The sequence below is a fragment of the Hemiscyllium ocellatum genome, chromosome 3 (genome assembly GCF_020745735.1).
Source record: "Hemiscyllium ocellatum isolate sHemOce1 chromosome 3, sHemOce1.pat.X.cur, whole genome shotgun sequence".
Taxonomy (NCBI): Eukaryota; Metazoa; Chordata; class Chondrichthyes; order Orectolobiformes; family Hemiscylliidae; genus Hemiscyllium; species Hemiscyllium ocellatum.
This window is the reverse complement of record NC_083403.1, coordinates 63893367-63965455: the sequence shown is the minus strand read 5'-3', so window position 1 is coordinate 63965455 and position 72089 is coordinate 63893367. Positions and strand designations below refer to the sequence as shown.

Genomic DNA, 72089 nt, shown 5'->3' with positions numbered 1-72089 from the left:
CATCAAAACGAAAGTGCGATTAAATAACCTCAAATTAAAACAAACAGCAGTGCAGCACAGGGACAGACCCTTTGGCAAGCGAAGACTGCATTGACCCGTGTTGCCTTTATGAACTAAAAACCTTTTGCCTCTATGCTGTTTGTATCCCTCTATTTGTTGTCTATTCATTAATTCCATTTCATCCCTGCCATGATACCTCTTAACTCTCCACCATCTCCTCATGCACTTACCACCTTCTGGGTAAAAAACATGTCTCTCACATCTCCTTTAAACTTATCCACTTTTGTCTTAAACCTATGCCCCTGAGGAATCAACATTTCTACTCTGGGAAAAAGGCCCTGACCATCCATTCTATCCATGCTTCTCATAATCTTGTAAACTTCTATCAGGTCATCCCTCACCCTTTGACATTTGGGTTTGTTTAATCTCTCCTGATAGGTCATACCCTCCAAACCTGATAACATCCTGGTAAACTGTTTCTGTTGTTATGGACCAGACCAGACCCCCATCAAAGTATTTTAAGAAGGTAGTCTAGATTAAATTCCCTACAGTGCGGACGCAGGCCCTTCGGCCCAACCAATCCACACCGACTCTCCGAAGAGTAACCCACCCAGTCCCATTTCCCTCTGACTAACAAACCTAACACTATGGGCAATGTAGCATGGCCAATTCACCTGACCTGCACATCTTTGGACTGTGGGAGGAAACCCACGTAGGCACAGGGAAAATGTGCAAACTCCACACAGACATTCGCCCAAGGCTGGAATCAAACCTGGGACCTTGGTGCTGTCAGGCAGCAGTACTAACCACTGAGCCACCACGTCACCCATATCTAGACCCTAACGTTTTCTCATTTTAAAGGCAAATGTAACGTATTGTTTCCTGATGCAATTTGATTGGTCGCACTACTCTGCATTAAGCAAAACACATTTATTTCAACACTGGTGAGAAGCCAATAGCAATTGCTTAAAACTGAACCTAAAAACTAAAAGAGACTCTAGAAATCCTGCACTGTGAGAGCTGGCCACACCTATCCATGTTGTTTCTATTGTTCCAACTTTTTAAAAGACCCCAGAGCCTGACAAGCTGTTTGCTTTCCAAGTACACAGTTTGGTGTCTCTGTCTTAAAATCTCTCTTCAAAAAAGAAGGGACAAAATAACCTCTTAAAGCCATGTATTGTTACGCTCTACCTCTCCAAAGCCTCCACATTCTTCTGGTAATGTGCCAACTAGAACTGTACACAATATTCCAAATGTAGCCAATCTAAAGCTCTGTACAACTACAACATGACTTGTTATTTTTTATACACCATTCTCCAACCGATGAAGGCAAGCATGCTATATGCCTTCTTAACCACCTTATCTCCTTGTGTTACCACTTTTGGGGAACTGTGAACCTGTATACCCAGATCCCTCTGTATGTTGATGGTACTTAGGGTTCTGCCATTTGCCAAATGTTTCCCTCCAACATTTGAACTTCCAAAATGCATCATCTCGCATTTGTCCAGACTAAACTCCATCTGTTATTTCCCTATCCAAGTCTCCAGCCTATCTATATTCTGCTGTATTCTATGACAATCCTCCTCACTATCCACAGCTCCCCCAATTTTTGTGCCATCTGCAAACTTAGTAATCAGGTCATCTACATTCTTCTCCAGATTATTTATATGTATTACAAACAACAGGACTCCCAAAACACCACTGGTCACAGATCTTCAGTCAGAAAATTACCCTTCCCCCTCTACTCTCTGTCTTCTATGACTAAGCCCATCTTACTAGCTCACGACAGATGCCACGTGATTTCACCTTCTGTATCAGCCTTCCATTAGGGATCTTGTCAAAGGCCTTTCTAAAGTCTACATAGAAAATATCTACTGCCTTGCCATCTTTGTAACTTCCTCAAAAAACTCAATCAAGTTAGTGAGGCATGACTTTACCCCACAAAGCCATGCTGTCTATCACTAATAAGTCCATATTTTTCCAAATGTGAATAAATCCTATTCCTAAGAATCTTCTCCAATAATTTCCCTGCCACTGGCAAAAGGCTCACTAGCCTGTAATTTCCTGGATTGTCCTGTTGCCCTTCATAACCAAAGGAACAGCGTTGGTTATTCTCCAGTCCTCTCGGATCTCTCCTGTGAGTGAAGAAGTTACAAAGATTTCATACAAGTCCCCAGCAATTTCCTCACCCACCTCCCTCAGCATTCTGGAATAGATCCCATCAGGACCTGGGGACTTATCTCCTCTAATGCTTTTCAAAATATCCAACAACTTCTCATTTTTTATATTGAAATAAGTCCAGAATATCTTCATACCCCTTCCGAGACTCACCAAATGCCATGCCCTTCCCCTTTGTGAATACTAATGCAAAATATTCATTAAGGACCTCACCTACATCCTCTGGCTCCCTTCATAAATTGGACCTACCCTTTCCTTAGCTATCTGCTTGTTCTAAAACACCTTGGGATTTTTAATGCTATTTGCCAAATAAATTTTATGATCCCTTGTTTGAATTCTTTGTATTGCGATCTTTGTGTTCTTTGAAAGCTCTGCCTGTTTTCAGTTTTCTAAACTTACATATGCTTCCTTTATCTTTTTGACTAAGCCCTTAATTTCTCTTCTCATCCAAGGCCCCTGAATTTTGTCACCCTTATCCTTAATTTTCACAGGAACATGCTGTCCTGAACTCTAATCAGCTGGCCTTTAAAAGATTCTCAACTGACAGGTGTGGATTTACCGTCAAACAGCTACATCCAATCTACATTCCCCAGTTCCTGCCTGATATTGTTGGAGTTAGGATGTGGAGGTGGAGTTAGGACTGGGATGGACAAAATTAAAAATCATAGAACATCCAACAGGTTTATTTTGAAGTATTAGCTTTCAGAGCACCACTTCCTCATCAGTAGCCGTGGACCAGGATCATAATACACAGAATTTAGAGCAAAAGATCATAGTGTCATGGAACTGAAATGATACATTTGTTACGACATGGGATAAACCCTCCTGCTTAATTTAAACTAGTAACACAGAAAAGATTTATTCCGTGCAGTAATCTGTGAAAATTCGAGAGGTCAAGAACTATTTAAAGTAAAAATGAACAACTTTATGTCTTAAAGTATAGCAGAGAATAATAAACTAACAAATATTTACAACTCCTTTCTCTAACATATCTATTACTTGCCCTTCTATAATACTAGTCCGATAAAGCTCCTGATTAAGATTTACTGAAAAATTCAAATTTCAAAACTGACCAGCTGTTGAAACTTCTCTTGGCAGATTTGCTCTCCAGGTCGGTGCTGATGTTTTTCTCTGTGCAAACTCCTTCTCTAGACAGGTCCCTCTCAGAGAGTTCTGACTAACAGTTTCCATCTGTTGGTCTTGTGGCAGTTCTCCTCCCAACTGCTCAAATTTCCCTGGTCTTAAACCCCAAAGCATCAGGTTGTGTCATTGGCTTTTAAGATTTTAAGATAATATTTTAAGTCAATATGCTAAATTCAAACTTGATTAGAACTTAGTATTTTTTGGGGGTATAATTTAAACTGATTGGCCTAATACAAATCTGTTTTCGTCTCCAGGCAATAGCTACACTAACTGCTGGACCACATGCTACACTGTATCTTGTTGAGAATACTTAGTGCTGTCAGGTAGTTCTGCTAATTTTTAACTTTCTCAAAGATACAGTACACCCACATCTTCAACATATTGAACAAACCTAGATTGCTGTTAAGTCTTTCACCTTTTAGAATGGGTTGCAGGTTTCAGTTCTATAATATGTAAATCCCAGAACTTCTTTCAAGTCATATTCTTGAGACAACTTAAGGTTTTACAAAAAAAGTTATGTTTCAGCTCAGATAGTGCATTAAAGATGTAAGATTAGAGTCTGTCTGTATCCCAATCTTGAGTCAAACTGGTTCTATTTCCAAAGTAGGAATTTATAAAATGTTACAAGGATTGACTGCTTGCATTGACTGCCTGCAGATTGTGCGCTTTTTGAACAAAATAGGATGTATCTGCAAATACAATTCTACAAATGGAACCAATCTGATTCAAGATTGGGATACAGACAGACCCTAATGTCACAGCTTTAATGTATTATCTGAGCTGAGATGTCACCTTTTTTTAATTAAAACCTTAAATCTTCACGAGAATGTGACTTTGTTCAGCAACACTCCCTAGAACCTTACCATTAAGGGTATAACTTGAAAGAAGTTCTGGGTTTTCATATTAATGAACCGAAATCTGCAACCCATTCTAAAAGATGAAAGACTTAACAGCAACTAGGTTTGTTCAATATATCATTTCAGTTGCATGACACTGTGATCTTTTGCTATAAATTCTGTGTCTTATGATCCTGCTCAACAGCTACCTGATGATCGAGCGGTGCTCTGAAAGCAAGTGCTTCCAAATAAACCTTTAACTTTTTCCCTGCTAGGATATGCTGCTCCAAAAGCAAAACAGTAATGTAAATTCAAGGAAATTAATTTATGTCATGCTAGTAAGTTTTTATTCTAAGTTTTATCTCATTGTAAGGGTAAAAAATAGTTTTCCTGAGTTGCAGGATGGTCAGCTGGCCTAAGGACTTTCTGTGGTTATTTGCAAAGTCATGAACATTTCATTTGATCGAGACAAAGAAATCCAGAGCAAGTGTTATCAGCTGCACAAACTCAAGTTCCAGGTTTACAAACTTGGGCTGCTGCCAATAGTCTCTGTTGTGCATCTGTAAGGCAGAGAGCTACATGGAGAAGACATACGAGGAGGTGATCACGCCACAGGTTAGAAGTGTGTATGTAGAGTGAATGGGCGACTGCCAGGAAGTCTCAGAGAACCACTCTCTCTCGGAGAGTGGTACAGAAACTGCGAGCTAGACAAAGCTGAATTTGTTCAACCATGACCATCTCAGCTCCCTCGCCCCCCCCTACCACAATACCACTCTCTGCCCCCAAACCTGGTCTCTCTCTTACTCTCCTATTCTCTCTCTCTCTATCTCTCTCTCCCCCTTCGCCATTATTCATGTCTCTCACTCTCTTTCTCCCAAACTATTCATGTCTCTCTCTCTCTTTCTCCCTAACTACTCACGTCTCTCTCTCTCTCTCTCTCTCTAACTATTCATATCTCACTCCTTAGTTCCCATTAAACCCCACTACTCATGTCTGTCTCTCTCTCTGTCCACATATCCAAACTTTCTTTGTCTCTCACTCCATCTCCACCATCCCACATCCAGTTTCTCTCTCTCTCTGTCCCTCTCATCCCACTGTTCATATATCCGTCTCTCCCTCTCACCTTCAACCCAGTACCCGTGTCTCATTCTTCTCTCCCTCTTACCTTCATTACTCATATCACCATCTCCCCTCACTATCTATCTCTCTCTCCCCAACTCGTGTCTCTGTCTCGCTCTATCTTGCTCCCGACATTTTCCTCCCTTTCAAGCTCTGTCTCTGTCTCTGTCTCTCTCCCCCCATTCATTTCTCATGTCTCTCTCTCTCTCTAACACCAGTACTCATATCTCTCTCTCCCTCAAATACACATGTCTCTCTCTCTCTCTCTCCCTCCCCCACTACTCATGTTGCACTCTCTCTGACCACCCCATTATGTATGATGCACTTATCCATTTCGTGACAGAGCTTATAAGGTTTATGTATTCAATAAGTATTACTAGTCCACATTTAAATTGCATATTTTCATGGTTCTCCTGTTTGAAATTTCTCCACAATATAAACGTACAAGTTTAAGCCTTCTGTGTCACTTCTGTCACATAAAAGTTCAGTCTGTAAGACTGCTAAAATTTGACCAGGAGAAATTGAGGCCTGCAAATGCTGGAGATCAGTATCAAAAGGTTGAGCTAAGATTTTAGTTTTAATTACTGACAAAGTTTAAATCCACACCAATGTTTAAAAAAATGCCTAAATCATACTGCGGAAACAATTATTTTAAAATGTTACAGGTGTACAATGCACTCTTCAATGAGAGCAAAAGCCTGCTGCCCAGTTACAATATGAGCCAGTGCCAGTTACTGCTCAGCTATTGGTCCCATACCTTGGTGTCAAACTAGCAGCAGTGAACTGAAATACTACACAGAGTGTGGAAGAATGGAAGGGCCATAGTAATGGGAGATTCCAAAATCAGGTGATAAGACAGACATTTGTACAGCATTAAATATAACTCCGGGATTGTACGCTGCCTCGCGAGTGCCAGGGGCAAGGACGTCATGGAACAGCAGGAGGTGACCCTTCTGGGAGGAGGGCGATCGGTCAAAAGTCATGGTCCACATTGCAACCCTCAACATTGGTAGGAAGAACGATGAGTTCCTAAAACTACATTTCAGGGAATTTGGAAGGAAATTAAAATGTAAAACCTAAAGAGTAGTCATCTCAGGATTACTCCTAGTGTCATGTGTTAGTGAGCATAAGAACAGGAAGACTGACTGATTGGTGGCTGGAGAACTGGTGTAGGTATAAGGCAACAAATTTCTGAGATAGTCGGACTAGGTGGGGCAGGTGGAGCTTGTACCAGCTGGACAGTTTGCATCTTTACAGTATTGGGACTTGCATCCTATAAGATTTGTGAGTGCTGTTGGAGCACCTTTTGCATCATTATCAGAATAAACCAAGCTCAATATTTGTGGTATGTTGGCTCAGTGGTTAGTACTGCCGCCTCACAGCACCATTGGCCTGGGTTCGATTCTAGCCTTCGGCAACTGTTTGTGTAGGGTTTGCACATTCTTCCTGTGTCAGTGTGGGTTTCCTCCATCAATCCAAAGATGTGCAGTTAGATGAATTGGCAATGCTAAATTGTCCATAGTGTTCAGAGATTTGTAGCTTAGGTGCTTTAGGCAGGGGTAAATATAAGGTAGGGGAATGGGTCATAGTGTGTTACTCTTCAGAGGATCACTATAGACTTGTTGGGACAAAGGGCCTGTTTCAACACTCTAAGGATTCTATAAATTCCATTCTATATGCATAAAGCATTTCAAGGTGGTGATAGAGCAGTAACACAGTGTGAGGCTCCTACCTGCAACTTGCCTACTCCATTCTCTTCTACTTTTTTTTTCTTCTTTCACTGTTTTCTTTTCTTATGTTAGTCTGTAGAAAGTGAATTCATACAACACAGAGGAAATCAGAGCATAGGAGATCAAGCCATTGTGGGGAATCTGAGCCCAACATGGCGGCGAGAGAAGTCCCCTGGTTCTGCAGTGGTGTGGAGCATGGGAGAGATCAAACTTACTTTCTGGAGAGAGCTCGGTCGTGCAGTTAGTGGCAGCTCCAGTGGGTCCAGAATGTTGCAGAGGCTGGGGGCCTGGAATGGGGATTCGGCAATACGGCTCATTGTGTTCCGGAGCAAGGCATTAGTGGGGATGTGGATCAGGATTTTGATGGTTGAAGATTGAGCCCAAAACTGCACTGAGGCTGTTGCCCCAGACAGCCCTAGGTCACCCAGAGAGTGTGCCAAAGCACAAGAGATTGAGTCCTTGCAGGGAGAGCGGGCTCAGCGTGGCTAAGCACTTAAAGACTGTTGAAGTGTGCTTCTTTATTTTTCTATTCTGCACCTAAGATTTTGTTGAGAGTGTGGTGCTGGAAAAGCACAACAGGTCAGGCAGCAGCATCCGAGGAGCAGGAGAATCAGCAATACAGGTAAGAGCCCTTTATCGGGGCTCCTGATGAAGGACTATTGCCGGAAACATCAATTCTCCTGCACCTCGGATGCTGCCTGACCTGCTGTGTTTTTCCAGCATCCCAATCCTGACTTCGATCTCCAGCATCTGCGGTCCTTACTTTCACCTAAGATTTTGTACCGAGGTGCCTTTTTACCTGAGATGGAACCAGAAATGGGGGCATTGTACACTTTTAACTGTAATCATGTACTTCTGTACGTGAGTACACATGACAATAAAATAAAATCTAACCAGAATTCTGGGTAATCCAAGAAGGAAGAGAGAAGAATTTCTGGCTGTAATAGTTGCTCCTTTTTTGAGGTATTTGGAGGTGATGGAGGTGATTTCCTCGAATTCCAGGAGCAGCAATTACTGTTTTATATGCTGTTGCATTGTTGTGGAATTTTGGGGGAAAAAAGTCAAAACAGCAGTTTTAAAAAGGGAGAGGTACAGACAAAGGAAGCACATGGTGAGGTCAGTGCAGGAGAGAGAGAGAGAGAGAGAGAGAGAGAGGGAGAGAGAGAGAGATAGAAACTGACACCACAGTGAACCTGCACAGTTAATGCCTTTGCCTTTTGAATTCATGCATCACTGGACATCGGAGTGCGTCTGGGAAAATTAACAAACAGTGAAATTCACAACTGATCTTGGAGGAACTGTTGGGCGAAGTTAACAGCACAGAATCAGATATGTAATCATTGTTTTAGGTGTGGCCTACAGAGAATCTGCAGTACTGAGTAGATTGGGTTCTTTCTTGATTATATGTTTTTGGAAATATGTCTCTTGATTAAACTTAAAATATAAGCCATAACTATTAATTTAACCTGGAGCAGTGTTTTATAGAGGAATAAGACGGTGTTATTTTCTGGGTCTGTAGACTGTGAAGGAGCAAAAATGACCTTTTGTGCTTCTTGTCAGATGTGGGAGTTTAGGGAGAATTTAAGGGTTACTGTGGATTATATCTGCAATAAATGCTGTTGTTTACGAATCCTATCAAATCGAATGGATCAGTTAGAGAGGCAGTGAGGAATTTGCAACAGCAACGGTATGTGATGGATTGCAATTATAGGAAGGGGGGAAAGTCTCAGATACAGTCATATAGATGGGTTAACTCCAGGAAAGGTAAGAGAGGTAGGCAATTAGTGGAGGAGCCTTCTGTGGCTATCCCCATTTCAAACAAGTATGCTGTTTTGGAAAATGTAGGGGGTGATTGATTCAGAGGAGAACGTAGCATGAACAGCCAAATTTCTGGTATTGAGACTGGCTCTCATGCAATGAGGGGTATGTAGGGTTCCAAGAGATCAATTGTGTTAGGGGACTCTCTAGTCCAAGGTACAGACAGACGTTTCTGTGACCAGCAGTGAAAAAAACAGAATGGTGTGTTGCTTCCCTGGTAACAGAATCAAGGATGTCTCAGAGAGGGTGCAGAATGTGCTCAACGTAGAGAGGGGCCAGCAAGAGGTCATTGTCCACAGTGGAACCAATGACACAGGAAGGGAAAAGGTTGAGATTCTGAATGGAGATTACAGAGAGTTAGGCAGGAATTTATAAAGGAGGTCCTCGAGAGTAGTAATATCTGGATAACTCCTGGTGCTACAAGCTAATGAGGGCAGAAATAGGAGGATAGAGCAGATGAATGCACGGCTTAGAAGCTGGTGTATGGGAGAAGGATTCACATTTTTGGATCATTGGAATCTCTTTTGGAGTAGAAGTGACCTGTACAAGAAGGATGGATTGCACCTAAATTGGAAGGGGACTAAAATACTGGCAGGGAAATTTGCTAGAGCTGCTCGGGAGGATTTAAACTAGTAAGGTTGAGGGGGACCCAGGGAAATAGTGAGGAAAGAAATCAATCTGAGATTGCTACAGTTGAGAACAGAAGTGAGTCGAACAGTCAGGGCAGTCAGGGACAATGTAGGACTAATAAATTAAACTGCATTTATTTCAATGCAAGGGGCCTAACAGGGAAGGCAGATGAACTCAGGGCATGGATAGGAACATGGGAATGGGATATCATAAGAATTACGGAAACATGGCTCAGAGATGGACAGGACTGACAGCTTAATATTCCAAGGTACAGATGCGACAGGAAGAATAGAAAGGGAGGCAAGAGAGGAGGGGGAGTGGTGTTTTTGATAAGGGATAGCATTACAGCTGTACTGAGGGAGGATATTCTCGGAAATATATCCAGGGAAGTTATTTGGGTGGAACTGACAAATAAGAAGGGATGATCACCTTATTAGAATTGTATTATAGACCCCCTAATAGTCAGAGGGAAATTGAGAAACAAATTTGCAAGGAGAGTTAGCTCTCTGTAAGAATAATAGGGTGGTTACGGTAGGGGATTGTAACTTTCCAAACATAAACTGGGACTGCCATAGTGTTAAGGGTTTAGATGGAGAGGAATTTGTTAAGTGTTTACAAGAAAATTTTCTGATTCAGTATGTGATGGACCTACGAGAGAAGGTGCAAAACTTGACCTACTCTTGGCAAATAAGGCAGGGCAGGTGACTGAGGTGTCAGCGGGGGAGCACTTTGGGGGCAGCGACCATAATTCTATTAGATTTAAAATAGTGATGGCAAAGGATAGACCAGATCTAAAAGTTAAAGTTCTAAATTGGAGAAAGGTCAATTTTGACAGTATTAGGCAAGAACTTTCAAAAGCTGACTGGGGGCAGATGTTTGCGGTAAAGGGACAGCTGGAAAATGGGAAGCCTTCAGAAATGAGATAACAAGATTCCAGAGAAAATATATTCCTGTCAGGGTGAAAGGAAAGGCTGGTAGGTATAGGGAATGCTGGAAGACAAAAGAAATTGAGGATTTGGTTAAGAAAAAGAAAGTTACCTATTAAATGAAGGGCCATAAGATGATGGCTTGCCAGAAAACCAGTGAAGTCCAAGTCGAATGCTATCAAATTTTAACAAAAGCAAAATGATTCAGATGATGGACATCTGAAATAAATATAGAACATGCAGAAAAAAGCCAGCAATTCCAACAGCTTCCATGAAGATGGTGAAATAGTTCATGTTCAGGTGTAACCTGACTCCTCTTGGGGTGGCACGGTGGCTCAGTGGTTAGCAGTGCTGCCTCACAGCACCAGGAACCCAGGTTCAATTCCAGCCTTGGGCAACTGGCTGTGAGGAGTTTGCACATTTTCCCTGTGTCTGCCTGGGTTTCCTCCAGGTGCTCCGGTTTCATCCCACAGTCCAAAGATGTGCAGGTCAGGTGAATTGGCCATGCTAAGTTGCCCATAGTGTTAGGTGCATTAGTCAGAGGGAGGTGGGTCTGTGTGGGTTGCTCTTTGGAGGGTCGGTATGGGTTTGTTGGGCTGAAGGGCCTGTTTCCACACTGTAAGTAATCTAACTAATCGAAAGAGACCTTGGAGTGCGGGTTCATTGCTCCTTCAAAGTGGAGTGGCAGGTAGATAGGATAGTGAAGAAGGCGTTTGGTATGCTTGCCTTTATTGGTCAGACTATTGAGTACAGGAGTTGGGAGGTCATGTTGCGACTGTACAGGACATTGGTTAGGCCACTGTTGGAATATTGCGTGCAATTCTGGTCTCCTTCCTATCAGAAAAATGTTGTGAAACTTGAAAGGGTTCAGAAGAGATTTACGAGGATGTTGCCAGGGTTGTAGGATTTGAGGTACAGGCAGAGGTTGAATAGGCTGAACAGGGTGTGGCTGTTTTCCCTGGAGCGTCGGAGGCTGAGGGGTGACCTTATAGAGGTTTACAAAATTATGACGGGCATGAATAGGATAAATAGACAAAGTCTTTTCCTTGGGGTGGGGAACTCCTGAACTAGAGGGCATAGGTTTAGGGTGAGAGGGGAAAGATAGAAAAGAGACCTAAGGGGCAACCGTTTCAGGCAGAGGGTGGTACGTGTATGGAATGAGCTGCCAGAGGAAGTGGTGGAGGCTGGTACAAATGCAACATTTAAAAGGTACCTGGATGGGTAGATGAACAGGAAGGGTTTGGAGGGATGTGGGCCAGGTGCTCACAGTTGGGACTAGATTGGGTTGGGATATCTGGTTGGCATGGACAGGTTGGATTGAAGAGTCTGTTTCTGTGCTGTACATCTCTATGACTCTATGACTCTAATACTGATTCAAAAACAGTAGATTGAAAAGTATGTCTAAAGTATAACCCTTCATTGTTTTTACAAAAAGATATGTTTTATAATTTAAAATATATCACAGCAATACTGAAAACATCAAATGCTAGCTATCACAGCAGGTCAGACAGCATCCATGGAGCGAGAGCAAGGTAACGCTTTGACTATGGATGACTCTTCATCAAAGCTGAAGTGAAGTGTGGAGGGGACAGCACATTACAAACTTCTGGACTTAATATTGTGCTCAACACTTTCAAATTGTGTACCAACATCCATTTCTTCCCTTTCCTTTACCTTGCTACATTCTGTTATTATGTCCGCTCTCCCTTCCCCACCCCCCCCCCCTTCCCAATGGGACTGTCTGTACTTTCAAGTCCGGTAGGATGTTGTTCTGCCATTAGAGTCATAGTCATAGAGACAGAGAGTCATGCAGCACAGAAACAGACCCTTCGGTCCAATCAGTCCATGACGAACATAATCCTAAACTGAATTAGTCCCACCTGCCATATCGCTCCAAACCTTTCCTCTTTATGTATCCAAATATCTTTTAAACATTGTAATTGTACCTGCATCCACCACTTTCGCAGGAAGTTCATTCCACATGTGAACCACTCTCTCTGTCAAAAATTTGCCTCATGTCTTTTTTAAATCTCTCTCCTCTCACCTTAAAAATGTCCCCCGCACCCACCCACCACCGCCCCAGTCTTGCAATCCTCCATTCTAGGGAAAAGACAACTACCTTTTACTCTATCTATACCCCTCATTATTTTATAAACTTCTTTCAGATTGCCTCTCAACCGCCTAAGCTCCAGTGAACAAAATCCCAGCATATCCTGCCTTTCTTTATAACTCAAACCTCCAAATTTGACAACATTCTGGTAAACCTTTTCTGACCCCTCTCCAGTTTGATAATATCCTTCCTATAACTGGGTGACCAGAACTGGACACAGTATTCCAGAAGAGGCCTCCCGCATATTTCACTTTGGCTTTGATGAAGAGTCACCTAGACTCGAAACATGAGCTTGCTGTGTCTCCATACATGTTGTCTGACCCACTGTGACCTCCAGCATTTTTTTGTTTTCAGTATAGATTCCAGCATCTGCAGTAATTTGCTCCGATGTCTCAGCTGTGTTCACTTCAGATTTGATACCTTTATTACTTAAAAATCGGTCTTTCAGGGGGATATAAATATTTCTTTACTAGACTTTCTTCCTTGCAGCATCACTGTCCTTTTTTTGAAGTTGTGCATAGATCTCAATACACAAACACCAAATGTCACTACGTACAGAGGTTTTACCTACCCTCAGTGTTGCGAAGGATGGGACTGGCCTGGTCACAGTGGACCACTCTAAGTAGTTGGGCCATTCATGTCTCCTGTCCCTTATGGAATAAATTGCATAGGAAAACATCTTTGACTGCAAGATCATCAGGCACTGGTCAGCATGTGACATAGTCAAGACCCTAAAGGAAAAGGGAAAGGCGGATTCTGTTGGGTGGGTCCCTGAGTAGACTGCCAAAGCCATTTGGCAGAATGCCTCATCACCAGAATTTTCCAAGAAGCACCAAGACATCTCTTGACTGCTGGTAAGAAGGGCAATACTGTTAGATCCTTCACACATGTTTGGATTCTCTCTACCACTGCCCTCTGCCCTCCTAGCAGCTGCAGTGGGACAGAGACAGTTACACTTCTCCTTCTGGAATGGGCTTTTGCAAAGAAGATCTGGAGAGAGATGGAGTGACCCTATTGATCGATAGCTAACTTTGGACCAGCCTGAAAAAGGAGCATTAAATCAGCATTACTGCAGAATGTTTCTTAATAAACAGACTCTGTGAAAGCAGCTGCTGCATTTTGACTTCTCATTCAACAAGACCTTGTTGTATGTATTTTGCAAGACCTTTTGTATTGTTTTCATTTCATTACCTTGGATATATTCCTGTTACACAGGCTACCATTACCTTGACCTCTACTTTAACTTCAAGCATCAGACTATGGAAGCCTGCTGTTTTATCTAAACACCTTCCTCAGTGATTTGATGTTAACTAAGAACCACTTTTAGCCATTGAATGTTAATCCTCAGCTATGAGCAGTCCTAACTGTTCCTAGCGGCTCCATGACGCAGGACACACACTGAGACAAACATCAGCTGCTCCTAGAGGACCACTGATTCAGTGACACACTGTCTTTGGTCTGCCTGAAACATGTTGATCTTCCAGTGTAAAGAGCTGATCTCGACCGAGTGTTGCAGACTGGCACACTTCAAAGTCCAGGATGGTGTGCTGAAGGATTCACTAAAGCCAAGGCAGAGTGGAGAAAGATCACAGCCTAAATCTGTGTCCCCTCCTCACTACCTCAAAAGGAATGGAAATAATTTCCTGCACGAGTAGAAAATGTGACTGTTGGGAACTCTGAGAAACATCAAATGCTTTTTATAAATAAAGTACATCTTTATAATTTTAAAAAATTGACTCCTTTGTAACCAAGCTGGTTCTTTTCGCAAATGCTTAAAGTGGAGGAGGTGAAACCTAACCAAGTGAACCATTTTATAGAACACAGAACAGCACAGCACAGGAACAGGTCATTCGGCCTACGATGTTGTGCCGAACATGATGTCAAATTAAACTTATCCTTTCTTCCCGTCTCTGGTCCATATCTTTCCATTCCTTGCACATCCATGTGCTTATCTGATAGTCCCTTAAATGCCCCTACTGTATCTGCTTCCACCACCGCCCCAGCAGCATGTTCCAGACTCCTACCACTTGCTGTGTAAAAAACTTGCCCCTCACGTCTCCTTTGAACTTTCCCCCTCATACCTTAAGTGCCTGCCTCCGAGTATTAGAAAAAGATTCTGAACCGTCAACCCTATTTCATGAGAATTCAGTTATATTCAATCTAGCTTGAACTTCTTAAATACTGGTGTTACTAGGTGGATTACCTAGAATAGAAACTTGTTATTGCCATGCAAAAGTTGTCTCCCCTTCCCTTTACAAACAGGAGCTACCTAACCTTAATAATGGATCCCAACAGGAGCTATGATCCACTAAGTTGAGATCAAAATGAATGTAGGTGGACAACCAACCATAAGTCAATTGCTTTCTCTGTGTGGTATTGACCCACAGCCAGTTCACTCTTAAACATAAATAAGCCATTAACAAAATAAACATTGCCCTCAGACTTCTTAGTACAGATTCTGTTGGAAACTATCACTTTTTATGTAAGCATTGTGAAGATTGTATTCATTAAGATGAAATAACCTTCATGTAATTTGTACAAGTGGAGGATTGTGAAAAATGGAAACATGTGGACAGACAATATTGTATTGGTAGAAGGAAACATCTGTGCATATATTTATGAAATACCTGGTAATAACAGCAAGATAGATGCGCCTGATCAAGGTTTACGTTGCTATAACTCCTGGCAAGAAACTGAAAGCCGATTCTTCTTCAAAATTTAACAAAATTGAAACACTGACAACACAATCTCTACGACATAACTATGAGTCATCTGATTTATTTAAATGTCCAGAAAAAAAATAAGCATACAGTATATCCGTACAACAATTTGAAGTTAACTGATGCTATTATATTTAAGTTTTTTTTCAATATCTTGCAATATTTGTTCACATGCCACATCTTATTTCCTGTCAGCTACCTGAGCATTTTGATTTAGTGCCATAAATGATAAGTGACATATAAATGCAAGTATAAAATATATGAATTATTATGCAATAACTGATTTACTAATCCTTCAACTCTTTCCTGCTAATTATTTTTTAAAAATTACATTTAAATTGAGCCCTTTATGAGAAAAAGACATCCCCCTCCTCACCCCCAACATTTTGAATCAGTGAAGTACCTTTGAAGTGTAATCTCTGTTGCAGTGTATGAAACAAGGAAACATTTTGTGCATAGCAAGCCCCAGTAAGCAGCAGTGCAAAATCAAAAAGATTCTCTCTTATAGTGATGTTAGTTGCAGCCTAAATATTGACCAGAACTTCTACGCTCCTCTTTGAATGCTGCCATGGGAGCTTATACTTTGAAACTGAAAGTGAAGCATCAGTTAAACTTTTTACCCAAATGATAGAGCCACTGTCAGCGCATCACACCCCTGAGTGTTATAGTGCAGTGTCGTCCTCAGTTTTGTATTCGAGTTTCTGGAATGGAACTTGAAATACCTGGTAATGACAGCAAGGTATCAGATGTGCCTGGTCATGGTTTATGGTGTTATAAATCCTGGCATGAATCTGAAAGCTGATTCATCTTCAAAATTTAATAAAATTGAAACACTGACAGCACAATCTCCATAACATAACCATGAACCATCTGACAGACAGGGGAAAGTATTATCACAGAGCAGCATCGAAGACCCCAACTGTAAGTGGTTGAAATTACTCAGCATTTTGGATACAAAGTCCCCTTCCTCAGCATTTATTCAAACATTTCAAGTTTTGATAACACTTGTCTTTTTTTTCATTTCCACTGTCAGTTTATTGATCAGATCATTGTTGCTGGACGTTTTCTTGAATACATATGCTTGATTTTGTTTGTATTCATGTTATTTTAATTTGTGCTATGGGGGTGGTTCATGTTACTATTTTAGCGTTGATTTCCTGGTTGGGATTGACAACTCAAGTTCATAAATGGGTGATGGTTTCTCACTGATAGTATAAGGAGAAGCATTTTCTGTGTTTAGGTCATTATCAGCATTCCAGTACATTTAAAAGATGACATAATGCTGGGAAATGAATGGAGTAGGAGCATGGAACCTAATGGGAAAACCCCTTGCTCATGATAAATATGTTTACTTCCTCCCTCTTTTTAAATGACAATTTCAAGTAGAGACTGGGAAGAAATGGAGGACAATGCCCAAGAACATGGCTGGTTTCCTTGAATAGCTTGATGTGGTGCTTAGAGCGAGCATCTCTTCTTCAAAGTCCTATTCATCAATCTGTCTTGGGCCTTAGTTCAGTTTTGTGTCATCTCTCATGTGTGTGGACAAGGGAAAGATTGTAAAAGCCAGTCATTGGAACTAGATCAGAGGAAGGTAAAAAGGAAAGGCCTGATCTCTGCAAAAGAATTTTAAAGGAGACACATTTGTGAACAATATTTCAAAGATGGTCACCTTAGAGTTAACCCTCAACCCTGCCTTGTAATAATAGGATGGGAACAGAACAAACGTGTAAAGATGTAGATTTTAGCAAGAGAGTTTTGTTTTATGGAAGTTAGCAGCTGCTCTGCAAGTTTAATTCGGATATGGTGTGTGTTCAATCCATATAGGAAAAGCAGAGGATGGGTTAGTAGAGTGGGGGCTGGGTTAGGTGAGAGTTGGTGAGGGAAGATGTTGCATGCAAAAGAGAGAGCTGTGACATGAGCCCTGTTGGGAAGTGGGTGCAGCAGCAAGGATAGTGAGTGTGAAGTAACAGAGGGAAAATGGCAGCACTTAATCCTGACAGAGCGGAGTAGGTCATTGACCTTATTGTTATACTGCTGGGCATCTTGCTGGATGGTTGAAACCAGACTGATCCTGTTGGTAATGTTGGTCCACTCTGGATCAGACAGGATCTGGTATTGTGGCCTCCTCTGGTGGTCACTCCTCTGGATCACCCTATCCAGCAGGATGTTAAGGACCCTGTCAGCAAATAGCAACGCTAATTCCTCTCATCTGCCATGCCCTCTGGAAAGGGATACAGTTATCAGGGAAGCCTCAAAATGCCAGCCCCTACCTTGTTGTGCAATGGCAATATAAAGATGGCACAAGCTTGTTAGTGTAATCCAGAATATCCAGCAAGTGGCGAGTGGTAGAATACAACTAGTATCAAATGACTGAGGTGCCATAGTTAGGTAATTAATGAGGAAAGTTTGTGACAATACTGTAAGAAAATCTGTTTGGCCTCACGAGACAGGAATTTTATAAACTCAATGAAAATGATACTTAGACAAAATTTGGTAAAAATTCAGCCTATTATTAATACCATCTCTTCGAATGGGGTTACAAAAAAAAGTAATTAAAAAAATAGGAACTGAATTCCAAAAAACACATTAGGACCTGATCATCAAGAATTAATACCAACAGGTGAAGGGATTAGAACTGATGGGATGTAAATAGGTCAGGTAGATGAATTCAATGTAGTATGTGCACTTCGGAAATATTTATACAAAAGAAAGGCTGTCACAGGAGAGGAAGTTTAGAAAAATGAGTAAAACAAAAAAAAACTGGGACACAAGGCTAGATCAACAATGACTGGAAATAGAGTGATTAATATCACAGGTTAAGTGTTTATAGTTAAGGTTCAGATAAATAAAATAATTGAATCATAGAGGTTTACTAGTACCAAGGGAGTCAATCAACCCATCATGTCTGTACCAGCTCTCAAAAGAGCTGCCTAGCTCCCCTGATTCTCCAGCCCATTCCCTGTAGACCTCCAAATTCATTACTTTTAAATATATATTCATTTCCATGTACAACAATCTACCAGTTCGCTTTTCTATAAAAGTAATAGGTTTTCATTTAACAATGTCAAAAAAATTAATAGATACACATCACAGGCCAGTCTAGATATTGAGGTCTAGTTATTTGCCATCCCAGGTGAACTTCAAAGGGAAGTCTTTCATTCTCTCTTCAAATAGCTTGTCAAACATCTCTGACTGGGCCACAGTAAAATGAGTTTTCCAATCTCCAATTATCCCTGAAAAAAAAATGAGATGATTCAACTTTTGGAATTATGAAATGAAATCAGAATGAAATAAATAATATGGACAATTCCATAAAAATAAGAAAGAAACCTAAATTTGTGAAGAGTGGAATTTTGGTTGTGTTCTGTGAATGTTGGTGTAAAAATCATCAGAGTCTTCAGCACAAAAATGCATAAATTGGAAACTCAATTTCAATGCCTTTGGAAGATATCATTTCAGTACCATTCACAATCATTGGCATTTTACACAACTTTTATTGTGTCCAATCTGCACGATACACTTTTCCTCTGATGGAGGTTGTAAATATCATCTGGCTTCAGGATCAAGGTCTTTCTCTGCAATTTATATGTTCTGGGTCAATCATAGATACTACACTTCACCCCTGTGCAAAGGCTTGACCAAAAGGCATAGACTCAATGTCACTCCCCACAGAGTGTGGACACCATGAACTGTAGCTACTTAATGGCCAATGATGCAAAATGTTTCTGTGACTGGATATCATCTGAATGTTAAATGGATCCAGAATGTCTACAAGACTTACTCTCTTATTGTGCTGACTTCAATGCTCCCAAATTTGGCCATAGGTGAACAGCATTAAGAACTTTTCTTTTCCTTCACAACCCCACACAAATTAGGCAAGGAAACAAAGGAGGGCAAAATATTCACCACCAAATCTCAGCTACATACAACTTAAGAATAACGGTGGCAAGACACGGTCCAGACTCTTGGCCAATGATACCATAGAGAATATGAGAATAGTGATGATTCTGGGACTGGTTAGTTGACTGGATAAGGTGAGGTGAGAGTTTGGGGTGGGAGAAGTGGTTGAGCGGGTGGGTGTTGGCAGGAAGGAACTTTAACAGAGGCCACTTATATTTGGGAACAGAGACTTAGCCAAATGAGACTTAGCCCAAATCCTTCAGGACAAGCTGATCCAAACATTCCACTCTTAGGCACGTCTTTGAGTCTAAAGGTGCAATGTGTTTCCTCTTACAAAGTTAATCCATTTCTCTTCTCAACAGAGGCAGGCTCTCCAATTGCAATACAAAGAGAAATTTCATTTTTTTTAAATGGACGGAATGAAAAGTGAATGAAAAGAGAAAAGGAACAAAACAGAAGTTGCTGCAAAAGTTCAGCAGGTCTGGCAGGATTTGTGGAAAGGAAATGGCAGGTTTAACGTTTCAGGTCAAGTCACCCTTTGTCAGAATGTTGCTTCTGGTTTACAGCATCTACAGTTCTTTCAGGTTTTTTTATGAGAAAGAGGGATTGTGTGGACTGATTATTGGGTCAAAAGGCCTTGAAAGAATCTTTTAAAAGCAAAATAGCATATGGGCTGGGTTACACCAGAGAAGCTTTTTGACCCAATAATCAGTCCACACAATCCTTCTTTCTCAGGGTTGTGTTAAAGGTGAATGTGAATACTGCATGCATGCAGCATTACCTCAAAAATGAAAAGCAAGATTTCCTACCATGTAGTTAGCAATTCAGTGCATTGTGCAATTTGGGCCCTAACTTCCAATCTCATACTGGGGTTGTTCCCTCGGGAAATTGGTTAGTGTAATTTCAATAGTTCTCAAATATTGCTCACTATTAGACTTATGTATTCAGTGAGTGTCTAAGTGATTATTAGAGAAGATACAGATCAAGAAATGAATTTGGATAGATTCAGGTACAAAATACTTCCCATTCTATTTGATTTGGAGATGCCAGTGTTGGACTGGGGCGTACAAAGTTAGAAATCACACAACACCAGGTTATAGTCCAACAAGTTTAATTGGAAGCTTGCTCCTTCTCCACAACCACCTGATGACGGAGGGGCACTCTGAAAGCTAGTGTTTTCAGTTAAACCTGTTGGACTATAACCTGGTGTTGTGTGATTTTTAACAGTCTATTTGATTTATGCAAAATACAAGATCTACTTCTTGATACAATTAAATTAATAACATCAGGACATTTCCAACCCTTTAGCTTCTTGTCAAAAAGAATAATGTATCCATCCCCTTCAGTATTCCAGTGAAAATTGAACCCTTTCTGAAGAAGGGTCACTGGATCTAAAATTTCTCTCTCCACAAATGCTGCCAGACTCACTGAGTCCCTCCAGCATTATCTGCTTTTGTTCTGGATATCCAGCAACTGTGGTTTTTGTTTTATTTTCAAATTTTTACCTTTTCTAAGAAATGCTCCATTTTCACTTTTACTTTCAACATTTTCATAGTTCGCCATCGGATTCACTTTCATAATTTCAAAAGTACAGTGTTTCACAATGGTGTCAAGTTTTTCATCGTCCAACTCTTTCCCAAGAAATTTGCACATTTTTTGCACCGATGTCCTTAGATCCTATAACATGCAAATATAGTCAATATATTATTAATCGTTGGCAGCTCAGGGATAGTAACAGACTCCATGATGTTAGCAAATAGTATATGCACAGCTTTGATGGAGTCAGCTTTCTTCTTAACTTCAAAACGTGGTAAGAGCAATTCAGGCCAAAGATTCAACCACTTCTACAATATTTTTGAAGCTCCAAAATACTGTGCATACTTAACCCAGACAAAGTGCAGTGAGTCCAAGAGGGACAAGTAAACCCAGGTCTAAAATTCAATTTACCTCCACAGAGCAGGGATCAGTATTGGGTTCAATGTTTGAAAAAAAAACCAACAATAACAAAAAATCACATTGATCAGGAAACATTTTCACTCACTATACCAAGTAAGTAGCCAGTTCTTAGGGCTAAAATGATCACAGTGTCTGGGGAGAAAGTTAGAATAGGGTACTGAGTTTGATGGTCAGCATGATAGTATTGATTGACAGGGGTAGGCTCAGAGGGCTGAATGTGACTTCTCTGCATCCAAGCATATTTCATTCCATTAGTCATTTGCTTTCATAAAGTGATCCAGTTAGAGAGAGATTTACAATAAGGAATCAGTCATGCTAAGAGAATGTTGTAGCTGCATGTACCAACTTTAAGAAGTGCAATTTTCTGGCGAGTAAAGGGAAGACTGCCAGGAAACAGATCACACCCAAAATCGGTACTTCTTGCTTCACCTGAGAAGCTTAACTCTTGCAGGTTGGTCAATAAAAAAAATTCAGTTATTACCAGTTTCATTTCCTCATAGCACATAAATAGGATGTTGAATTCATTCCTGTGGGCATACCAGTTCTGGATGTGATCGAACCAACTGCCGTAGACCACTAATGAAGAAAGAATTTGCATGTTAAATGGGAAACATAATTGATAGTTTTTGTAATTAGTAAGTATCAGACCTAAATTTCCTTTTGGACATCTGTCAGATGTTGTTTATTCACAGGTGCCTCCCCTTCTATGGATGCTATGCAACCACCAGTCCTGGGTTGGTTGCACAGAGGGCAGCAACTTGAGATCCTCGAGTTTGAATGTTACCTTGACAGGGATGGGGCAAATCAAAGAAATGTTTGTAGACTTGCAGCCCAGGTGTTCTTCCCCAGACCACGGAGATTTCCCCACATTTAACAATATGGCCACCAGAAAAAAAACTATACATAGAGACTTTTAAAATGCTCTTCCTAGCTTTAAGACCCTTCCATGGTCTTGCCCTTCCTCATGATTTGTTGATGGGACGGAGAATTTACTGAAAATTGATAACAAAATGAAGAGAAGTAATGCCATTGATTAAAATACACAATGAAATGAATGCTAATTATTTACCTTTTCCTTCTATGAACATTTCCAGAAATTCACCAAAACCTGACGGTGTTTTTAAGAGGGTGATGAAATTTTGGAAGTGATACAAAGACACAACCACGTCCTTTGGGTTCCGATAAATGTAAATAACCTACGTATAAAATATCAGAGCTGTTGAATGCGCAATCATAAAAAAGCACCTTTGTTTTCTATTTGTAAAAGTTGATTGAACGTAACTTTACATTTTACTTTACAGCTTCATTATATTGGAAACGATATAACGAAATGGTAAAGTTGTCAAAAATTGACTTCATATTAAAGTGTTATTTTTCACGGTTTTGTGGCCTATTAGTTAGAACTGCAATTACCTTGCATTGATATTTTAGTTTAAACAAACTATATTTTCAATTTTCTAAGCAATTTATCCTCACTGGTCCTAGATCCTTTAAGTTTATTTAAAGCAGCAATCCTCCTCTTCAAATCTCTGTGACCTTGATCTATTCCACTGTTGTGAGCTTATCTAATTATATGCTCCAACTGACAAACGTCATGCCTGTCACTTCATGCTACATTTTGCTACAGTCTGTTAGAAACAGCACCTTCATGAACCATCCTCTGTAAATCTCTTCCTCTTACTTACCTTTCTCTCCACTTTCGGAATCATCCTTTAAGTATTTGCCCATGTTTTCAATCAACTTCTCCCCTGCTCTAGTTTGTTTCTTCTTTCATGTGACAAATGCTAGGAAATGAAAATTATGATTGCCTGGGATTTTGTCAAAGCATTCAAAGTGTCAATGGTTAGTGCAATCTTCCATGATATCATTTCTGATATGTCTTCTCCTCAACTAAAGCACTTGTCCCACCACTTCAGCTCTACGTGAGGCAATTCTGCTCAGCCTTCCCACTCCCAGCTCTGTGATTAGGGTATCCCTTGCCTACAGCCTCCATTCCATCAGTTGCCACATTTAATGGATAATCTTCTGCCATTTCCTGCATGATGCCAGCATCAAAAATTCCCTCCACACTCCCAGCATTCTGTAGGAAATATTGTGGAATATTTCTCACTCCACAATCACCTCCTCCCTTTCCCAGTGTTTTCACTTTCTCTCATTGGCCAAGCCCTATTTCCATTTGTTTCAATTTAGCATGCTGATTCAATACTCACTACACAGCTGCCTCTACATTGAAGAGATTTTAAAAAATAGACACAGTAACTGCTTTGTGAAAAACCATTGATCAGTTCACAAACATGACCTGTGCTTCCAGTCATCTGTCTCTGACCCTGCTGTCTTTTGTGTGCTGCAGTGTAAATATAGAATGACACCTCAACCATTGACTCTGCACTGTACTAAGTCAGAATTCCAAAGTTTTAGTTTCATTGGAGCTGATTTGAATTAGCTCTTGCTTTACAACAGGAAAAGGGAACTAGCTGTTTGTGGAGTTTCAGACACGTGGTTAATGCTTTCTCCAGTCTTTAGTTTGAACATAGCATTTCAAATTTGTGGGTTACATTGATAAAATATATAAAAGGAGAAAGTGAGGACTGCAGATGCTGGAGATCAGAGCTGAAAATGTGTTGCTGGAAAAGCGCAGCAGGTCAGGCAGCATCCAAAGAACAGGAGAATCAACGTTTCGTGCATGAGCCCTTCTTCAGGAATGAGGAAAGTGTGCCAAGCAGGCTAAGATAAAAGGTAGGGAGGAGGGACTTGGGGGAGGGGCGTTGGAAATGCGATAGGTGGAAGGAGGTTAAGGTGAGGGTGATAGGCCGAAGTGGGGGTGGGGGTGGAGAGGTCAGGAAGAAGATTGCAGGTTAGGAAGGTGGTGTTGAGTTTGAGGGTTGGGACTGAGATAAGGTGGGGGGGGGGAGGGGAAATGAGGAAACTGGAGAAATCTGAGTTCATCTTGTGGTTGGAGGGTTCCTAGGCGAAAGAGGAGGCGCTCTTCCTCCAGCCGTCGTGTTGCTATGGTCTGGCGATGGAGGAGTCCAAGAACCTGCATGTCCTTTAAGGAGTGGGAGGGGGGAGTTGTGTTGAGCCACGGGGTGGTTGGGTTGGTTGGTCCGGGTGTCCCAGAGGTGTTCTCTGAAATGTTCCGCAAGTAGGCGGCCTGTCTCCCCAATATAGAGGAGGCCACATCGGGTGCAGCGGATGTAGTAAATGATGTGTGTGGAGGTGCAGGTGAATTTGTGGCGGATATGGAAGGATCCCTTGGGGCCTTGGAGGGAAGTAAGGGGGGAGGTGTGGGTGCAAGTTTTGCATTTCTTGCGTTTGCAGGGGAAGGTGCCGGGAATGGAGGTTGGGTTGGTGGGGGGTGTGGACCTGACGAGGGAGTCATGGAGGGAGTGATCTTTTCGGAACGCTGATAGGGGAGGGGAGGGAAATATATCCCTGGTGGTGGGGTCCGTTTGGAGGTGGCGGAAATGACGACGGATGATACGATGTATATGGAGATTGGGGGGTGGTAGGTGAGGACCAATGGGGTTCTGTCCTGGTGGCGATTGGAGGGGCGGGGCTCAAGGGCGGAGGAGCGGGAAGTGGAGGAGATGCGGTGGAGAGCATCATTGACCACGTCTGGGGGGAAATTGTGGTCTTTGAAGAAAGAGGCCATCTGGGTTGTTTGGTATTGGAACTGATCCTTCTGGGAGCAGATGCGGCGGAGACGAAGGAATTGGGAAAATGGGATGGCGTTTTTACAGGTGGCAGGGTGGGAAGAGGTGTGGTCTAGGTAGCTGTGGGAGTCGGTCGGTTTATAGTAAGTGTCCGTGTTGATTCGGTCGCCCGAGATAGAAATGGAGAGGTCTAGGAAGGGGAAGGAGGAGTCTGAGACTGTCCAGGTAAATTTGCGGTCGGGGTGGAAGGTGTTGGTAAAGTGGATGAACTGTTCAACCTCCTCGTGGGAGCACGAGACAGCACCAATACAGTCATCGATGTAGCAGAGGAAAAGGTGGGGGGTGGTGCCAGTGTAGTTGCGGAAGATGGACTATTCCGCATATCCTACGAAGAGGCAGGCATAGCTGGGGCCCATGCGGGTGCCCATGGCTATTCCTTTGGTTTGGAGGAAATGGGAGGATTGGAAAGAGAAGGTGTTCAGAATGAGGACCAGAGTGAGAATATATAAAAGCAAGCTAAATTGTGTCGTTCACCTATTTAATTTTTATTTTAAATAGTGGGTGGATGGGTAGTGTGACAAAGCTGCAGCTTGTGGAAGCTTCGGGATAACCCTGTGATTAAGGGCCAATGTGTCTGCAGTAAGTGTTCAATCTTTGGGCAGCTTTGGTTTAGAGTTTATGAGTTGGGGAGGTGAATGACAGAGACTGATGAAGCAGGGAGGAAGAAATTCTACCAGGATTCTTTGTACCTAGGATGCCATCCCACTACTTAATGCTGGGTCCCCTGATTTGGCCTTTGGTCAGCGACAGGAGAATGTAACTGGATAGTGAGTACGGCATGTAAGGAGAACCAGAGGGTGGGAATGCAGAAATGGTGGCTTCTGTGATTTTCCAATAGGATTTAGCTTCCCTCAGCTTGTTTGGATAAGATCAAGGGCTGTAGGGTGAAGTAAACTGACCATAGCCCTGTGGTACAAGACGATACTCAACTGAGAGAGAACACCAAAGCAAATAGTAGTAATAGGGGACATTATAGTGAGTGGGATTGAGACTACTCTCTGCAGCAGAGGGTAAGAGCCCAGATGGCTGGGTTTTCTGCCAGTGAGAGGGTTTTGTAACTGCTACAGGGAAATTGTAATGTTGGCATGGTGTACATCAGAACTGTGCCAGGACTAGTGGCCTTGTGAAATGCATAACTAGGAGACAGAAGGTTTTAAATCCAACGTGAAATGGATCTAATGTGATAAGATATATCAAAGAGTCAAAACAAGGTGGGGGAATTTGTAATATGGAAAATACAGGTCAGAGGTTGGCAGAAAGGGTCAGTGTGGAAAAGAATACTAGGAACACAAAAACAATTAGGACTAGATGTTACAACGATAAGAAAAAGATAAAATTAATTCATTTATGGCACATGTTGAAGTAAATATATATATTACTTTTCTAGCCATTATGGAAACATGACATTAGGATCACAGGGAATAGGTCCATAGTATTCAGGGGTACAGGACATTTATGAACAACAGGAAGCTTGGCAACAGGTGAAAGGGCAGTACTGTTAATCGAGGATGGAATCTTTGTAACAGTTACAGATGACTTTGATTCAGGAGATTAGGATGTAGAATTGGTTTGCCTTGAACTGAGGAACAGTAGGGGAAATAAGTCACTAGTGAGATTGATCTAAGTGTACATTTCAGAATAGACAGAATAAAAATATTTCTACTCTGAAAGAAAATTCTAAAAGGGAGAATCAACCATCTGCAGTTTGATGAAGTATGTAATTTAAGGAAAACAACTATAACTGCACAAAGGTGAACAGCAGGTCAGATGATTTATCCAAATAAAACAAACAGCAGAAAACCAACAGATTAAACATGAGGAAGAAATTAAAGGATAAAAGGAAGCTAGCAAGGAAGGTAAAAATGGAACGCAAATAGAAAATGATATACAGGTATTTAAGAAAAGCACAAGAAGAGAGTGTGGATCCTCGAGAGATAAAATGGGGAATTAGTCGAGAATCATAGGAAAGAGGCCATTTGGCCTGTTGAATTCACACCAACTCTACAAACTCTCCCACCTAGCCCTCATCCTATCCCTGCATTTACCATGACTAAACCATTTAACCTGCACATTTTTGGATTGTGGGAGGAAACTGGAGCACACAGCTGAAGTCTACGCAAACACAAAGAAAATATACAAACTCTGCAAACCCGAGCTGAAATTGAACTGGGGGCCATAGTGCTAAAGGGCAGCAGTGCTAACCACTGAGCCACCATGCCACCCTAACAATAAAGAAATGGCAAATGAATGGACAAATGTGGTGCTAGTGTTTTCACTCTAAAGGATACAAGAAAATACTAATAGCTGTAGACATGGACTTGGAACGGAGAGAGCAATTTAGTGAAATTACAGTTATGAGGGAAGTGTTATTGAACAAACGGACAAAACTATAGGCTGACAAGATTTTGGCTCCTGATGGATTTCATCTGAGGGTCTTAAGAGATTGCTATTGAGCTAGTAGATGTATTGGGTGTCAATTTTCTAAAATTTCCTTGATTCAGGAAAGGCTCATTAGACTGGAAGATAGAAAATGTAACCCTTTCATTTAAAAAGGGAAGAGGAGGCAATAAAAGGAAACTTTAAGCTTGATTTCGGTCATGGAGAAAATGTCACAATGGATCATTAACCTAATTTTAATTGTACACTTAAGAAAAACTCAAATTGGGTAGAGTCAGCAAAGATTTGTCAAAGGGAAATAAATTTCAAGAAACTTATTACAGTTCTTTGAAGGAGTGACATACATTGGATATAAAGGGAAATTTTCTAACTGCACTGTACCAGATTTCTGGAAGGTATTGTTGAAAATAAATACTCATGGTATATTACCATGGATAGAAGATTGGCTGGCTGAGAGAAAGCCATGTGAAAAATTGGGTCTTTAAATCAACATTTTACAACTTTGAACGAAGTCACTGATGTGGAGCATTGCAGACAAGATGATAGAAGGTATGTCGTGATGAAGAGGAGGTTGTAGACAGATACAGATAAGTTGATTAGGAGAGCAATAATCTGGCCGAGGACAATGTGGGCAAATGTGAAATTGTTAGCTTATACAGGAAGAATGAAAAATGCAAGTATTAATTGAAAGGAGAAAAATTGCAGAATTCGAGAATGCAGAGGTACTTAGACGTCCTAGTGAATGAGTCAACGTTGGCAGTATGTAGTATTGGTGCTATCCTTTATTACAAGAGATATTACAGAAAGTAAAGATGGTATACTTCATTTTAATACATCATTGGCGGAAGTTTTGATCTCTTCTATTTAAAAAAAAGCTGTGAATATATTGCAGAGTTCTGAGTTGGTTTATTAGATAGATGCCTGGAATGAGTGCGTTGTCTTCGGAAGAAAGCTTGGGCAGGTTGAGATTATTATTATTATTGGAGTTTAGAAGGGAGAGCCGGGGTGGCTCAGTTGATACAGCATAGACCTTTAATCCAAGGGTCCATGGCTCCAGTCCATGACATTGGTTTGACCACAGTTTGTTCTATTCACTTAAAACAGCAATGAAACAGAGAAATCACCTCTGCAAAAGGTGTTTCGGGAGTTGTTTCTCAAATTATAAACAGGAACTAGAAGACAGATGAGTAACTTGATTGAAGTATACCAGATTTTAATTTGGTCTTGACAAATGAACTTGAAAAGGATGTTCCCTCATGCGAGTGGAGAGAAGACCATTAAGTGAGTTGAGGGAAATGTTTTCCTGAGGGCTGTGTAGTCTGGAACTTTTTAATTCAGAAAGCAATGGATGTGATGTTGGTAAATACTTGTAAGACATAATGTATTCTTGTTAGACCAGGGATAATTTGGGGAAGGAGGAGAGGATGGATTGGGAGAAAGTTTCTGGGAAATTCAAGATGGAGGATGGGAAAAATTTCTAGTTGTAACAGCTTCTCCTTTTTTGAGGTATTTTAAGTGCTGGAGGTGATTTCCTCGCATTCCAGAAGCAGCAATTACTGTTTTATATGCTGATGTATTGTTTTGGAACTTTGGAAAGAAGTCAGAACAACAGCAGTTTTAAAAGGGAGAAGAACAGACAAAGAAAGCGCATGGTGAAGTCATTGCAGGAGAGAGAGAGAGAGAGAGAACCTGCACAGTTACTGCCTTTGCTGTTTGAATTCATATATCGCTGGACATCGGAGTGCATCTGGGAAAATTAATAAACAATGAAATTCACAACTAATCTTGGAGGAACTGTTGGGCCAAGTTCACAGCACAGAATCAAATAAGTAATTGTTGTTTTAAGTGTGGCCTACAGAGAATCTGCAGTAGTCAGTAGAGTGGGTTCGTTCTTGATTATATGTTTTTTAGAGATATGTCTCTTGATTAAACTTAAAATATAAGCCATAACTATTAATTTAATCTGGGGCAGTGTTTGCAGAGGAATAATACGGTGTTATTTTCTGGGTTTGTAGATTGAGAAGGAGCAAAAATGGCCTTTAATAGAGTGATATGTACTTCTTGACAGATGTGGGAGTTTAAAGAGAGTTTAAGGGTTACTGCAGATTATATCCGCCATAAATGCTGTTGGCATAAATGTTGCGAATCTTATCAAATAGAATGGATTGGTTGGAGAGTCAATTAGAAGCAATTAGGAATTTGCAACAGCAACAGTATGCGATGGATGGCAGTGACAGGAAGGAGGGAATGTCTCAGAAACAGCCACATAGATGGGTAACTCCAGGAAAGGTAAAAGGAGACAGCTAGTGAAGGAGTCTTTTGTGGATTTCTAACAAGTATGCTGTTTTGGAAAATGTAGGGGGTGATGGATTCTCAGAAATGAGATAACAAGAATCCAGAGAAAGTATATTCCTGTTAGGGTGAAAGGGAAGGCTGGTAGGTATAGGGAATGCTGGATGACTCAAGAAACTGAGAGTTTGGTTAAGAAAAAGAAGGAAGCATATGTAGTGTATAGACAGGGTAGATCGAGTGAATACTTAGAAGAGTATAAAGGAAGTAGAAGAATACTTAAAAGGGAGATCAGGAGGGCAAAAAGGGGACATGAGATAGCTTTGGAAATAGAATTAAGGAGAATCCAAAGAGTTTTTACAAATACATTAAAGACAAAAGGATAACTAGGGAGAGAATAGGGCCCCTCAAAGATCAGCAAGGCGGCCTTTGTGTGGAGACGCAGAAAATAGGGGAGATACTAAATGAGTATTTTGCAACAGTATTTACTGTGGAAAAGGATAGGGAAGATACAGAAAGTAGGGAAATAGATGGTGACATCTTGAAAAATGTCCACATTACAGAGGAGGAAGTGCTGGATGTCTTGAAATGGGTAAAGGTGGATAAATCCCCAAGACCTGATCAGGTGCACCCTAGAATTCTGTGGGAAGTTAGAGAAGTGATTGCTGGGCCTCTTACTGAGATATTTGTATCATCGATAGTCACAGGTGAGGTGCCGGAAGACTGGAAGTTGGCTAACATGGTGCCACTGTTCAAGGAGGGTGGTAAGGACAAGCCAGGGAACTATAGACCAGTGAGCCTGACCTCGGTGGTGGGCAAGTTGTTGGAGGGAATCCTGAGGGACAGGATGTACATGTATTTGGAAAGGACTGATTAGGGATAGTCAGAACTCGCTCAAAGGTAGACGACAGAGGGTGGTGGTGGGAGAGTTGTTTTTCAGATTGGAGGCCTGTGACCAGTGGAGTGCCACAAGGATCGGGCTGGGTCCTCTACTTTTTGTCATTTACATAAATGATTTGGATGCGAACATAAGAGGTACAGTTAGTAAGTGTGCAGATGACACCAAAATTGGAGGTGTAGCGGACAGTGAAGAGGGTTACTTCAGATTACAACAGGATCTGGACCAGATGAGCCAATGAGTTGAGAAGTGGCAGGTGGAGTTTAATTCAGATAAATGCGAGGTGCTGCATTTTGGGAAAGTAAATCTTAGCAGGACTTATACACTTAATGGTAAGGTCCTAGGGAGTGTTGCTGAACATAGAGACCTTGGAATACAGGTTCATAGCTACTTGAAAGTGGAGTCGCAGTTAGATAAGATAATGAAGAAGGCATTTGGTATGCTTTCCTTTATTGGTCAGAGTATTGAGTACAGGTGTTGGGAGGTCATGTTGTGGCTGTACAGGACATTGGTTAGGCCACTGTTGGAATGTTGCATGTAATTCTGGGTCTCCTTCCTAGCGGAAAGATCTTGTGAAATTTGAAAGGGTTCAAAAAAGATTTACAAGGATGTTGCCAAGGTTGGAGGATTTGAGCTACAGGGAGAGGCTGAACAGGCTGGGGTTGTTTTCCCTGGAGTGTCAGAGGTTGAGGGGTGACCTTATAGAGGTTTAAAAAATTATGAGGGGCATGGATAGGGTAAATAGGCAAAATCTTTCCCTGGGGTCAGGGAGTCCAGAACTAGAGGGCATAGGTTTAGAGTGAGAGGGGAAAGGTATAAAAGAGACGTACAGGGCAACATTTTCACACTGAGGGTGGTGTGGGTATGAAATGAGCTGCCAGAAGAAGTGGTGGAGGTTGGTACAATTGCAACATTTAAGAGGGATGGGTATATGAACAGGAAGGGTTTGGAGGGATATGGGCCGGTTGGCAGGTGGGACTAGATCGGGTTGGGATATCTGGTCAGCATGGACAGGTTGAACCGAAGGGTCTGTTTCCATGTGTACATCTCTATGACTATAAAGTTGTCATGATCATTTAGAATGGTGGAGCAGGCTTATTTTTATTTACTCCCTTGACCTGGGCATTGCTGCGTGGGCAACCAGTTAAGGCCCATCCCTAATTATCCTTAAGAAGATCGTGAGCTTTCTTCTTGAACTGCTATTACGCATGTGCTGTAGGTAGACTCACAATGCCACTTGAGAGGGAGTCCCAGGAATTTGACTCAGCAAATTGAGGGAACAGTCACATATCTCCAAGTCAGGACTGTGAGTGGCTTGGTGGGAATCTTGCAGATGGAATTAGTCCCATGTACTTGCTGTCCTTGGAATTGGTCATTGGATTGGAAGCTGCTGTCTAAGGGAGTCTTGGTGAATTTCTGCAGTGCATCTTGTAGATAGTTCACTGTTGCTATTCAAGGGATATGGGCATTTTTGGCTACATCAGCACTGAATGCCCTTCTCTTGTTGCCCTTAAGAAGACGGTGGTGAGTTACCCTCTTGAACCATAGCAATCCATTAAATAAACTTATAAACTTTGGAGGACAGAGTTTCAGGATTTAAGCCAACTATTTTTTTGACCTAATGTTTTTGAGCTCCACATTCCTATTCCTCTCTGCCACTAAAGGAAGGAAGGAATGGCAATATGTTTTCAAGTCAGGACAATGGGTGTGACTTTGAGGGAACTTGCAAGGTACTTATCAGGCATGTGATATAATACTCCCCACTTACCTGGATGGGCGCAGCTAACAACACTCAAAAACTTAACACTATCCAGGACAAAGCACTATCTGCAAGATGCAATGGAGAAATTCACCACAGCTCCTCAGCCAGCACTTTCAAAATGTACAACCATTACCATATAGAAGGACAAAGGGCAGCAAATACTTGGGTACACCACCACCTGAAAGTTCCCCTCCAAAACACACACCACCCTGACTTGTATAATTGGTGCTTCACTGTCACAGGATCTGAATCCTGAAAATTCATAAAAGCACAAGAATTTCTATCACAAGGACTGCATTATTTCAAGGTAGCACTGTACTACTTTCTCCGGTATAATTAGGGCATGGGAACTGAATGCTGACCCACACCCCAAGAACTAATAAAAGGATACTACTACATACCACCTTGTCAGCTCACTGCCTCCCTCTGCTGTGCTTGTGTGGGCCACATTAGGTGATGCTTGACACAGTTGGCCAACACGATAAAAATTATCATCTTATAGATGGAAGGCTGCAGCTAACCTTAATGTATGCTCACAGAAAATAGCACCATGAATATACAGAGAAGAAAAAACAGTCAGAGCAATGATGAACATGAAAGGCAAAACATATTATAAGCGAATAAATGAGTTGAAAGCAATAAAAGATGCACTTACTTTTCCAGTTTTCTTCAAACCCTCTGGGCTCAAGTGATAAGGCAAATGTGAGACAGCCAAACGAGGTGATGGCATTGTCAGAAAGCACATCGTTGGTACCTCAACCCAAGGAACACGTTCTACAGGTAGTTTATTTTGAACAGCGGCTAGGTCGCCATTGGAAAAAATCAAAGTCAAAATTTGTTGCATCCACACAGTTCCTGGTGTGTGATAGAATTATGAAAAGTTTGTGATTAAATTGTTGCAGGACAAATCCAACTCCTAGAATTATAACCTTTACATGAAATTCCAATTGCCAAATCATTTTGATTTGAGCCCTCCAAGTTTTCAGATGTCACCTCAAACATCTCCGAAATGAATTTTTGCATAAAACAGACTTGATTTTTCTCAAATTCTCCAGAAAGACTTCAATGCAGCTTTCAAGTTTTGATCTCGATAATCTAACTCCACTGACCAATGCACAATGTTGTTACATTGCAACCATTCAAAACAAGTTCAGTTAATTTTCCAAAGTTAACCCTTTCCCTCTTTGATCACTTCTATTAATGTCATACCCAAGATGTTTTATAATTTTTCTGTCAGTTTTGCTTTTATGATTGAAATCTTAATAACTTTGTCCTATCCTAATTTCTCTTATTTCTAAGTTTTATAAAATACTTATTTTTTTTCTTTTTATACACCTGATCATTTTGCTTTCCTAATTGCTGTTCTGCTTTTATTCCAATCATTTTTCATTGCTTTGTTCACCTTTTCTTTGTTGCTCTCCGGTGAGTGTTTTTGGTTTCAATTCCCCACCATTACCACCTGCCCTCCTATTCATTATTTATTTATTATCAGGCTTTTTTTTTGTTTTAAAAATGGGGTAAAAAGGATGATTTTTATGGATTGTACCCCTTTTGCCATCTCTTCTTGCTTGTTTATTTGAGCGAGTTGAAGAAGAATGAGGGCAAGAGGGTCAAAATCTTCCATTATTATTATTCCATGGTCCTCTTCTATACTTGGAGGGTTGGGGAAAAAAGCTTTAAAATTTAGTCCAATGTAAGTGAAGCTCAGGCTGTGTGGCCTTCCTGTTCATAGGTCCAAGTGATAAAGTCAGCAGTGGATGAGACCCAGACCAAATGCACAGCCTATCAGTTTTGCCTATGCAGGCTGGTGTACAGAACAAGGATCCCTGCTTAACAAGCCTTCCAAGACCAAAGAGTACACAGACTTCCACAGAGTTAGTCCCTAAAGTTGCCACCATTTTGACTCTCTTTCCAGAAAATCCTCAAATGCCTGCTCTCTAGTTTGGCCCTAGTCAGATCCCCAGAAACCTTTAATGAAGCCAACACCACAACCCTGTGTGAAAGTGGAGGATTGAAAAATGTGGTGCTGGAGAAACACAGCAGGCCAGGCAGCATCCGAGGAGCAGGGGAATCGACGTTTTGGGCATAAGCCCTTCTCCTGCTTCTCGGATGCTGCCCGGCCTGTGTTTTTCCAGCACCACATTTTTTAACTCTGGTCTCCAGCATCTGCAGTCCTCACTTTCTCCTGAAAGTGGAGGGTTGTTGACTTCTGACTGGCAGTTTCGAGGGCAGACTTCAGCTCCAGACAGATGAAAGTAGCTCAGCCAGTGCTCCTCTTGCTGTCTCCTCATGAGCAAATGGTCTCCTTATTTAAGGAAGGATGTCATGGCAATGGAGGCAGTTAAACAGGTGGATTATCATTGAATCCCTACAGTGTGTAAGCAGGCCCTTTGGCCCAACAAGTTCACACTGACTCTCCAAAGAGTAACCCACCCAAACCCAATCCCCTACCTTATTATCCTACATTTACCACAACTAATGCACCTAACCTAAACATCCCTGAACACTATGGGCAATTTAGCATGGCCAATTCACCTAACCTACACACCTTTGGATTGTGGGAGGAAACTGGGGCACCTGGAGGAAACCCACCCAGACATGGAGAAAGTATACAGACTCCACACAGACAGTCGCCCGAGGCTGGAATCGAACCCAGGTCCCTGGAGCTGTGAGGCAGCAGTGCTCGCCACTGAGTCACTGTGCCCCCAAAAGTGAGGACTGCAGATGCTGGAGATCAGAGTTGAGACAGTGTGGTGCTGGAAAAGCACAGCAAGTCAGGCAGCATTGGAGGAGTAGGAGAATTGATGTTTCGGACAGAAGCCTTTCATCAGGAAGGGCTTACGCCTAAAACATTGATTTCCCTGCTCCTCGGATGATCCTGACCTGCTGTGCTTTTCCAGCATTACAGTTTTGATTGTGTAAGATTGTCTGGTGGAATCAATACCTACGTAAGTGAAGGTTGCAGTAGCTTTAGCACACAACATTGATGAATGCTGTGACATGTTAAAAAGATCTATATGTGCCTTCTTCACGAGAGACAGCTTAAGAGATCTCCACATCTTCAGGTAGAAAAAAAATAGTGGAGTTGGAGCCTGGTCTTATTAGACAGGGAGAACTTTGGTGTTGCCAGATTCCCAAATCTCACCTAATAGCAAATCCAAAGTTTGGGCAATCCTTGGTTTGACTGATGCCTGGGTGAGTGACTAAAACCTGGTGCAGGCTAGGGGCAGAGAATTGTAGTCTAGATTAGAATGGTGCTGGAAAAGTACACAGGTCAGGCAGCATCCGAGGAGCAGGAAAATGAACATTTCGGGCAAAAGCCTTACTTGCTCCCACAGAGAATTGTAGCCAACATAGAAGCATATTGTTCTGCTGTGAGTGTAACATCTCTTTATTCTTGTCAAGGTAGGCAGTGCAAATGAGTTCACCTCTTGCCAAGAAGTTAATATAGGCCAAAAGACTTATAAATGGTCAATATGATGAATGTTTTAAAGTTAATAAGAAATTCCCAAGCAGAATCAACATGGCTTCTTGAAGGGGAAATCACCTGACAAATGTATTAGAATTATCTTGGGGAGGTAACAGGCAAGATATGTAAAAGAAACCAGTAAACGAACTTTTTTAAAAAAGTGTTCAATAATGTACTGAAAATAAGGATACTTAAAATTAGAGTCCATGTGTTTGTGGATAGGAGGATTGGCTAATGAAAGGAAGACAAAGTTGGGATAAATGAGGCATTTTCACATCAGCAATATGTAGATAGCATTAGGTTGTTGGGGTCACAATTATTTACAACATTCATTAAATAACTTCGATGAGAGAAGAGAATGTAATCAAGTTTGTGGATGACAAAAATTGATAGGATGGCAAGTGCTGAGGGTGAGACAGAGAGAGAAGGATACAGACAGGTCGAGAGAGTGTGGGGACATATTTGGCAGATGGAATACAATGTGGAAAAATGTGGGGTTTTGCACTTTGACAGAAAGAATAGAAGAATTTAATATTACTTTAAGGGAGAGATTCTGCAGAAAGCTGAAGAAAAAAAAAGAAATTTTGTTGCGGAGGCAGCATCCTCATGCATGAGACCACACAGAAAACTGAATACAAGTTCAGAAAGCAATAGAGAAGACAAATCAAATGTTGATCTTTATTTCAAAGGAAATGAAGAATAAAAATAGGAAATTCTTTCCAAAACAAAACAAGACACTAATTAGTCCATACCTAGATTACTGGAACAGTTTAAGGAAATACTGAAGGCAGTCCAGAGAAGATTCATTCAGTCGAGTTGGAGTACGTACGGTTTGTCTTGAAGAGAGGTTGAATGGGTTAGCTTGTACTCAGAGTTTGGAAGAATGAGAGGTGACCTTATTGAAACATACAAGATTCTTAGGGGACTTGATAGGATGGATACTGAGAAGTTGCTTTCTCTTGTGGGGCTCTAGGATCACAGAGCTTAATCTCAGAATAATGGGTTGCCTATTAGGACAGAAATGAAGGGATTTTTTTCCCTCTTCATGATGAATCCATGGAATTCTTTACTGCAGAGGGTGAGCCATTAAATATATTCAAGCTGAGACAGATAAATTTATAAACAGTACTAGAATTGTGGGGCAACAAACAGGAAAGTAGAGTTCAGTGTTATTAGGTCAGCCATGATCTCATTGAATGGAAAAGCAAGCTCGATGAGCCAAATGGCCTACTTCTGCTCCTAAGGCAGATGGTATGATATAGATCCTCATGAATGTCATTACACAACATTCAGAAATCAGCCAAGTATCGGAGATGAACAGACACTTGTTACCTAGAAACCGTAATGCAGGCATGTAATCTGTCATATTGAAGCAAATGAACTTGATGCTCTAACTATGGACTTGCATGAGAGCAGGGCAAAAACTCACAATCTGCTCTTGTCCAGATTCAATGAGCTCACTTTATGAACTTATGAGTAGACCATTTAGTCCTTCTTTCAATAAGATCATGGCTGAGCAGTAACTGTTGGGAGACAACATGTCATTTTTTTCTTTGCATCCACAAAGAGGATTATTCTTAGCTGTATTCTTCCAGGCCAATGAGGAAAAGGAAAAGGCAAAGTTAGGGTCAAGTGTCAGAGCATAGAATAGACTTGAACATCTGTGATTGAAGTGAATTGGCCGCCTCAAATCTTCCCTACAAGACCAATTGCTTCAACCTCTTGGAAAATTTCTGCTGTTACTCCACTGTAGAAGAATAACGATAGGTTAGCATCTGCATGTCTAGACCATATAACTCACCAATTTCTCTTTGAGTCAGAATGTTTGGATACTGTCATTAGATAGTGTCCACCTTTATGTTGGCGATGGTGTGGAAGGTTAAAACAGAGCTTCAATGTAACCACAAAATAGATGTGTACAATACCAATAGGGGGTAGCTGTGCTCTCTATCTCCCCCAGGTGGCTGGAGGCATAATGTAATGAAGCCTGGGCCCTGGATAATTTACATTTCTTTTCTCCATGATCTGTAGGTCTGCATTGTATCCCTACTTATTCAAGTGATTTTAATTTATTTTAAATCAACACTGGACTTTAAAAACTGGACAAATAATGGTATCAAATAAAAAGCTAATGACAAAGTAAAAATAAAGTTATATAACTAATAGATGCTAGACTATAACCTAATTATAGCATAAAAGGCAATGTTTAGTAGCCAGTGCAGCTCTCCTGCATCCATGGTAGCATAGTAGTAATGACACTAGACCAGTTATGCAAGTGGCCATGACTGATGTACCAGTAAGAGGTTCTGTAACTCAGTGTAAATAAAAAAAGGAATTTAAAAGCTCATCTTGCAGTAATGTTGACCATGAAATAAATTGCCATAAAAACCCATGTGGTTAACTTATGTTCTTTAAGGTAGGGACCCAGCTGGTCTGGCCTTCATGTGGTTCATTCTGAAGCCGCACAGTGGAATGGACAACAATATTGTCAGAGGTGTCGACATCTCAAGAAAGACCGAGGGTTTCAGTTATTCCTACAATCTAGCTCCTCACTACTAGCTACCAAGTTTAATTTAGATGACATGAATAAGTTTAGTTTATTTTTAGTAGTTGTTCTGCTATCAACAATCACTTTATACTTCTGATTTAATATCAACTTCACTCCTTACCTTGGTTTGACTTTTACTTTCACCTCCCATTTCTTTTAGCTTCTAAGATTTGGGTCTGAGGTTTGTGGCACATGATAGTGGGCCAGAAATACTCCATGTGAGTCATTTGGCAGACCCTGGGCCATATTTAATGTCTACTTAGTTGTGCAAAATACCTAATCTGATGCATAAATAAAATCAATTGATCTCTATCCTCCATTTTATCTCAATGCCTTTGAAGGAAAACATGCTCATATCCTTGTCCTCCCTTATCTTGCCCATCGCTAAGAGGATCAGGGAAGCTCCAATCTTACATATTCATCAGATCCTCCACCTAGTTCATTAGAAGAGCCTCATTTATCCCTTTCACGAGGACACAGCTGTCCAACTCCAAACAGGTAAAGTTGATCTATGGCTCTATTTCCTCCTGTGCCAGTCTTTCTGCAAGTATCCCATGAAGTAGTAACCGTTTTCACACCATTCTTTCAGCCAGGCATTCACATTCCTGATCAATTTGGATTTTAACTATAAAAAAAACTTCTGATGTGTCCTTCTGCCAGGATCTTCTTTTTTTTCCCCGAGTCAATCATCTTGACAGATTACAACTCCATCTTCCCTCACCTTTCATGCTTCTCATTCATAATAGGAAGGAGGTACACCTCTGAATTTAAATTGTGACAAGAGAATGTTCTTGCTCAATCATTAAATCCCTATAGCTACAACTGTAATTAGCCCTTAATCCCTCCACATCCTCCTTATGCCCCAAGGGCTAACTTCAACCTCATTGTTGGGATTCTACCTATAAAGCTAGAAACGTTCAAGGAATAGGGAATGTAAGTACATTGTTGCTGCTGGAATGTATAATATTTATTGGATCACTTCATCTTTCTTTGGTTCCTTTTACTCTGATGAATAACTGCCATACTTGCTCCTTGCCTTTGCTTCTCACATACAATCATATTTCAATTCATTTTCTCCAGGGTAACTCCCCTTCTATTTTGTCAATGAATGTCATTAACTCACTCTAGCAGAGGCTGCAACAGACATTTACTGCTTCAGGATTTCATGCCTGCAGTTCTGCTGAAGAAGTTTACCTATTAAAGCACTAACAAATTCACTGCGATTGTGTGTTGTGGTTGAATTATTTTGCTTCAGTACATACATTAACTATAAGTTAAAGTAAAATGTATAACTTGGATTTTACATTATCAAGATATTAAGAAACTAAAAATAGTACAGATAAAAATAAAGACTGATTGCTATGATGCTACCTTTGGGTAGCAAGAGTGTGAATCTGACTGTATATGTGCAATGTAAAACCTGAAGCAACAAAAAGCAATAGAGCCAGTTTCTAAGATGGCTCTTGACAAAGTGTGATCCAGCCTGAGAGTCATTGGTGGCTGATGAAGCAGAGCTTGCCCTTGCTGATGGCATTTTCCCTGGCCACTACTCTTTTGCTGCTCCCCTGGACACTCCGGCTACAATGCAGGGCTCCTTCCTAACAGGAAGGTGACATGCTCGATATCCAGAATTGCTGTAGCTCCTCATTCCTGAAGGGCTTATGCCCAAAATGTCGATTCTCCTGCTCCTTGGATGCTGCCTGACCTGCTGCACTTTTCCAGCAACACATTTTTCAAGCATATATGGATCACCATTTCACAAAATGCAAATGTGACCTGATGTTTGATTAGAAATCAATTCATGCAGACTATTTGAAAGAAATAAAAGTCTCATTACAAATATCAAAGTAACCCACAACCTGCTTTCAGACACTCAAAGCTCTAAAAAGGTCATTATGCTAACGTTTCCATCATGCTGGCATAGCTGTATCAGGTTTCTATTTCAGAAAAATTCTATTCATTTACCTGATGTTGTTATTTGCTTTATAGAAAGTCTCTTCTCAAAACCTTTAAAACAAGCTGATATCTCTGCTCACTTCCTACTGGACTTGGCTTCTTCAGCTCATGTATTCAATACCTTGTAGGATACCTTCCCTTTACTACCTCGCCAGCTTAGATTCAGACTTGACGATAGGTGACATTTCAGTTTTAACAAGATACTTGTCTCACATTTTGTCTCTCCCATGGGAGAGACAGTGTAAGGTCATCAGAAGACATGTGTTGATAATGTGCCTTAACATTAGGAAGCATAGAACAGAGGTGTTTAAGTTTGCGATGTTGTAGCCATATAAAATAGTCTTCAATACATTGGTTTCAATAGGAACCCAAATCTGAGATTTATGTTAGGTAACCTAACAGAAAACCACAAAACACATTAACCTCTACATCTTTCAGCTTGGGGCTTCCACCATGCAACTCAAGTCAGCTTCAACTGCTTATACTCAGTCAAACACCACTTCTGCTGTTAAAGAAGTCTTTGAGTTGGTTTCGGCCTTAATGAATCCACTTTGGATGGCTCTCTGGGTCATAAAACTCAAGTCAGTAAAGTATGTCAACAAATATCTCAAAGGGTCTTGCTTTTCATTTTGCTAAAATCACAATTTCTTGGAAATGCTGGCTTTAAAATCATGTAAAAAGCATGCAATGGAGTTCTCAATAAAATCTTCATAGAATTGAAATCTAAACTATAATCTGTCCTATACTTTAGAATTGGAGCTCTCAAACATATTACTGAAGCCTTCAAAACACCTGACAATCTGGTTGCTGATGATCCTTTTCCAAACCCACCGATTCCCATAACTACCTGGTTTACATCTCCTCCCATCCTACCTCCTGCAAAAATGCCATCCCATATTCCCAATTCCTCTGCTTCCAACATATCTGATCCCAGGAGAACCAGTTCCACCACAGGATGGCCTCCTTCTTTAAAAACTAATTTCTCCTTTCACGTGGTTGAAGATGCCCTCCAATGCATTTCATCCACATCCCACATCTCCGCCCTCAGGCCTCACCCCTCCAACCGCAACAAGGACAGAACCCCTGGTCCTCACCTTCCACACCAGCCTCTGCATAAACCGCATCATCTGCTGACATTTTCAGCACCTGGGATATATTTCCCTCCCCACCCCAATCCGCTTTCCACAAAGACTGCCCCCTCTGACTACCTGGTCAGGACCACACCCCCCAACAACCCACCCTCCCCTCCTGGCACCTTCCCTTGTCACCGCAGGAATTGCAAAACCTGAGCCCACACCTCCTCCCTCACCTCCATCCAAGGCCCCAAAGGAGCCTTCCACATCCATCAAAGTTTCACATGCACTTCCACAAAATGTCATTTATTGCATCCATTGCTCCCGATGAGGTCTCCTTTACACTGGGAGACTGATGTCTTCTTGTGGAGCGCTTCAGGGAATATCTCCAGGACACCTGCACCAATAAACCCCACCACACCGTGACTGAACATCAACTCCCACTCCCAGTCTGCTGAGGACATGCAGGTCCTGGGCCTCCTCCACCGCCACTCCCTCACCACCCAATGCTTAGAGGAAAAACGCCTCATCTTCTGCCTTGAGACCCTTCAACCCCATGGCATCAATGTGGACTTCATCAGTTTCCTCATTCCCCCTTCCCCAGTTACAACCTTTCAGCTCAGCACTCCTCATGACCTGTCAATCTTCCTTTCCACCTATCCACTCCATCTTCCCCTCAGACCTATTACCCCAGCTCCATCCACCTATTACACAACTACCTTCTCTCCACCCAGAGGCTTCCAGCCTCATTCATAATGAAGGGCTTCTGCTGGAAGTGTTGATTTTCCTGCTCCTCAGATGCTGCCTGACCTGCTGTGCTTTTCCAGCACCACTAAGCTTAACTCTAATCTCCAACATCTGCAGTTCTGATTTTTGCCTAAGATATGGTTGCGGTCAGAACTCCAACTTCCTGGTTTCCAACCCTATCCCATGATTGTTTGTCTTGTCTATGAAACAGAACTAACAAGTCTTAAATTCAAATGAGTCCCATATCTTTGTGACAAGAGGGTGGCACGGTGGTTGTGGTTAGCACTGCTACCTCAGTGCCAGGGACCCAAGTTAGATTCCAGCCTTGGGCAGCTTTCTCCCTGTGCCCGCATGGATTTCCTCTAGATGCTCCAGTTTCCTCCCACAGTCCAAAGATGTACAGGCCAGGTGAATTAGCCATTCTAAATTGCCCATAGTGTTAGGTGTATCATCGAGGGAAGTGGGTCTGGGTGGGTTATTCTTCAGAGGGTCTGTGTAGACTTGTTGGGCCGGAGGGCCTGTTTCCAAACTGTAGGTAATCTAATCAATTTCCAAACAAAACTCCCTTAATTTCTCATTGGTCTTAAGGTAAACCTATTATTCTTAAACTGCGTTGTTTAGTTATAGACAGACCCACAAGAGGAAATAACCTCCTGTTATCAAACATTAAAGTTCCCTGAGGATCTAGGTTTCAATTGGACCACCTCATTTTTCTACATTCTAAAATGCCTTTTTGTTGCAAGCTCTAATGAGTTATTTTTGGAAAGTATAATTTTTGAAAGAAAAAGTATTATTTTAATTTAAGATAGATGAAGCCTTTCATTTTATGACAGAGTCTAGTAAACCTTCTCTGAACGGATTCTATTATAAGCATTTTTTCTCCCCCCCACCAAATAACCTCCATAATTATATAGCACTCCAGATGGGTTCCAGAGAAAAGCCTTGGACAGCTGTAATATATTTTTATTTTAAAAAGTCAACTTTTACATTCCACTCCTTGCAATTTGCTTGTTGTACGTGTGTACTAACTTTTGTGATTCATGTACCAGGATATCCTGACTCTTGGGTGAAAAAGTTAACATATAAAAAAATGGAACAAGCAGAACTAGCCTCAGCTCTCAAATTCCTCTCTTCATTCTTATGTCCCCAGATGACTACTGGCTTGTATGAGCTATCAGAAACACCTGTATTGGAGCAAAATCCACAGAGTTGAGAAATACGGGTGGCAAGGAGGAAGTACCAGGGAAATTGCACAATTTCCTTACCTGATTTTGGATATGTCATTGCAATTACATCACCATCTCTTATTTCAGTATTAATCAGTTCGTCCAAATACTCTATGGTGTGAATATTGGAGATAAAGTTGCAGCCTTTGTATTCAAAAAGTTCATGATTATCAGACATTGTTAGTGTTCAGAATCCTAGAATTAAAAGACAAACAAAAATCAAAGTTAGTTTTTTTTTCTAATTTTGCAACAAATGTCACAGGAGCATTATTCAAATAAAAATATAGCCACAAGGCAGGAGTGGTAAAATTCAACTGTAATCACTACCTTTTTTGAATATAGCAATCTGACCTTTTCTCCTGCTTTGTTTTTGCTTTCATAGTTGGACATCATTCTGCTTTCCCAAATGTTTCTATCCCACCTATTCAAATCCTGTTACATTTCCAATTTCTCCTGGTCATCAATAACCTTTAGTTCCTCTCCAGTGTGGAGAAGGTTCAGGATAAAATATCTTCCAATCGTTTAGCCTAGGATTGTGCTTCTATTTTGTAGGTTAAGGGAAAGACTTTGTTTCATTTGAATTCTCACAGGAATAAGGGTAGCTAAAAGTGTTTGTGCATTTAGAGGTGAATTGTTCTGTCTTTTAGACAATAAGGATGGAGGCGGGGAGAGGAGAGTTGAGCTATTGTCTTGCACTAAGGTTCAAAGTTTGAGAGAAGATTTGTGGTTCGGGTGCTCGTTGTGATTCTGTTTGCCAAGCTGGGAATTTGTGTTGCAGATGTTTCGTCCCGTCTAGGTGACATCCTCAGTGCTTGGGTGCCTCCTGTGAAGCGCTTCTGTGATCTTTCCTCCGCCATTTATAGTGATTTGTACCTGCCGCTTCCGGTTGTCAGTTCCAGCTGTCCGCTGCAGTGGTTGTATATTGGGTCCAGGTCGATGTGCTTATTGATTGAATCTGTGGATGAGTGCCATGCCTCTAGGAATTCCCTGGCTGTTCGGTTTGGCTTGTCCTATAATTGTAGTGTTGTCCCAGTTGAACTCATGTTGCTCGTCATCTGCGTGTATGGCTACTAAGGATAGCTAGTCGTGTCATTTCATGGCTAGTTGGTGTTCATGGATGCGGATCGTTAGCTGTCTTCCTGTTTGTCCTATGTAGTGTTTTGTGCAGTCCTTGTATGGGATTTTGTATTTCCGAACTGACAGCCAGACTACTGCGACCACTAGGACTCATAACAGCACACACCAACAGCCACTCTCAGACAACAACTCACCAGAACGAAGGACCTGATACCCAGTATGAGCAAAACCAATGTAGTGTACAAAATCCCATGCAAGGACTGCACAAAACACAACGTAGGACAAACAGGAAGACAGCTAACGATCTGCATCCATGAACACCAACTATCCACGAAACGACACGACCAGCTATCCTTAGTAGCCACACGCAGATGACAAGCAACATGAGTTCAACTGGGACAACATTATAGGACAAGCCAAACAGAACAGCCAGGGAATTCCTAGAGGCATGGCACTCATCCACAGATTCAATTAATAAGCATATCGACCTGGACCCAATGTACCGGCCACTGCAGCAGACAGCTAGAACTGACAACCGAAAGTGGCAGATTCAAACCACTACAAATGCCAGAGGAAAGATCACAGAAGCGCTTCACAGGAGGCGCCCAAGCATTGAGGGTGTCACCTAGACAGGGGACAAAATGTCTGCAACACAAATTCCCAGCTTGGCAAACAGAACTGGACCTGTCATACATACTGAACTCATTGTGTTTTTGACTAAGTGTCAGCTTTGATTTTCTGGAGCTTTTCTGATGCAAAGCTTATCAAGATCTTTTGTGGCATCTGACCAAATTCACTCATTAGCTAGCTACCCTGCCCCAATGGTGCTCCTTTCACCTGATTCAAGGTCCATCTTACCACACCTTGTTCCCATAACTCAAAAGTCACTGAAGGTTTGCCAAAAGACCAATATCTCTGGTGCCCATGCCATCTTTAAAAGACCATGGAGTACCAGGACAAGCATGGCAGTCTGACATCATCTCACCAGCAATGCAATGGCACAGTAGCCAAGCCCCACAGACATCTGATACTGCCTCACACATGCAACCCCATTCTCTCACATTGTCACTGTTTACCTGTTCTTAGATACCTTTATTAGGATGTAGCTAAGTTAGCTAGGGACTGACTAGGGAAATTCTCATACAGGCAAGCAATCAGACATTTACAAAGATTAGCTGAAAAACAAACAAGACAAAATAGATGAGGTGGTTTACCTACAATGTAAATCAAATGCTGACATCATGCCCAATAACTATTTGTTGGTTCACGACTGAGACATTCCGTACAAGTCATGCCCTATAAGAAGCCAACAGCATAGACAAAGCAGCTGCAATGATCCCAGCAATGAAACAGCATGGATTTCCACTCCTGCAGGTCTCAGGTACTGCTCTGGTATAGCTGCATTAGACAGAGCCTGCATTGATATTGCACCTCATTCATTCCTAGGAGACTGGGGGCTCCTTGTCCCTCGTATCTGCCTTTACCTTCTCAGAAAGTCAGCCTGCTGTAACCAACATTCCTGCAGTGGCAAGGCACAGGGGCCTGATGGAAATCATCAATGTTGGAAACATGGAGCAAAATAGATTTAGCTGTGAGTGGTCAATGGTGGTAAATCCTGCAGATGAGAGTTGCACACTTTAAATCAAAATCGATATGCTGTAGCATAATGAGGGTCATGTCTCCATCATTTAATCAAATCAGTTTCAGCCTCAGCACCACTGACTGAGTGACTGCTAAATTACATAAAGCAGTGTCTGCTATACTCTGGACCCTTTTTGATCCAAATCTCATGCTCAATTTTTTATTGCATTTAATAGTTCACTGTTATATACATGGCAGATGATAAGTCAATCATTTCAGACTCCCACAGAACCCTTGGAATTGTCAAAAATTATGGGTCATTTTTGGCTAGCGCAGCCCTCTATATGCAGCTAACTTATTCAACGTTGACTACTCAATGTTCAATTTTAAGAATTAATAGTATGGAAAAAAGTCTGCTTGACCAGCATTTAAACTCTAAACATGTTTACTCTGCATGTATTACAAATGGATGAAAGATGAAACTTAAAATGGAATGTAGCTGCAGTTTGCAGTTACCTGCTCTATGTATTTTCCCCATATATGGTCCTGGCATCAAGCATCTTGAGCTTTTGTCCCAAATGACATTGACTTCATCCACCCAGGATATTGTCACAGCCATTATACAGAAGCCATATGGCATCTGGAGGACACCAAGCAGTGGCAAGGAATGTAGCTCAGTTCAGACACCATCAGCACTAGGCTCTGCCTTGTCACCAGGTAGATCCCAGAACCTCCTTGTCCCATTTTACCTCCTTACCCATCTCCCTACAACATTGAACTCTGCCTCCAACTGTCCTGCCTACTGTTGACAGTCAGAGTCCCTTAAAAACAGAACTTTATTAGCATTAACTGCTTAGGATGAGATTTCGTTTAACAGTTATTACAGCAGTAATTGGCTTTCCAGAATTCTAGCATATGAAAACAGATGGAAGATTTAAAAATTAGAGGTCATAATGCTTATTAAACTAGTGTCAACAATTTATCTGGTGCCAAATGTACCCTGGTAACAGCAAGTGTTTTCAAAAATAAGAAGGTTTTGTTCTTAGAAAGAATGAAAACTGACCTTCAAAATGGAGGTGGGCAAGGGGACATTAGTCAGGGGACAAGTACACATGATGATCATTGGCTAAAAGGATCCAGACAATTGACTGGACACAAAGTAATTCAGCCTGAAAACAAGATTTAACAACAAGTGCTCAGGGGTAAGGAGGAGTTCTTAGCAGGCTGATATTCTCAGCTGATATGTAGTAAATGAAGCAGAAGAGGAGGATGACCCAGGGAAGAGTTCCCAATACCTAGGTTGGACACCAGGATGCTACCCCACCGCTTTATCCAAATCAAGATATTCCACACCACCAGCCTGTTTGGCCTCTGGGCATAGTGAACTATCCCCAGTTGTCACAGTTGTGTACTGTTTAAAAAAAGTCTAAGGTACCATTTCAAAAAAGGGCTGCTTTTTAAACAAATTCATTGAACTAAAAGAACATTACTTACAAATCAACTTCCTATGTTAGTTAACTGCAATTGCAAATTCTCAAATCACTGTCTCCTGAACCCCAACATTATACCTATGTGATGCACATGTAGTCCTTTACACTTGCCTTACAGGACCATCATAGTAGTCACCTACCCCTCACCTGGGGCCTACCACGTGGCCTAATGCGATTTCTCTCAATATATTTGTCCCCTCCTTAATATGCCTCTACTTACCACCCTCTAGTTTGGACTTCCCCAATCCTTTTTGGCAGTGATATCTCCTTTAACCCTGTAGCAACCAGCTCTCGGGTCATCCTGAACAATTGATGTACAAGTCTCCAGCCATGTTTTCAGCCCTAGCATTGTGTTCAGCCTAGGCCTCTGACTACGACAGATGCACCAGGAAAGGTTAACTGGACGGCTGTCCTTGCAGATCCTGCTTGAGAAGGTCCTACATGGCTGGCCATTGGCTATTTCCTGGACTATAGCTGGTCATATCCCCTGACAGTGACTGGCCAAAGTTGATGGCTGACAACGGACAAGCCCCTGGACTGTGTGTCTGTGACTGAGGTACTGTCACCCCTGACAGAAATCCCAACCCCCGTCCACTGACAGGACTAAGGACTAGCCACCACCCAATATGCAGCTTTGGATGCATGAATATGCAGTGTGTCTGCTGCCTAGGCAGCTAGCTCATGCTGTGTTGGATTGACATTTCGCTGTTTCATAAAAGATGTTCTCGCAGCACTTGACAGATTCCTATGGACAAAGATCTTGTCTGTGTCTGCACAAAAAGACCACATCAATCTAGAAGTACAGAGCCTTATGCTTACCAATTTGTAAGGATACTGAGCATGCAGGCAAGTGCTAAGTGATTGAGGGCAATCTGTTCCAATCCATGAACAGAGTGCCGGCCTGTATGGTCAGTGTTCTCACAACAGCTTTTGAACATTTGTTGCTGATGCACCCTGCAATGCAGCTCTGTATATCTGCTAAATGGTTCAGTGAGATGCCATAAGGACAATAAAGGACTGCCAAATATCAGATGGGCAAGGTGTATGTGATTGGTGACAATGGGTGCTGGTCCAAGATATTTAGCCACAGAGGTTCTTCACTGTTAAATGCTGAGTGCAGTCACCAAGTACCCATGATTTCTAAGACAAGAATTCCCAAAATCCAGTTTCTGGGTGATGGCAGTAGTACAGAAGGCAGCATATCCATGAGGCGAGAGGAGCAGTAACCAAGGTTCATAACCAGCAATAATCCCTATTAGCAAGCAACCTGACCCTCCCAAGCAAGAATCTCACCTCAACACGTGGAACCTGCTTAAAAAGATGCAGGAAGGTGGGATAGGGTACACTTCAATTCTTGTGGGTTTCTGCCACATTTCTTGCCATAACCTACATCTTTCAGGTCCCTGAAAGATTTTGCCCATTATGAATATAAAAGCAGGTCATAGTCTAGGAATCCCCAACTATCTCCCAGTATCTGCCCACCAACTTCAAGTTGGAGAGTGTGAAGGGATGCGTTCCCTACTTGGAGTATATGCCAGCAACTCAAGAAAGCTCAGCATAATCCAGCAAACTTGATTGACCACCCGAGCCACCCCCAATTTAATGTCAGCAGCATATACCATCTAGTTGGCTTGCTGCAGGTATCTACAAGGCTAGATAGAGCTTATTGATTTGGAAAGAACTACTAACTCAAAGGACTAGGCACTGTATGTTTGGAGTACCACCATAAGTTCTCAAAGTCATGTTATTAAGACTTGGAAATATATCATTGTCACTTTTGCTTGATCCCAATTCCAGAACTTCCTTCTCAGCAGCACTGCGTTGTGTCAAACAGTTCAGCAATTTGAGAAGGCACCTCCTCACTTTCACCAGGGCAACTAGGGCTGGGAAATAAGTGTATGTCCAACTAATGTTGCCCACATCCCATGAACAAAAAAGGTGCAACTTAGGTTTTTTTTAAAATTAATTCAAGTTTAGAAATTGGTGGGAACAATTTTCCAAGAATGATGATTGACGTAAGGAACTTGATCTAGTAATGTTCTAAAAACCTATATTGTTGTTATGGTTAAATTGTAAACTTTTACAATGTATACTCAGATTAAATCTTTTAACATTTAGATTGAGGGATTATGTTTAAAACAGCAATAGAGATTTCAAAGGTTAACTTTAAAGTCTGTTCAGAGCAAACCATATTTTTTCAATGAAAGCAGTTAGAAACCTCCTCCAGAATCTTCATCTTGGGAAGAAGAGAACAAATATGGATTATAGTCACATTGTTTCACAAGTCATAGTCCTGGTGAAATATTCCACTTCAGCTTTTATATTTAACAGAATAAGATTACACATTTAGCAGATTTCACCAATGGTCAGTATATTCTGAACAGTATAGAGATTAAATTTAATTAACTTTTTCAGGCAAACTAAACAAAAATAGCATCCATCAAAACAGTTAACAAGGCAACAGTAGTTTATTAAAAGTGCTACTATTTTGGCAACCCAGTATTGCTTATCCTGGTATCTTGCCCAGATTTGTTGGGGTTACCTTTGGTTTTTACAATGTATTATTGTACATTCACACCACTTAGCACAGTTAATAATCTTGATCAAGAACAAGATAAGAATATCAGTATTTGCTGAGGTAATCAAAGTTACCATTTTAGGTCAATGACCTTTCATCCAGGAATGGGAGAAGTTGAAAATGTAACCCAGTCAAGTAGGTGAACTGGAGTTGATGGGGAAAAAGAAACAAACAAGACTTTGCACTAAGAGTGGAGACATCAGAGATTAAATGAGGAAAGAGAATTATTTGGGAGAGTCAAAAGGAGTGGTAGTAGAGAAGAGTAAAACTACAACAGACAGGTGAACGCAGCACAAGCAATTGCTGGCTAAAGGCCAGAAAATGCAAAAAGGACAAAACCCCTGACATTGAGAAAATGAAACAAAATTGTATGGAATTATGGCCTGAAATTGTGCAATGGAAAGGGTTGTATTGCTCAGCACTAATTGCTGCTGAGGCAAGGGTCAAATGCAGACTGTAAAGTATCAAATCAAAAAAAGGTGAGGCCTGTTTTTGAAAGTCATATTGAGATTTACTGGAAGACTGCATGGGGGCAGAGGAAGGGATTGGAGAATGATTTTTTTTTCCCCTAGAAGCTCCGTTCTCCAGGAGATTGCACCAATGAGTGACATTGAATTGTAGGAGTATACCAATTGTTATTTCACTTGGAAGGTATTTTGGTTCTTAGAATCTGAAAAGTGATGAATTAGAGAGCAATTGCTGCAACTCACTTACATGGAAATGATATTTAGGGGTAATTGTGAGAAGAAATCATATTCAACCATTTCACCCAATTCCAGTATTCTCCCTCCATCTGCCCTCCTGCATACATTTGAGCTATGACACCCTAAGACCTAACATCTTAAGATGTCCTAGGCCCAACCATCTTCAGATGCTTGATTAATGATCTTCCCTACATCACAAAGGAGGTTGAAAGTGAGGATGTGCAATGATTGTACAAACATTCAGCACCATTCATGGCTTCAGATCTTGAAGCAGTCTACGCTTAAATGCAACAAAATCTTGACAATATGCAGGCTTGGGCTGACAAATATCATAGCTTGGTGTGAACATTACTTGCCTATTACCAATAAGAGACAAACTAACTGTAGTAACTGTAACAAGGTCAGCTAAGTGCACCACAGAATTCCCTGACTGAACCGGACTGAGGAGCCCTGGCTGGCAGATAAGAAAGGAGTGTTGGACAGCTGGTTCATTCAGATCTAGCTCTGAGGGATCTTGGTCAGTGTCAAAGACTCTCCATGTAAATAAAGGGTGACGTGGTGACAGGATACTGGTCTCTGGAATTATTTCACTAATGACTGCCCTTTAACATTCAATGGTGTTAACATCACTTAATTCCCAACTCAAAGTCCTGGGGGTTACCACTGACCAGAAACTCAATTGGATTCATGTCATAAATATTATGGACCAGACCAAACCCCCCCAAAATATATTAAGATTGCAATGACGCTACATTTTCTTATTAGAAAGATGCGTACGGCGTGCTGTTCCTGATACAATTAGACTGGTCAAACACTGACTTTAAGCAAAACACTATTTTTACACTACAGGTGAGATAAAAACAAAAGAAAATGTTTGGCTTGACTGTGACTCTATTGGAATACAGCCAGTCTTACAGCTAAAAAACAGACTTTTCAATTCAACTAGTTTGTGCCGACCAGATATCTTAAACTGATCTGGTCCCACTTGCCAGCATTTGGCCCATATCCCACAGGTGGCACGGTGACAGTGGTTACCACTGCTGCCTCACAGCACCAGAGACCCAGGTTCAGTTCCCACCTCAGGCAACTGTGTGGAGTTTGCACATTCTCAGTGTCTGCGTGGGTTTCCTCCAGGTGCTCCGGTTTCTTCCCACAATCCAAAAAAGTGCAGGTTAGGTGAATTGGCCATGCTAAATTGCCCATAGTGTTAGGTGAAGGGGTCAATGTAGGGGAATGGGTCTGGGTGGGTTGCTCTTCGGAGGGTCGATGTGGACTTTTTGGGCCGAAGGGCCTGTTTTCACACTGTAAACAATCTAAACCCTTCCACCACTCCCTCGGACAGCTTTTGCCATACATGCACCACCCTCTGCATTAAAAAGTTGTCAGGTCTGTTTTACATAGTTTCCCTCTCACCTTAAACTTATGCCCGCCAGTTTTGGGCTCAACTACCCTGCAAAAAAGACCTTGGTTATTTATCCTATCCATGCCCCTCATGATTTTATAAACCTCTAAATGTAACCTCTCAGCCTCTGACACTCCAGGAATCAGCCCCAACCACTCAGCCTCTTTTCTAGCTCAAATCCTCCAAGCATGGCAACAGTCTTGTAAATCTTTGTGGAACCTTTGCAAGTTTCACAACATATTTCCTATTCTAAAATATTATTGAAAGTAAGTCTTTCTCTGGGGATTGACAGTGCAAAACTGGAGACAAAATGTTTTACCTTCTATAGTTCAAGTTCACCTGAGTTGGCAAGTAAAATTCTATTTTGCTGCTTATTACTATAAATACTTTCAATTGACAGATTTACTCATGTTCAGCCCATAGAAATATGTTCAGTTCATTCCCAAGTACATTAAATCAAATGAGGATATTGGGATTTCTTAATCTTCTCATATTTTCACTATTTGAAAATCACAAAACAGGTCGAGTCTTGCAACATTCTCTCCAACAAAGCAAAAACAGAACTTCGCTAAAGTACCCGAGAGAGCAGGTCCCATTATAACTCAATTGAAGTACTTTACCTCTGAAAGAACGAAAGTATACTTGTTCGAAAAGTCACATTCCAACATAATGAGACAAGCTTAAGGCCATATTATGAGTAGAATTGAAATTTGACTTAAATGTCAAATATACAATGCATCTATAGTTATTGACTCATTCCAGAAATGCAATTAACTTTAATTAAATAAAGCATGCATAACCCACAGCTAAGTAACTGATATATTTAAACTACTACTAAAAATAACTTCAGTATAGTATCATCACTAACACCATTGGAAAATCCAGTAAAATAGATAGTCTCACATGCAATTCTAGCAGGAGGAAGAGAACCTCAGCTTTTAGCTCTAAGAGAGAGGATAGGAGCTTCCGCATCCAGCTTCAAGTCCGCTGTAACTGCAGAAAGCTGACACTAAACAAACATTCAGGTTGTGAGAGAGCTTGACCCCACCCATTCAGACGGCTTCTATTCTTCCACCTTTTGAAAAAGATCCCAAGGTGTCACAAGCTGGCTATTTTACTGGCTGAGAGAGACGTCAAGCAGTCTGCTCAAAACCATTCTTCATCCCAAAAAGAAGACAAAATGCACCTCTTAAAGCCATTGCATTATCCCAATAAACAGTAGCTACAAAGGGCAGATCAGAGGCTAGTAATACTGCTGCAAGTATCTCACCTCCTAAATGCCCACAAGGCACAAGTCATTAGTGGGACAGAAGCTTCCTACTTGCCTGGATGGATGAAGGTCCAGCGACACTCAACATCCAGGAAAAAGCAACTCACTTGATTGACACCATCTGCAAGGATCCACTCCTCCACCACTGACACCATCCAGCCAGTGACATCCATGTCCCAGAGGAATTAGACAAAAGAAAATGAACAACGTCATACTGTCAGTTGTGCATTTCTCCACAATCTTCATTCAATCCAGACTCTGAACTTGCTATACTTAGTTTGCCCATGTCCACAGATACCATCACCAAAGAGCCATTGTCAGACTATAGACACTTAGAGAAATACAACACGGAAACAAACCGTTCAATCCCAACTCATACATGCTGACCAGATATCCTAAACTAAGCTAGTCCCATTTATCAGCACTTGGCCCATTTCCCTCTAAACCCTACCTATTCATATACCCATCCAGATGCCTTTTAAATGCTGCAACTGTACCAGCCTCCAACACTTCCTCTGGCAGCTCATTCCATACATGCACCACCCTTTGCAGGAAAAAGTTGCCCCTCATCTTTTCCCTCTCACTCTAAACCTATGCCCTCTAGCTCCGGACTCCCTCACTCCTGGGAACAGACTATCTATTTAGCCAATTCATGTCCCTCATGATTTTATAAACCTCTATGAGGTCACCCCTCAGCCTCTGATGCTCCAAGGAAAACAGCCCCAGACTATTCAGCCTCTTCCTATAGCTCAAATCCTCCAACCCTGGCAACATCCCTATAAATCTTTTCTGAATCCTTTCAAATGTCACAACATACTTCAGATAGGAAGGATACCAGAATTACACACAATATTCCAAAAGTAGCCTAACCAATGTCCTGTACAGCTGCAACATGCCCTCCCAACTCCTATATTCAATACTGACCAATAAAGGAAAGCACACCAAATACCTTCTTCACTATCCTATCTACCTGCGACTCCACTTTCAAGGAGCTATGAACCTGCACTCCAAGGTCTCTTTGTTCAGCAACACTCCCTAGAACCTTATCATTAAGTGTATAAGTCCTGCTAAGATTTGCTTTCCCAAAATGCAGCACCTCACATTTATCTAAATTAAACTCCATCTACCACTCCCCAGCCATTGGCCCATCTGATCAAGATCCCATTTTACTCTGAAGTAACCTTCTTTTCTGTTCACTACATCTCCAATTTTGGTGTCATCTGCAAACTTACTAACTAACCTCCTATGTTCACATCCAAATCATTTATATAAAATTACTAAAAGCAGTGGACTCAGCATCCACCCTTGTGGCACTCCACTGGTCACAGTCTTCCAGTCTGAGAAACAAGCCTCCACCCTATGAGCCAGTTATGTTTCCAAACAGCTACTTCTTCCTGTATTTTAGGAGATCTAACCAGTCTCCCAATCCTGTCCCTCAGGATTCCCTCCAACATCTTGCCCATAACTGATGTCAGGCTCAGTCTATTGTTCCCTGGCTTTTTTTTATAAAAAAGAACACCTTTCTTAAACAGTGGCACCACATTAGCCAACCTCCTGTCTTCTGGCACCTCACCTGTGACTATCAAAGATACAAATATCTCAGCAACGGGCCCAGCAATCACTTCCCTTGCTTCCCATAGAATTCTACGGTACACTTGGTCAGGTTCTGGGGATTTATCCACTTATGCATTTCAAGACATCCAGCACTTCCTCCTCTAATGTGGAGATGTTTCCAGATGTCACCATCCATGTCCCCACATTCTGTATCTTCCATGTCCTTCACCCAGTAAACACTGATGCAAAGTACTTGTTTAGTATCTCTCCATCTCCTGTGGCTCCACACATAGGTTGCCTTGCTGATCTTTGACCAAGGTTGATCTTTGATTCTCTCCCTAGTTACCCTTTTGTCCTGCATGTATTTATTAAAACCCTTTAGACTCTCCTTAACTGTAAGTGCCAAAGCTATCTTATGCCCCTTTTTGCCCTGAGACTAAATTCATGCTTCAAAGTAATTAGCCCACAACACACTGGACATGTCCTCAACTATAGCTCATTGTTTAGGATCTCTGACAGATTTACTGCCACTATCATTATTCCTGACAGGACCGGATTCATCTAGTGGGGTGGATTACTAGGTTGCATTCCTCTATAGGATCGTTTCTTGCACAATAACCACAGCAGCATCACTACCTCTGGTTCAAAACATCTAGGTTCATGTCCACTTGCCACAGAGGTGAGTCATGAGGTTTCTGAACTGGTTTATTTTGACAGATTTGGCACAAGTTACATTAGTAGGATTGATATTCTTATAGAGAGGGACTTCAATGTTCAGTCTTCATTTACAAGGTCCAGAGATACTCCACCTCCCTTCACATTGAACAGTACTTAATGTACTTCTCAGTATTAACCCTTCCAAACCTTTGCAGTGCAGGAAATGTTGGATGACTGAAGAAATTGAAGTTTTGGTCAAAACAATTTTATATGTCATGGATGGAGTGAATCCCTAGAAGACTATAAAAGGCAATAGGAATATACTAAAGAGGGAAATCTGGAGGGTGAAAAAATAAAAGGGATATGAGATAGCTTTGCTGAAAATGTGTTGCTGGAAAAGCACAGCAGGTCAGGCAGCATCCAAGGAACAGGAGATTCGACGTTTCGGGCATAAGCCCTTCTTCAGGAATGAGATAGCTTTGGCAAATTGGGTTAAGGAGAATCCAAAGGCATTCTATAAACACGGAGGCCAGACGAGTAACAAGTAGAGAATAGGCAGCCTTGCTGTTCCTTAAGGGCCCTATGTGTGGAACAGCAGGAGATGGGGAAAATACTAAACAAGTACTTTGCATCAGTGTTCACTGTGGAGAAGGAAGTAGGGAAACAAACAGTGACATCTTGAAAACCATCCATATTACAGGAGGAGGTGATGTTGGAAGTCTTACAAATGCATAAAAGTGCATAAATCCCCAGGATCTATTTCTAGGATACACCTTAACTCTGTGGGAAGTTTAGGAAGTGATTGCTGGGCCCCTTGCTGAGATACTTAGATCACCGATAGTCACAGGTGAGGTGCTGGAAGACTGGAGGTTGGCTAATGTGGTGCCACTATTTAAGAAAGGTGGTAAGGAAATGCCAGGGAGCTATACACCAGTGACCTGATATCAGTGGTGGGCAAGTTGTTGGAGGGATTCATGAGGGACAGGAATTACATGTACTTGGAAAGGCAAAGAATATTACACCATGGCTTTATGTGTAGGAAAACAAGCCTCACTACATTGAGCTTTTTTGAAGTAGTAATGAAAAAGATTAATGAGGGAAAATTGTTGGACATGATCTATGGACTTTGGTAAGGCATTCAACACATTTCCTCATGTTAGACTAGTTAGCAAGTCTAGATCACATGAAATACAGGGTGAACTAGCCATTTGGATACAGAACTGGCTCAAAAATAGAAGACAGAGGGTATTGGTGGAGGGTTGCTTTTCAGACTGGAGGCCTGTGACCAGTTCAGTGCCACAAGGATTAGTGCTGGGTCTACTCTTTACTTAGAAGAATGATTTGGATGTGGACATAGGAGGTATGGTTAGTAAGTTTGCAGATGACACCAAAATTGGAGGTGTTGTGGACAACATAAAAAGGGACCTTGATCAGATGGGCCAAGGAATAGCAGATGGAGTTAAATTTAAAGAAACATTAGGTGCTGCATTTTGAAAAGACAAATCAGGGCAGGACTTCTACACTTAATAGGAAGGACCTGGGGAGTGTTGCTAAACAAAGAAACCTTGGGATGAAGATTTATATTTCCCTGATCCCAGATAGACAGGATAGTGAAGGTAGTGTTTAGTATGCTTGCCTTTATTGATCAGTGCACTGACTATAGGAGTTGGGAGGCCATGTTAAGACTGTTCAGGATATGGGTTTGGTCTTTTTGGAATACTCTGTGCAGTTCTGGTCTCCCTGCTAAAGGAAGGATGTTGTGAAACTTGAAAAGGTTCAGAAAAGATTTACAAGGATGTTGCCAAGGTTGGAGGATTTGAGCTATAGAAAGAGGCTGAATAGGCTCTGGAGCGTCAGAGGCTGAGGGGTGACCTTATAGAGGTTTATAAAATCAGGAGGGGCACAGAGGGTGATATCCAAGGTCTTTTCCCCAGGGTGTGGGAATCCAGGGTGAGAGGGCATAGGTTTCAGGTGAGAATGAAAAGATTTAAAAGGGACCCAAAGGTGGTGTATGTATGGAATGAGCTGCCAGAGGAGGTGATGGAGGCTGGCACAATTACAATACTTAAAAGGCATCTGGATGGGTATATGAATAGGAAGGGTTTGGAGGGATATGGGTCAAATGTGATTAGATTAATTTAGGATATCTGGCTGGCATGATGAATTGGTTTGAAGGGCCTGTTTCCATGTTGTACAACTGTATGACCTACACAAGGTGGGCAGATGCACTATCCTTCTTCACCCCACCTCCGTATTCCCAATCTGTCAACATGCCCCAACTCAAAAAAAAACACAAGAACTGCCCATCCTACAACTGCAGCAAGAATACCTCGGAGGGGCTGTCCTTCCAAAATGATAACCTGGCTTCTTTATTCTTTTGTAGGTGAATTTACCAGAATATGACCGACAAATGTTTTCTTCAGGATAGCAGTTCCCAGCTCAGCTATTAAAAGCTCAATTCCTGGCTTTTACTTGGATGTAATTTTCATAGTATCCTCCGGAGGGTCAAGACCTTGTACGAGTCCATATTTCTAACTGGTATTCCTTTCCTAACTTGGAATTTTTAAACACAAATCTGGAATTTGTGCTATTCAAAGAATGAATATACCAGAAATTTAATATCTTTAAAATTAAAACTGAACATTCAACATTTGTGGCTATGTTTCTAATGCTATGAAAGTTTATTTGGTTTAAAAAATATACTCCGTCGATCTAGTTCACCAATCAGCCAAACGGATCAAGAGCAAGCAACTTCGTCCAATACGCTGTACAAATAAGTTCGATAAATTATTACTACATACCATGCCAAAAGTTAAACTTACTTACCGTGAAGAAAGAGAGAGGAAAAACGAAACGTCGTTTCGAGAATAGGCTCTGGGGAACTGCCAATTTTAAATATGAGCAGTAACATATTCAAATAAGCGATATACCTCACTACCAATCAACAGCCGCCAAGGAGAAATAAACTGGCTTTCTAATAAGCGTTTTGACCTGGAGATACGGTTTCACAAAAAAAAGTCTGCAACGAAAAAGAACCTCGCAGTTCATTTACAACAAAAGAGATTATAAACCTGTTGAACAACATGCTTTGGTGAAAACAAAACCAGAAAGTGTTGGAGGAACTCAGCAGGTTTGGCGGCATTTGTGCAGAGAAAAACAGTTAACATTTCGAGTTCAGAACATTCAAAGCTCGTGGATCCAAGATGTTGACTGTTTTTTTCTCTCTTCACAAACGCCGCCAGACCCATCGAGTGCCTCTTCCTGTGTGTATTTGTGTTAGAACTCCACGCATTTGTTTTATGTTTATGTCTTGGTAGACTGGAGAAAATCCTCTGATTTAATAACTTTATTGGATTCCAGACGCAGCTGGGACGGCCTCAACAGTCAAGAAAATATTTAGGGAGCTGGGTCAGTGTCAAGGACTCTCCATGTGTGAATAAAAATTGTAGGGGACACTCCCAGCCTTTGTGCAGTTATTCCAGAGCCTATCTGACTGGGATTCCATAATGAAAAAAAATGTTTTAACGTCCAAAATTCATAGCAGGAGCATAGAATCCTCCTCACTTCCACTTCCTCTAAGATTCTAGCTGCCTTTATAAAACAAAATAATTTTGTCCAGAAATAACAAGTGTCGTTTCCGATTCGACAATGTTCAGCCAGTCTTTGACATCTTAACATAAGGTGTTTTGAGGATCTGCATCTCAAAGCACTGTTTGGATTTCCTGGAGAGTGCAGATTCCTTTCTGACATACTTAAAAAAAACTTACTGCTCGTAACCTTGGATTGCATATCATGGTTGTTAATAATTCACATTATATTTCTGTTGTTAAAAATCACACAACACCAGGTTATAGTCCAACATGTTTAGTTGGAAGCATTAGGTTTTGGAGCGCTGCTCCTTCTTCACAACCACCTGATGAAGGAGCAGAGCTCCAAAAGCTAGTGCTTCCAATTAAACATGTTGGATTATAACCTGGTGTTGTGTGATTTTTAACTTCGTGTATCCCAGTCTAACACCGGCATCTCCAAATCATTATATTTATGTTGTTTCTCTCATTGCCTCTTTGAAATTTCTAAGCTCTCACTTGCCATTAGCATGTGTAGCAACCAGAAGTTCAATCCGTTCATTCAAGTCAATTATATAATTTGTTAGACGTTGATGCCTGTCAATAGCCTGTTCCCACATTTCTTCCATATCTTTTGATCCCTTTAGCCCCAAGTATTACATCCAACTCTTTCTTGACATCACACAATGTTTTGGCCTCACACAAAAATAGAAATTGCTGGAGGAACTCAGCATCTGTGGAAAGAAAGCAGAGTTAATGTTTTGAGTCCAGTGATCTTTCTTCAGAATTTATTGTTTGTTTCAATTTCCTGCATCAGCAGTTCTGTGTTTCATTTTAATATTTAGACATGGACAGCTTTCTGTGGTGATGAATTCCATAGGCTCATCATTCCCTGGATGGAGAAATTTCATCTCAGTTCTAAATGATCTAACCCATATCCTTGGTCTCTGAACTCCTGCATCATTGGGAACATCCTTCCTGCATCTACTCTCTCTAATCCTGTTAGAATTTTATAAGTTTCTATGAGGACTCCCTCATTCTTCTGTATTCTTTTCATAGGTAGGCTTTTGGTAGGCTTGAAATGTCTCTGCATACGTGTAAGAACCAGGGGAGAATATTAGATTATAATACCAGGATGCTCAAAATACTGGGAGAGACATATAAATTAGCTTAAAAACTGGTGAGTTAACAGTGGAAATTAGAGTAAGTGATAAATTAAAATATTCTAAATCAGGTTATTGTGTTATGTTAATGAAAAGAGCTTAGTAAAAAAAGGCTATTGAGTTACACGCACTGATTGCCATGCGCAGTTCTGATATTGTGGTGAGAACAGAGATCTGGCTGAAGGAATAGTAGGACTGGTGTTAAATATTCTTGGTCACAGGGAGTTCAGGAAAGATAGATTAGATACCCTACAGTGTGGAAACAGGCCCTTCGGCCCAACCACACCGACCCTCCGAAGAGTAACCCACCCAGACCAACTTCCCTCTGACTAATGCACCTAACGCTATGGGCAATTTAGCATGGCCAATTCACCTGACCTGCACATCTTTGGACTGTGGGAGGAAACTGGAACACCTGGAGGAAACCCACGCCGACACAGGGAGAATGTGCAAACTCCACACAGACAGTCACGTGAGGCTGGAATTGAACCTGGGACCTTGGTGATGTGAGGCAGCAGTGCTAACCACTTAGCCACCGTGCAGCTGAAGAAGAGAAAAAAGGGAGGCGGTGGGATTGCTAAAGGAGACCAATGCAGTGTTGGAGAAAGCAGATATCTCTGAAGGTTAAATAACAGGATCAATTTGGCTGGAGCTGAGGAACAGAAGAATGCTTGCTGTAATCTGCGGGCCAACAATGAGTGGTGAGCACACGATGGAACAAATCTGCAAGAAGATTCTCAGATGTAGACTTGGATAGTAACTGTGTTAAGGGCAGAGAGGGCCAAGCATTCTTAGTTCATATTCATGAAAATTTCCTGCAGGAGAGTGTGTGTCCAGATCAGTGGTGCTGGAAGAGCACAGCAGTTCAGGCAGCATCCAAGAAGCAGCAAAATTGACGTTTCGGGCAAAAGCCCTTCATCAGGAATAAAGGCAGATAGCCTGAAGCGTGGAGAGATAAGCTAGAGGAGGGTGGGGGTGGGGAGAAAGTAGCATAGAGTACAATAGGTGAGTGGGGGAAGGGATGAAGGTGATAGGTCAGGGAGGAGAGGGTGCAGTGGGTAGGTGGAAAAGGAGATAGGCAAGTAGGGCAAGTCCGGACAAGTCATGGGGACAGTGCTGAGCTGGAAGTTTGGAACTAGGTTGAGGTGGGGGAAGGGGAAATGAGGAAACTGTTGAAGTCCACATTGATGCCCTGGGGTTGAAGTGTTCCGAGGCGGAAGATGAGGCGTTCTTCCTCCACCTCGGAACACTTCAACCCCAGGGCATCAATGTGGACTTCAACAGTTTCCTCATTTCCCCTTCCCTCCCCCCCCCCCCCCCCACCCTAGTTCCAAACTTCCAGCTCAGCACTGTCCCCATGACTTGTCCGGACTTGTCCTACCTGCCTATCTCCTTTTCCAACTATCCACTCCACCCTCTCCTCCCTGACCTATCATCTTCATCCCCTCCCCCACTCACCCATTGTACTCTATGCTACTTTCTCCTCACCCCCACCCTCCTCTAGCTTATCTCTCCACGCTTCAGGCTCACTGGCTTTATTCCTGATGAAGGGTTTTTGCCCGAAACTTCGATTTCGCTGCTCCTTGGATGCTGCCTGAACTCCTGTGCTCTTCCAGCACCACTAATCCGGAATCTGGTTTCCAGCATCTGCAGTCATTGTTTTTACCGAGTGTGTGTGTCCAATCCAATAAGAAAGGAGACAATGATAGACCTGGTCTTTGGGAATGAGATGGACCAAGTAGATCCAGTGGCAGCGAGGAACATTTATGAGTCCGTGATCATTTTCTCTTAATGTTTATGATGATGGTGAAAATGGCATTGGATAATTCACAGTGAAATAATTAAACAGGGACAGCCAACTTTGATGGGGCAAGAATCGACCTAGGCAGAGTAGAAGAGAGTCAAAGGTTGATGAACACTATAGCTGAACAATGGGTTATCTTCAAAAAAGAAAATTTTCAGATACAAAGTACATTCCATTACAAGGGTAAGGTCCAGCAAAGAAATCCAGAGTTCCCAGCATGAAAAAAGAACGTACAAATAAAGTTAAAAAATAAAAAGTGTGTTTATGGCACTGTCAAGCAGAAAACAAATTGAGCACCAAGGTGAATACAAACTGCTCCCAAGGAAGATGAAAAAGCAAACATGGGAGACAAGGAGGGATCAGAAAAAAAGACTGAAAGGTAACATAATGGGAAATACCAAAGTCTTCTACAGGCACATAAATAATAAAAGGGTATTAAAAGGAGGAATAGGCCCCATGAGGGGCATGATGGTCCTTTAGTGATCAACAGAAGGTTTATACATGGAGGCACAGGGTTTGGCTGAGGTGGAAAATGAATATTTTGCATCTGTATTTAGCAAGGAAGCAGATGTTACCCAGGCTATGGTGACAAAGGAGGGAGCTCAGTCACAAGAAGATTAAAATTGATAAGGATATTTATTGGATAGGCTGTTGGTACTTGTTGGTTGGCAAGGAACCCACATCAAATAAGGTACCTCTAAGAATATTCAAGAAAGTGAAAATTGTAATGAAAACTGGGCATAAATTGTCAATCTTCCCTGGACTCAGGGTGGTGCCAAAAGACTGAAAAATTGCAAACATTGTTTATTTGTTCAAAAAGGTTTGTAAGATGAAACAAACAATTGCAGTCAGTTTAACGCTGGTATTGGGGAAGCCTCCAGAAACAATAGCCTGCAATAGAGTAATAGACACATGGACAAATGTATGTTGATTAAGATGAGCCAGGCTGGGATTTTTTTGAGAGAATATCATTTTTAAAGAAATTAATGGAGTGTTTTGAAAATGTAACAGTGAAGGTTGATGAGGGCAATGCTGTTACAGTTGCATATTTCCAAAATCTGTTCAGTACAATGCCTCACAACAGAGTTTGTGAGAAAGATTATAGCTAGTAGTACACAAGAGAAAGTCACAACATGGATACAAAATTAACTGAGTGGTAGAAAAAGAGTAGTGGTTAATAGACATTTTTTCAGGCTGGAGCAAGGTGGAATGGAGTTCTCTTGGGGTCAGTATTGGGACCTTTAATTTTCTTATTTATATCAATAATGTAAATTTCAAAATGGCTGGGACAATTCCATAAGTTTACAGATGATACAGAACTTGGGGGTATTTGAAACTGTGAGGAGGACAGTGTAGAACTTAAAAATTACATTGACAAGTTGGTGGAGAGTGCAGATAGGTTGCAGTTCAAGTTCAGGGAGGAGAAGTATTAGGCAATACATTTTGTTAGAAAGAACATGGAAAAATAGTATAAAATGAAGGGTACTCCTTCAATTAGTGCGCAGGAAGATCGAGACCTTGCGTATGCATTACAGATGGCAGGGCAGTGGTTAGTGTGGTTAACAAAGCATACAGTATTCTAGGTGTTCTTATTGGCGCTATGGACTACAAGATTAGGAGGTTGATGCTGAACCTATAAAAGAAATTCATTCGACTGCATTGTTGTGAGAATTTCTTGACACCTCACTTTAGAAAGAATTCAACCGTGTTTGACAGAGTGCAGAAGAGGTTTAAGTTAGAATGTGGATTTGCATTTGAATCTGTTGTAGGACTCACCTATCTTGCCCTCCTGAACTGCGAGATAGTAATGTTTTTACTCAAAAGAACTCAGTGCTGAAGCCCAACTCTCAAGACTTGCAAAGAATTTTGGACATTGCCGATAAAAGATTTTCCGACTTTAAGTCTTTCAAATTAATCTTGTCAACTTTTGGCAAAATTGGAAAAGCTCAAGCACCATGATGAGGAAGCAATAAAGATTTTGGAATTGAAAGAATCATTTGTCTAAAGTAATGAAGTACAAGGCCTTGAGAGGTCTGACAGAAATTAAATAACACATAACTTAATGGTCTGATGCTGTTTTCAGCAAACATCTGAAGTTGGTTAGCTCAACAGATGAATTATACAACTAATCCATGACCCTTGCTATTAAAGTAATCCTTCACACAACAGAGATTCTGAACAAGATTTATGAGATTTCAAGGAGGTTGGAGTATGAGAGTAGGGAAGTTTTAGTGCAGCTGTACAAGGCACTGATGAGACCACATCTGGCATATTGTGAGCAGTTTTGTTCTCCTTATTAAAGAAATATATATCATTTCACCAGGGGCAGTTCAAACAAGATTCACCAGGATGATCCCCAGTATGGAGAGGTTGTCTTATGAGCAAACGTTAAACAGGTTAAAACTGTACCCACTGGAAGTTAAAAGAATGACAGATGTTCTCCTTAAAACATGTACGATTCTTAAGGAGCTTGACAGAATAACAGCTGAGAGCATGTTTCCCCTCATGGGAAAGTCTAGAACAAAGGGTTTGTTCTCAGAACAAAGGCGTGCCAATTTAAGACTTCGATGAGAAATAATTTCTTTTCTCAGAGGGTTCTGTGTCTGTAGAACTCCTTGCCACAGAGTGCTGTGACGGCAGAGTCATTGTACATATTTAAAGCTGAGATACATATATTCTTGATCAGTCGGGGAATCAAGGTTATGGAGAAAGCACAGGAATGTGGACATGAGGACTGTCAGATTAACCATGATCCTATTGGTAACTCCCATTCCTATTTCTTGTGGTCTTATGGAAAGACAGTGTGGGCTTTCTGAAACAGCTGGTGATCTAAGACAAATATCAGTTTGATTCGATTCCCACTGCTATTCTCACACCACTGTCAGTAATGCATGTTTGTTTGGTGAGTTTAACCTTTTCATTCCATTTTTGGGTAAAATTACGTCCTTACAGCACTTCAAATCCTGCAACAAGATCTTCAGGTAGGACTGAGAGACCTGAGGCCCAGCTATCCCAGCTCTCCTTCCTACTCCAGTGGTAATTGAACTTTAAAAAATCTGATGAAGGTCTTATGCCCGAAATGTCAATTCTCCTGCTCCTCAGATGCTGGCTGATCTGCTACGCTTTTCCAGCACCACACCCTTGACCCCCTCTCAAACATCTGTGCATTGGTGACCAATTCTGTTCAGAATCTCAGTTTCCAATACTAGCATGGATCTAAGTTGCTATTCCTAGTCATTTCCCCATCCTCCATTAGTTTCAGTCTCACTCTATCAATTCCTGTCCCGTGTCTCAAATCTAAACCAAACAGTCACTTTTATGGAAAAGTTATGGTGCTTGTTTTGCACAGGAAACTACTGATCTTTAGCTTGCCAGCATCATGGATGATTTATTGGAAATTAAGTAGGCCAAGTATTTCAATTTGTCAGTGGGGTAACATTTAGGAGACAGTGATCATTGTATTGTATGGTTTAAGATCCCAATGGACAAGGAAACTCCACTTCCTGTTATTTGTTCATTTGTCATCTCCTCTTTTGAGTATCTCTTCTCTTTCCACCTCAAAAGTTTTAGTTAAAATCCTCAATCCTTATGCAAATATTATGCCAAGTTTCCCACGAATATATTCTCACTTTTTTCCCTGCTCTGCCTCAACTCCAAGGGACTTGGTAATTTCAACCTTTAGTTAACTCATTATGGTCTCTGTCATGTCTGAGTTCACTATCCTCCTATTCTTCCTTTCTGTCTCCATCCAAATAAACTTGCTAACCTATATTCATGACTTCCCCCTTTAAATTGCCATGTCACAATGGTCTCTCTCTACATCCATGTGTCAATCACAGATGACGCCATTTCTAAACACTTCCTTGGATAATTCTGTCAATGCTCCTATTTCCCCTTACTGCTCTGACCGTACATCCTCCAGCATGCATCCTAGGAAAACATGATCTTCCAGCTCACTGACAACTACACTTTCAAAATCCAATCTGTTTATCTTTGGCCTCCATTCACAATATTTCTGCAGTTACACCTTTGTCTTCAACTTTGTTGCCCTTGTTCGCACTAAAACAATCATCCTATCTCACCTTGCTCACCCTTCTCGGTATGGCCCTCATCTCCACTATTTTAAATTCAAAGAATGTAAAATTGAACGTAAGTGCAACACAATTGATTTAGCCATTCATTATCAGACCTGGTTGGAACACATCAAACAGACAATTTTTGCTTGCCAAAACTGGATCATCTAAGAATGCAAAGATAACACTTGGTTTCCTTTCTCAGCCACACATCATTTTCTTAAATGCTTTGCCCCAAGCCTCTTCATCCCAACCTCCAGCCATGACTCCAGCACAAAGCTAATGTATACTTTGAGTCAATGGTCTCTGGCCCATTCCTCCTTATCCTTGCTATCTTGGTATTTCTCTGTTTTTCTGGTATTATTCCCCGTCCTCTCCAGCCTAATCTTTTCCTCCTCCTACCACTTTAGCCCTATTCCTATTAAACTGACGATTTCCCATCTTAACCTCCTGGCCCCCATATTGTCTGATATTGCTCACAATTTATTTCCTCAGGTACAGCCTTTCCTTTCAATTCTGCTATCTTTGTCACTTCTTTTCAATAATACAGCAGCACTTGACCACATAGTCTTTGCAAACCACACCATAAAACTCTCTTTTCACGCAAAAGACCTCAAACTCATTGGGTTCTTTCAAACCCATTGTTCATGGATGTTTATGTTTAAATCCCTCCAAACAGATTTCCATCCCTTCCACGGTATTGAAACAGTTCAATCAAAATCAAAAATGACATCCTGTCGGTAATGATATTGATAAACTATACTTCCCATTCCTTCTCTGTGGTTCACTTGACTATACCAACCGCCCTCAGTGACATTTCATTGTTACCCAGTTGAATAGAATTATGGTCCCCAATCAATTTTTATCTTTCCATTCATAGTCAGAGAAGCACATACAATGGATTCTGTTCTTGCTATGTACTATTATCTCTGGAGTCCTGGAAGGGTCCACCCGTGGACAAATTATAATTTTCATCAAATGCTAATTCTCTGTGACATAATCTGTAAGAGCCCTTAATAAATGGGTAATTTCTACACAATATAAAATCATAGAAAATCAGTGTTGTGTTAAATTATTTTTTATCTCCCGGGTAACAATTATAAGCAGCTGCTGGAAATATCAAGGATACTTTGTTCAGCTTTCAACATTAATATTCCTAAATTGACAGAATGGCATCCTGTATATCATCTTATCTATACATGTGGTGCCAGCTAGGGTGGGGACAGGTTGCCAGTTGGCTCAATTTGCAGGGTGAAAGTATGTATTTAACAGGCTAAGCTCCTGAGACGAATCAAGATGGCGGCGATCCAGTAGGTCTGCCCTGCTGAGCTCTGCAGCAGATCCAGACAAAGTGGTGCATCACCCTCCCTTTCTTACCCATTGTGGGAGAAATTGTTAGTTTTTGACCCCCAGAATTGCTCTATGTTAGTTTAAAATAGTTTAAAAAGCTACTAAAGGAAAGAGACCATGAGGATCGCAGCAAGCAGGGCACTCCCCTGCAGCAACAGACACGTCCGCGGCCACAGCATCGGCCTCCGCGAATGCTCGAGATTTGCCTGAAGGCAACTGAGGCAGCATACTTTGACAGACCTTCTGTAACAAGTTGCAGCAGATTACAGCCCTCAGAGCTACTTTGAATGCTGCACTCACCCAGACAATTAAGAGGGAAACCTCTTTGAGGTTATTTGAGTATGGTGGTAAACCGGGGAGATATCTCGTGCACCAGGCCAGAAAGAAGAATGCCCCGCAATCTATCACATCCATCAGAGAGCGTGCCGGTACTCTTACTTTTGATGCCAAAAAGACTAATGCAGCATTTAGGAAGCTCTACTTTGAGCTGTACCAGTTGGAGGGCTGTGAGGACAGATTGGTGAAGATGGAGTCCTTTGTTAAGACCCTAGACCTTCCAGGTGTAAGTTCAGAGCAAGCATCTTTTTTGAATGGCCCTCTAACAATCCAAGAAATACAGGAGGCAGTGAGGCAATTCCAGTGTGATAAAGTGCCCAGTCCACACAGATTTCATAGTGAGTTTAAGAAGGAGTTAATAGGCACGCTGGCCAGGCCAGTCTTGGATATGTACAGCTACTCATACACTCAGGACTGCCTCCCATCCTCTTATTTCTCTTATTCTCAAGAAAGGCAAATCCCCAGAGAATTGCACTTCATACAGGTTCATATTGTTACAGAATGTGGATTTTAAAATTCTGTCAAAAATGCTGGCATTGAGGTTGGAGAGGGTTTTGCCCTTCATTGTTAAGGAGGACCAGACAGGTTTTATTCAGGGTCATAGTATTGATGTATATTTTGTTCCACAAATCCAGACAGCACAATTTTCAGGTCAACTTTAGATGCTTTATTATTGGACAGCCGGCGAGAGATTCTCAATGTCCCCAAAAGTAATTGTGAGTCTACTTGTGGTGACACTTCTCTACAAATCTCTGCTCTACACACAAAGGCAGTACTTTTTATAAGAATAATACTAAAGGTCTATAAGTCACATGGTTGATTGTCGTTACATTGTTGAGATGGACAATTATAATTTTACAAGGCCCAGTGAATGTTGATGTCCTGTGAATGGATTACAGGAACTGATTAACGCATTCTTCATGATCATGTGTTGATGGGAAGAGATTAAAACAGAAGGATTTTGCCTGTTCTCAATGAGGATTCACATACCTATGCTAATATGGAGGGGAAGCAAGATAATGGGAGCAGGAGGCAGTTTAATAGGGTTGTGGCCGAGGCTATCAGTCTTGTCTGGGGAGGACAAATACCTTTGCCTGAGACTGCAGAGGAATCTACATGTGGCTCCAATGGATTCCTTCTCTAGGATTCAGTCAGCCTCCTCCCTACTGAGATGTTCTGTCTATTCTGTAAGAGGACAGACATGCAATTGCTACTGCAGTGAGTTTCTTTGGTAGTGGAATGTTTAACCCTTGAGTCCCCAGTATGCCTTGAAAGGGAATTAAAACATGGAACTGATCCTTTTTTGGTTTTCTAACTTTGCCAGTAGGTCTATTAATTATATTAGAAGAGTATTAAACATGGTCCAGGTATGCCAGCAAGGGTCGATTCCAGGCTTGGTAATCTCCCCTGGATGCAGAGAAAACATTTGACTGGGCGGAGTGGCCGTACTTCTTTTATGTGCTGGAGTGATTTGGTCTTGGAGGGGTTTGTACCAGGTGGGCAACAGTGACCTGAAAGCAACAGTTCTCACTAATGGTTTATGGTCAGACAATTTTAGTATCGGCAGGGGCAGCTGACAAGGGTGCCCTCTCTCACTGCTTTTATTTACATTGGTGATTAAGCCACTGGCAGAGGCCATCAGGAGAAACCCCAACATAATTGCCCTGGAAGTAGGGTCTGGCAGGCAAAAGATCACCCTTTGTGTGGATAACGTTCTTCTCTTTTTAACTGATCCGATGACATCTGTGCCCCGTTTAACACAAGTGATTAATCCATATGATTCGTTCTCTGGGTATAAAATTAATTTTATGAAGTCGGAGGCCATGCCTGTGGGGGCCTTGCTAGAATATCTGATCTTGGGGATGTAACCCATTTCCCTTTCAGGTGGTCACAGGGAGGTTTCTTGTATTTAGGCATTTTTTATCACTCCAGCCTTTGATCAATTATACAAAGCTAACTTTGTGCAGTTGCTAGAGAAATTAAGACAGGACCTTTGGTGCTGGGAGGATTTTCCAATATCCTGGTTGGATAGAATAATCTGGTCAAAATGTGTGTTCTTCCTCGTTTATTATATCCCATGGGAATGCTCCCTTTGATGCGGCCTAGGTTTTACTTTGGTTCAGACCTTTCATCTGGCATCATTGGTGGCCTCTTATTAAGCTGGACAAATTGCAGCTTCCTCAGGGGATGGGAGGTTTGGAATTCCCAGATTTTAAGAAATATCAATTGTGTTCCTTACTATCCAATGTGGCTGACTGGGCTTGTCAGGACCCGTGGACAATCTGATTGGACAGTGAGGCCTCCCATGCAAAATTACCCTCATCAATTTGTTGTTTATGAACAAGATGAGGACTGTTATGGACCATTGCAGAAATCTGATTGTCCTTAATCCGGTTAAAGCATGGAAACTGATGCGACAAGGTGAGGGCAACTGACAAAAAACTTCACCTTTCACTCCCAGAGTAGAAATGTTAGGATTCCGGCTGGGGTCAATGGACTCTGCTTTAAGCTCTGGCAGTCTAGAGGAGTCTCCTGTTTGGGAGATTTATTTGATGGGGAAGCCATGATGTCTTTTGAGGAGCTGAGCCAGAAATATGAGAGATAAATGAGGGACCTCTTCCATTACTCTCAGGTTAGGGACTTTATACAGAAAAAGACTACACTAATGGTTAGTCACTATAGAGAGGAGAGTGTTTCGGTCTGTGGGCGATGTCTCTGTCAGCGCCCTCTATCACTTGATAGGAGGTAATATCTTGAAGGATATTGAGTAGTTGTGTGGAATCTGGACTCAAGAAAAGGGGGTGGAAATCTCATCAGAGGTGTGGGAGGATATTTAAGAGAATGTAAGGAAGAGTTTGATTTGTAATAGGATGCAGGCTATGCAACTGAAGGTACTCCACAGGGTTCATTTGCCACCGGAACGGCTAGAGAAATTTAAGACAAAGGTGTCCCCAATGTGTCCCAAATGTAGAACAGATGTTGGCATCCTTACTCATTGCTTGTGGTCACACCACAAGCTTCAGAGGTATTGGGGCATTATAACGAGTGTTCTGGAAGAGATCTTGGGAACTGAGGTCAAGGCGGATCTGGTGTCCCTCCTCTTGGGTTTGCCGAATCTCCCCTCTTTGACATGCATGGGAAGAAACTGTTTAATATTCTTTCATTCAGTGCGAGGAAGAATATTCTAATGAGCTGGCTGTAAGAGAAACCCCCAGGACTCTGGGGGTGGTGTAGATTATTAATGGAGCTCATCCCCCTGGACTTCCTGATGAGTATGGTGCACCAGAAAACAGAAATGTTTTAGAGAATGTGGCGGCCCTTTCTGAATTATACAACGCAGAGTTTTTGGCTATGTTGGTCAGGGCCTTTATGTAGTCATGAGGGCTATGTCTTGCGGTCGGGAGGAAAAATTCTGAACAAATATGGGTTTACCTACTGGTGCTCCTGGTGGTGGGGAGCTTTGGTGGAATTGTGCTGAGCGTGGTAACTTAACTGAATTTAATTTAATTTAGGAAAAAGTGAGGACTGCAGAGGTTGGAGATCAGAGTCGAGAGTGTGTTGCTGGGAAAGCACAGCAGGTCAGGCAGCATCCGAGGAGCAGGAGAATCAACGTTTCCGGCATAAGTCCTTCATTAGGAATGAGGCTTATGGGCTAGGACTGAGAGATAAATGGGAAAGGGGTGGGTTTGGGGGGAAGGTAGCTGAGAAAGCAATAGGTGGATGAATGTGAAGGAGAAGGTGATAGGTCACAGGGGGAGTGATGGACAGGTCTGGAGGGCGGTGCTGAGTTGGAGGCTTGGGACTGGGATAATGAGGAAGTTGTTGAAATCCACATTTATCCTGTGTGTTTGCGGAGTCCCAAGGTGGAATATGAGGCGTTCCTCATCCAGGCATTGGTAATGGTTTGGTGATTGAGGAGGCCCAAGACCTGCATATCCTTAACAGAGCGGGAGCAGGAATTGAAGTGTTCAGCCACGGGGTGTGGGAGTGGTGGGTGCGGGAGTCCCAGAGGTGTTCTCTGAATTGATCTGCAAGAAAGTGTCTTGTCTCCCCGATGTAGAGGAGACCACACTGGGTGCAATGCATGCAGTACATGACATTGGTAGAGATGCAGGTAAATTTCTGATGCACGTAGAAGGATTGCTTGGGGCCTTGGACAGAGGTGAGGGGAGTGGTGTGGGCGCAGGTTTTGCACTTCCTGCTATGGCAGGGAAAGGTGCTAGGGGTGAGGTGTGGGCTGGTAGGGAGGGGGGCATGGACCTGATGAGGGACACGCAGAGGGAATGATCGTTCTGGAACACTGATAGGTGAAAAGAGGGAAATATATCTTTGATGGTGGG

General features: G+C 41.6%; 1 protein-coding gene across 3 annotated transcripts; it reads right to left on the bottom strand.

Annotated features, from left to right (window-relative positions):
• Positions 1-15241: 15241 nt before the first annotated feature.
• LOC132832501 (amine sulfotransferase-like) lies at positions 15242-58707 on the bottom strand. 3 transcript variants are annotated; one of them, XM_060850579.1, is made up of 7 exons: positions 58284-58707; positions 43184-43339; positions 32781-32926; positions 22136-22262; positions 21548-21642; positions 20616-20787; positions 15242-18443 (listed from the first exon to the last, which is right to left on the bottom strand). In XM_060850579.1, the coding sequence occupies exons 2-7, from the start codon at positions 43320-43322 to the stop codon at positions 18328-18330; spliced, it is 795 nt and encodes a 264-aa protein (XP_060706562.1). In that variant the 5' UTR covers positions 43323-43339; positions 58284-58707; the 3' UTR covers positions 15242-18327. The 3 variants fall into 3 exon arrangements, with proteins under 3 accessions (XP_060706562.1, XP_060706542.1, XP_060706553.1); XM_060850559.1 differs by having other exon boundaries at positions 32781-32980; positions 58284-58706; XM_060850570.1 differs by lacking the exon at positions 58284-58707 and adding an exon at positions 52880-52964 and having other exon boundaries at positions 32781-32980.
• Positions 58708-72089: the final 13382 nt, after the last annotated feature.

Bases quoted from the DNA above. Each gene is read 5' to 3' on its own strand.
- LOC132832501 (XM_060850559.1), bottom strand. From the start codon at position 43,322: ATGTCTGATAATCATGAACTTTTTGAATACAAAGGCTGCAACTTTATC. The intron at 22,263-32,780 runs GTAAGTGCATCT...TTTTATACGTAG, and splicing joins GTTTGAAGAAAACTGGAAAA to GTTATTTACATTTATCGGAA. The intron at 21,643-22,135 runs GTAAATAATTAG...TTTCTTCATTAG, and splicing joins AATGTTCATAGAAGGAAAAG to TGGTCTACGGCAGTTGGTTC.